At 37.8% G+C, this 72089-nt stretch overlaps 2 protein-coding genes across 2 annotated transcripts; both read right to left on the minus strand.

Moving 5' to 3' along the window:
• Positions 1-398: 398 nt before the first annotated feature.
• Positions 399-5132, minus strand: NUDT7 (nudix hydrolase 7). Its single transcript, XM_052796340.1, has 4 exons — positions 5039-5132; positions 4479-4632; positions 3191-3349; positions 399-1271 (listed from the first exon to the last, which is right to left on the minus strand). Exons 1-4 carry the CDS (start codon positions 5107-5109, stop codon positions 888-890), a joined length of 768 nt encoding a protein of 255 aa, XP_052652300.1. The 5' UTR covers positions 5110-5132; the 3' UTR covers positions 399-887.
• Positions 5133-6220: 1088 nt separating this feature from the next.
• Positions 6221-15462, minus strand: LOC128145741 (hypoxanthine-guanine phosphoribosyltransferase-like). Its single transcript, XM_052796341.1, has 9 exons — positions 15304-15462; positions 11910-12016; positions 11288-11471; positions 10317-10379; positions 9757-9774; positions 9467-9549; positions 8385-8431; positions 7602-7678; positions 6221-6667 (listed from the first exon to the last, which is right to left on the minus strand). The coding sequence occupies exons 1-9, from the start codon at positions 15319-15321 to the stop codon at positions 6620-6622; spliced, it is 645 nt and encodes a 214-aa protein (XP_052652301.1). The 5' UTR covers positions 15322-15462; the 3' UTR covers positions 6221-6619.
• Positions 15463-72089: the final 56627 nt, after the last annotated feature.

Here is a 72089-nt window from a genome sequence, read left to right on the forward strand (position 1 = left end):
AAAACTTAACCATTTGGCAGTAAGATCATGACCACTACAAATAAGCTTCTAGTTCACAGAAGGAAACAAGGATTCATAGCACAAAGAACACCGTGTATCCGACATAGCCAGGCTGACTGGTAAAGGTTCAACTCTAGATAAGCATTTTAGTCCTCATGAATACTCAAACTCTACTTTTCTTTCCTTAAGATGACTCCCTATAGGAGCTCAGTGAGTGATGCTAACAAGATGCTGAGGAGCAAAGTTCAGTACTGTTGCCTGTATACTAAAGTTTTCCATAGCCTACAGAATTTCCTCGTGAGAAATGTTAAGTTAAGCAAGAGCAATAGAACTCATTAAACCTCCCTCTTCCCTCCACAAGCCCAACCAAAACAAAAGAAGATTGTGAAAGCACTTGCCACCTTTTATATTTTTATTGTGTATTTTGTAAGTGCTTAAAGATACCACATGAGACTGTATGCATTATGTTGTCCATACGTAGTATGCCACACAGTAAGAGACAGACAGACAGACCCCCAAAAGTTTTCACATTCTAATTCAAACAGACAAAAATCAGATAAAATAGTATTATCTCATTATACAGAAGGCAAACCACAGGAAGTGTCTTGGATCACACAAAACAAAGGCAGAAACTGAAACAGATCTTCCAAAACTGTACGTAAAGTCCATCAAAAATACCATGTACTTGTGGCAACTCTAAAACAGATTTAAAATTATATGAATCATCTAGTTACGGTTTGTCAACTTAAAAAATATTATTTAAAAATAAATTTTAGTAAGTCCCAATTCAGAACAAGTTCAAGTGTGACATTCAAACAAATCATAGGTACAAAGGGAATAAACAAAAACCCTTTTCCGCCTTCAATATAAATTGCCAGACCAGTTTGTCATAGATTACTCTTCTTTCTTTTGTATAAGGATGCATATAAATTCATGAAGTTTTTCTCAGAGGATGAAATTAAGTCGTCAAGATCATAATCAACTTCAAAGGTAGGTCTCTTTCCAAAAATTACAAGAGCAAGAAATACAGCAAAGTGTGCAGTAAGTCCCCATATCTTGAATGACATTTTATGTTCATGGTCATCATATATAAAGCAGTGCATCCGACTTAAGTAACCAGTTGAAGTTTTATAAGGCAAGGTCTTGTAATTTAAGGGCTTGACAAAGTACTCCAATGGCACAACAAAAACATCGCTCACTTCATCTGGATTAGGAGTGGCCTGGAATGTATCCTCTATAAATCCTACAACTGGTGTTACCAAGTGATTCATCTAAAAGGAAGAAAAAACAACACCCCCCGCCCCCAAACACTAAGTTTGTACCAAGTAAAAGAATGTTCTTTAAAATAAAGACATTTCAGATGTTACAAAATGAGTACAAGAAACCTATGAAATATTCTTAACTGTAATGCAATTTAGTCCCTCTAATGGCAAGATATTTATATTTGATTTTAAATATATTTTAATAAATTTTAGATTTTCTTTTTATATTTGTTAAACATGAGAAACTAATATTCTGTTCATCCTGTATAATCATATAGCAGTTAAAAAGGTTTGTCAATCTGCTACAGAAATAAAACACATGCATGCTCTCTCACAAGTCTTCCTTATTTACTTGGGTGAGTTCCAATATTAATTCAAATTTTCCAAATCACCTATGCTTTATCATATTTCTCTATCTATTTTCCTAGGATATAGAAATATTTGCCTACAGATACAGAAATATGATAAAAGTATATTTAGTTACAAAATATATACACTTTTTGGAACTGCTCATTTATGGACATTTTTATTTTAAATATAATCCCTTCTTCCATAGGGAGGCAAAATCTATTGAAATAGTAGCTTGCATAAAGAGGACACCAAAATTTTTTAAGATATGTTGCTACTTCTATTTATTCATACCAACAAAGCATCACTGTTCATCGGAAAGCAGTAACAGCAAAACTCAGTATTTGTGCTATTTGATGCCAGTCTGGAGAGACTCCACCCAAGTCAGAATCACTTGGAATGTACGCACAAAGAAGACAAAGTAGAATCCGACAGGTAAAATTTTTGTGGTCCAAAACCATATGACCTTTTTTATTGACTGAGGCCATTTGCTGGAAAACACTAAAACGAGTTATAAAAACTAAATTGATCCTTTTTACATATAGCCTTTGAACTACATGGCTTTAAAGTTATCGGTATGGAAAATATAATTTAAGAAAGCGTTTTGCAATACAATTTTAAAACTAGTTCTTTTGTTTTTTAATGGGGGAGGATATTGCTAACAGTAAGTGGCTAACAGATACAAAAACAAACAGTAGGCATATTAATAAAGAGAAACTGTTACCTGAAGAACAAAAATAAAGTCAGTAACCCCTCTGTACTATGGGATAACTGATCCTATTAACCCTGAATATTGTTACTGAAATTGGCAGCCTGTTAATTTACAGTGACTTACACTCCAAAGACCACACCTCCAGAAGAGAAGTCTCCTTGCTAGAGTTCCATACAGAATCGGAGTCCACAAAACCTCCAGAGGTCCCTTTCCGCCTGAATTAACCCTGCTTTCAGCAGGATATCGAATGAGAAAACTTTTGAGGTTACATCAGGCTGCTGAGGGAGTTGTCTGGATGAGTTCTGTGTATCTCCAGGAATGGAGATTATACAGTCTATCAGGAAAATCTGTTCCAGTGTTTGGCTAACCTCATGGGAAAGAGTATTTTCCTTGCATCTCATCAAAATTTCATTTATTGCTGCTTGTGTCCATTGTCTCAAGAAGAACCTGGTACCATCTTCTCTATAACCACCCAGGAGGTACTTGAAGAGAGCAACTAGATCCCCTGCTAGCTTTCTCTTCTTCAGGCTGAGCAAACCCACTTCTCAGCCTCTCCTCATAATCCGTGTGCTCCAGCCCCCTTACTATCTTCGTGGCTCTCCACTACACTCCCGCCAGTTTAGCACCGTCTTTCTGGTACTCCAGTGTGTCCATAACTGGACGTGGTACACCAAATGTGGTCTCACAAATACCAAACGCGAAGCAAGAATCTCTTCCCTTTGCTTTGCTGGCAACACAGGCTGCACGCTTTAAGAAGCGGTGCTTATTTACAGTTACAGGTTTGAAAAGGTCACTATTAACCTTACAAAAGAAAATAACCCGAGCTTATTTTCTAATGATATGCTGACTTGCTCAGTTTATTGCTTACTTTATCAATTCCAGGCACAAGCCTACAGATGACTTCCACCTTCTCTGGCTGGAGTCCCACTTCTTCTTTAGCTTCTCGGAGAGCAGTATCAATTTCATCTTTATCAATTGCTTCACTTTTTCCTCCTGGAAAACACACTTGCCCTGGTGATCTTCTCAGCTAGAATTTAAAGCAGTACTACTGTTAAACATAACAAGTTTTACATTTCTTCCTGGATCCACACAGACGCTTGTTCATATTGCAGTATCACTTTATGTTTGATTTATCTTTCCAGTCAAAGAAGCTGGAAATGGTGCTAAGAGGTTTCTGCAGGTCAGAAGAAATGTGCCTTATCAAGAGCTACACAAGAAAAAGTTGGGCCTATACCCAACTAATCTATAAACACTATCAGAAATACATATATCACTTGTACAGTACTGTGTAATTCATACCATACAGTCTGCTTTAATACTTCAAAATTTATATTTTTCATCATCTTGCTTGCATAAGAGACTGACGGATGAATCTAGAACGACAACTAGAACAGCGAGATTAAAACACTCAAGGTAAGAGCAAGAACTTCTGAAATACACATTTAAATAATGTACCTTTAAGTACGTTATAGTAATAGGCTTGCGCATCAAAGATCAGAAAAAGCCCATTTACAATCAGTTTATCAGCTAAGTAACTGTAATTATTAGGGTCTTAAAATATCTAAGCAAGACCCCCAAAACCTTCCATTTTGCAGCAACAGAAAAACAGACAAGTAAATAATCTCTGAATACAGGCAGATGATCAGGCTGGGGGTGGGGTGGAAAACAAAGAGTTGTAGAAGAAAACAAAATGCTGGCAGAAGATTTCTGGGGAACTTAGGTTGTTGCCTTTCTTTTCATAGATGAAAGAGAGAGAAGAGTAACATTAAATGCAGATTCAAAAGTCACTTTAATAAAAGCTGCACCGCATTGTCAGTTTTCTTATTTAAGTCATAGTAAGCAATCAAAATTTCCTTTTCTGATCTGGAAATCATCTTTTACCGTCACAGGTTTCTGGATATCCAGCGTTTTTCTGGCACACAAGTCCTAGACTCATCGGCGTGTAAAAATACGTGCTCGTACCCTTCGGCACGCCGCCTGGACTGAAGTTTGAAAAGCAGGCTCTAGAAGACGTGGCAAGGATGGGACCTGCGCAAGCCCCCGAGTGAGAACCCGGCGAGGATGTGCCCGCACGCCATCCCGCCGAGGCTTCCCTCCCTGCCGTCCCCCGAGAGCCCGGCTCCGCGCACGGCGGGCCCCGGCCCCCGCTCACCCACCTGCATCGACCTGAGCGTCAGCAGCAAGTGCAGCTTCCCCTCCCTCACCATCAGCGGCAGGAGGACGGAGGCTTTGGGCAGCGGCAAGTGGGAGAATCTGTCTCCGACATCGAACTCCCTCAAGCGGAGCCTGGCTTTCTCTTTTATGCTCTCTCTAGAAGCAAACAGAGAGGAGCGCCGTGACACCCCCAGGCTGTACCCCGGCACCCCGCGGGCAACGGGGACGTGTTTCTCCACAGAGCGGAACCTTAACGGGCGCCGGCAGCCCCACCGGCTCGGCCGCTGACACACCGCTCACCGCCTTCCCCTCCGCCCGGGCCTGCTGCCGGCGGACCCGGGCAGGGCTCGGCGGCGGCTGTCCGCCCCCGGCCGAGAGGGGACCGCTGTAGACGCTCCCCCCCCGCCCCGGATTCCTGCAAGGCCCAGGAAGGGCTTTCCTCTCTGCTGCCTTCCTGCCGGGCTTTCCCCGCAGCCGGCGGGGCGAGCGGGGGCTGCGGACGCCGCTGCGGGCGGGGGCATCACCAACGGGCAGCGGAAGAAGGGCCAAGGACGACGGCTACCTCCCCAGCCCGTCCTCCCGCTCGGCGGCCGCCATCTTTGACACCCCTGACCCGAGAGCGGACTTTCCCATTCCCCGTCGCCTTCCCCCCGACACACCCCGCCCCGCCACGTGACCGACGGCCAGTCCCTCCAATCAACACGCGCGATCGCCGGGCTCCGCCGTCTGATTGGCGATGGACAGGTCACGCGAGGGGGCCCTCACGGGACGGCTGCGCGCGATTTTCCCCCTGCCGCTGGGGTGTGTGAGGCGCCTTGAGGCGGCCGCTGAGGCGAGGGCTCTCCGGGCTGTGAGGGCACCGCCGCCGCGGCCGGGGTCCCTTCCCAGGGCCGGCGAGCAGTCGGCGACAGCTTCCCCGGCCTAGGTTTACCCGGAGAACGGCGGCGTTAGCTGCCAGCAGTCCTCGCTCCAACTGGGAAAAGCAGAAACCCACGGAGCCGTTTGGCATCACGCCCCGTCGAGAGGCGTCCGTGGCCCGCCCTCAGAGGGGTGAGGGAGGCGGGTGACGCGGGGCTCCCGTAAGAGCCGTTGCCGTTGCTTTAGGTAAGGGGTGCATTCATACAGACGCTAGCATCGCTTTAAGGGGCGGCCAACATGACAGAGCACAGCCTCCAGCTATCGGGGGGCTCCGGAAAGCAGCATTGCACACCTGTCAAAGCCTAGCCACCTGTAGCACAGGACTCTTAAAAGCTAAAGGACATCAACAGACCTTCTTGGAACACAGACGCCTAGCTCAGTACTCTTAATTCATAATGAGGAAAAAACAAAAAACCAACAAAACCCAAGGTCTCAAGAGTTTGTTTAATCATTTAGTCCAGGTAGGAAACAGTGAGGTGTCAGAGACTGCCTCAAGCTTGGTGCAGTTTCTGGGCAGTAAAATTTAGCTTCCAGTTCTCATTAGGGACACACAAGTAGCAGAAACAATTTCTTGCTATAGTGGTTTATCATCCAGTCTTAACAGCTAGTAATAAACGTTAACCTGCATTCAGAATAACACCACAATGGTACAGTCAACACGTGATCCCTCAAAAAACAAGGCACAACACCCCAAATTACGTGGAATGTATAAGAACTAATCTCAGTGTAATTACCTTAATGTTTACTTTTTTTCGTTGCATTAAGCTAAAGAACCAAATGTGTTTTCCATGTGGTATGTGCTTTGTAGAGTTGACTTAACCTTATTCATCCTATTTGTTACATAAAGTACTGGTGTAGATATTTACACACACAAGCTCACATGTAAAAATAAGTGCAGTTTATATACAATATGCATAATGTGTTACTTCATATAGTAAATTAAAACCCAAGCATAATTACATACACATGTACAGGTCCTGGCTGCATTCCAGCAAAATATAATATCCATTTTATGGCCAGAGTTCCGTTCAAATTTCAGTGAAACCTGAACAGAACTCATTCACCTTTAAGCTGTTTTACATAATTGCTGTAGGAAAAAATATATAGAGTAGTATCTTCAGAAAATGTAGTTCTCCAGTGAAAAGAGCACAATTAGTAGATTACTTATTATTCATCCACACAGCTGTACATGCCACTGAGCTGTTGTTGCAGAAGACTGATGTTATCAGATCCTATATTTCTCTTTGGCTTTCTCTTTCAGAATGCAGATGTGCTAAAAAAAAAAAAAAAAGTACAACTTTAGTCAATCTGTGCCTTCAAAGAAAATGCAAGAATGATTTTCAGTCGTATTCCTGGCATTGTAAGGAAAACACACCAGAACAGTAATCTTTGTGAGTTTGGTTGCAAGTTTACTATTTGCAGTAAAATTCAGATGTTAATATTGCTTCCAAGCTCATCTGTAATTTATACATTTGTATATTCTGAAGAGGTCAGGTTTGTTCAATTATTGTATCCTTTTCATATTGTTTTGCAATAGCATAGATCCATTATATGACTTTTAACAGAACTTTTTTGTCTTTTTAATAAGACTTTGAAGTGGAAAACTTTTCCACTTAACCAGATTTAAGTAAGTACTTTTGAAAACTGAGGAGGGAAAAAAAGATCAGCTCTTTATCAGTTACACTCTTTCCAAGTCTATTACTCAGTTCAGCCTAAGGAGACTGCAGTGGAATAAAGGAAAAGAGATCTTGATGGACATGTTACTCAGTGTGGGAAAAACCTTCACACACAGTCCACACACAACCATGTTAAAGACTTGGCTAGAAGAGAGCAACATAGGATTTCACTAAGACAGACAAACATCAAATTAAAGCCAAATTACAAGTTACTTTCTTTTCAGATGGGGCCAGCAGATTGCATGCTGCCAACCATCCTGGAGGATTCAAAATATCTTACAACACAGCTGGGCCATGAGACTTGTGGAGTAGATTCATAAAAAGGTGAGGCGTAAACAAGTTCTTACGCATTTACATTGAATTATCAGCTTGGCACATTAATAATGGTTTTGCCCTTTTGGTGGAAGTTTCTAGTCAGATTTGAAGTTTTGTTAATTGTTGAGAAGCTCGTAGTATAAGCTAATATTCTTGCTGTTTACCTGTGGTAACAGTCATCTATGTAACAGTCGAGGCACACATGTATGTACTTACATTTAGATCTCTGAAGTATTCATTATAATCAAGAGCATATCCAACAACAAATTTATCTGGAATTTCAAAGCCTATATCTGTAAGAAAATACAATTCTTTTTATACTTGGGTGGTGTAAATAGCTTTTAAGTACACAGTTTGTGTTCAACGCATGCTTCAGCTATTTAAGTGTAATACCTAAAAAATGCATCATCTTGCTTTTTAAGGTATTTAGCATGCTTCTTTAAGAATGAGAGCCGTAAATTGATGACAAAGGTTAGAATCTATACTATCCCCAACAGTTAGTAATACAATTAAAATGTTAAGAGAATGCATTTTAAGAACAAAATAATTATTTAAAACCTACTTAGGAAGTAGTCCTGGGAGAGAGAGACAAGGAGTGAGATTTTACAGAAGTGTAATAGTAGATGCACTGCAACTCAGTAGGGATTTTCAGTTTGAAAACAAGGCAAGTTTAATGCAGACTCAAAACAAATGCCTTTTAGGGTCAAAGCCAAACAATACAAAGTTAAGGTTGATTCTGTTTCTGGTATCTGCTAACAAATTGCCAAACCTGCACTCAGACCAGCTGGGGGAAAAAAAAAAAAAAAAAGAAAAAAGAAAAAAAGAAAAAAGGCGTCGTGAGGTTTCAGCATGCGACAGCTGGTTGTCAGTTTAAAAAATTTTTTTTTCCTCCCCATTTCTCTTGGCCTTCCTGGAACTTACATGCTAGTTGTCAGACTTACTGCATGAAGTGAAATTATGAGATCGTATTTTGGACAACCAGAAAAACGCAATACTTACAGTCTGGTCTGTAACCTGGACTTCGATGTGTCCTTTTAATGAGCAGGCTGTAATGCAGAGCAGAGGTGGTTATGTTTTTTTAGAATATGTCTTGCTCTGAGCTGTATATGTATACTTCACTTCTCCTGCCCCTCCCCATAAGCTTCTACAATCATGCAGTTAAATTAAAACAATGAGATTATTGTAACAGAAAGAAGTAGCCTTATAATTGAGGAAGAAGCAAAGGCTCTGATCTAGGTTCATTCTGAAGGTCCAAATGACTCTGTTGTTTTACATTTAGTTCTCTTCAATTCTGTATCCCAAATCATTATCTTTTCATGTAGCAATGTATCAGCAAACTAGAATAGCACAGACAGGTAAACAAGTTCAAGTGGCATGTAAAGATTTTAGCAGGGAGGGAGAGAGAAGAGCACAAGCTGTGCAACACCACTACGATTTCTTCCACAAAATCATATCCATTCTTGCTTTTCCTGTGTGCTTCTGAAGAAACTGAGAACTTCCTGGACAGTCACTAGGAGGAGCACAGCTGGTACATAAGAAGGGTTCTTTCAAAGCATCGTGATTACTTGACAGAGATATAAAAAAAAAATTCCTTTTAGAGATCATCTAAAAGCAGATCTAGAATGCTACTTGAAGTCATCTTGCAAGTGCTGACAAACTCTTAGACTCTGAAAACGTGTATGACTGAGGATATTAAGAAAAATTCTGAGTGTTGTCATTCTAGTATTGAGGCAACCGAGAAGGTGTTATGAAACCTATGGAAAGAGCTGAATTTCCCTCAAACATAAGGAGGTAAGAAAAAGGGAATCCATCAGACTTTAAGGACTATGCAAAAAGAGCCAGGAAACCTTTTTTATTCACTTTAACAATGAAGGTGGTAGTGCATATGTAAATTTCCCAGTTTAATAAATACTTAGTTTTTCACCAGCTGGATAAGGATTGCTTCCTGCTTTTACTTCCTCTTCCTCCAAACTTCAAACAAAAACAAACAGACACCCACCAGCATACACTGACTATTCACCTAAATGATTTTTTTGTATCTTCTCATAACAATACATTAGTAAATGGCCATATCATTATACCTTACAACTTTTACCATCTTTGGTTCATTGTCTTTTAGTTTTGAAAGTAGCGCTTTCATTGTTCTACCAGTCTGAATAATGTCCTGAAAGAGATAAAAAATTATATTATCCTCCGAGTCTGAAAGAAAAAAAAACAGTCAGTGGATTAATTTAAAGCATAAAAACCAGTCAGCAACCGTGGCAGCACAGTAACATAATTAATTGTTTTGTATGCAAAAGGTATTAACTTGCAAAATGGGGAGAAAAAAGTCCATGTTGTTCCCTCCCCCCACACTCCAATCTTTACTTACCTCTACTACTAACACATTCTGGAAAAGATCATGTAGGGAGAGAAAGAAAAGAAAATATTTACATGGCAACATCCAGTGAATTATACAGCCAGGAAAAGTTTGCACTACAAGCTTCAGTTACAGGTAGATTGCAATTGATTTTCAAAGGAGCTTGTCACTTAACTGCTTACATTATTTTAGTGCCTTCTGAAGAGTCTTTCTGTAAGTATTTATGGAAGCATAAAATACTGTGAGAAAGCCACCTATGTCACGTTTTATATATTATTCTATGTATAGCAATAGCATTCTAGAACCATACTGCATGAGTCAGTTTAAGATAGTTCATTTCTGGGGGCTGTGGGATAAAATGTAGAATAGGATCTTTAGAAGCATTCAGTACTGATCCCATTAAGTTTCCACTGGGATCAGTGGGAATTACTCACTGTTTCAAAGCATGGCATTTTAAACCAGAGTTAAGTGACTGTAAATATGTAGTATCAAAATCTTAATAAAGATGGACTTCCTGGAAGATACACAAGAACTGTCCTTGCCCCTTAAAAGCTGAAGATGCTAATTCATACCTTCCCACTTAGCGTAGACAGTTCCTCACCAACAATACTGATTTCTTCTGTAGGTGAATCATTCTAGAAGGAGAAAGAAGAGAGGGAAGTTACATAAAACATGCTCAAAAGTGTTATCTTGTATGTGTATGAACGCTGTGCTGCTCTTGCTTTTTGCCTATCAAATGACACTTGCAACTTTACACAGCACTCCTTCAGTAAAACAGCTTTTAAGTAGCTGAGAGCAAGAGGAGAGAGTGAAGTGTCAGTGCAGACAGATGTTTGCATGGAACAAGAGTACATCCATATTCATGGAATAGATACCATTGCTTTCAGCTATTTTTGTTACCCCAGACTGGTTTTAGAATTCCATGAAAAATTTATAGGATATTGTAAACTGTTGTATTTAGCATGGGGTAAATTTTGATCAGTGCACAGAGCTGTAGCCTTCAAAGAGGGGAGAAGATAAACCAGAAAAAAATAGCATAAGTCACTGCTTTACAGTAATTGGTTTGGACCAACTATGATTGGTTCAGGCAAAAGTTACCTGTTCCCCAACACACAGATTATGAAAACAAGTCTCTCCATTACTATCTATACAGAATAAAAAAATAATGCAGAGAAAGACAATAAGCAAGTCTGTGATGCTAAGCTCCTCTCCATACTCCCTCCCACCAAAGGGTGCCATGGTAAAGACAGAGTAGAACCTGTATGGAAGCTTTGGGCTGGAGAGGAGGACATAGGAGACCTGACCCTGGCTTTGTTGTGTTAAGTGTTCTGCTATAGGTTCATTCCAGTGAATATACAATATCCATCTGATTGTTGGGGCAGATTGGTAAGTCAGTTGCTTTTCAGTGTGTAATAAATTGAATTGCTCTGAACAGGATATATGCATAAACTCAATTTTTGTGGAGTTTTCATGTAAACTACCAGTATTCAGAATGTCAACCTATGGGGAGAGTTGATTTTCCAAAGAAAAGAGAGTTGCTTACACAGTAGCTTTTTATTCTAACAAAATCCACAGTAATAGGCACAGATTTATCACCATTTTGATTCAGTGCTTTTATACGGTCCAGCAAATCAGCAAAGAACTTATAGCCTCCTTTAAGGACACAGAGAGCAACAATGTGATGGCTTCCCATATCTTGCATGATATCTCTAGCCAAACGTTCTGTCCTGGAAGGAACAAAAAAAACCAACCAAACAAATCCTTTAAATTGTTTTGTATATCATATTTGTTTGTCCATATATTAAATTTTGATCTTGTTGTTAGGTTTTTGTAACCAGTAAATTGTGGCCACATTAAGACACAGGAAAGTTAGTTACATATTTGCAGTTCACAAGATGATGCCTACTCCACTTGACATACTGTTGATTTAATCTATATATCTAAACAAGGCAGGATAGGGAAGTTTAAAGATATTTGAGATAACATGGAAACTTAACTGGCATTGTAGAGGAATCCTCTCTGTAAAACTCCAGAACACAAGTGTTACAGCTGCAGGGTTTCCATGTTTCTCATGGACTATGCAGGATAGGGCCTCAGTCTTTTCATTTGGAGGGAAATGGATCATTGGCATCACTGTCACTACTCTTTGTTGTTTACCCTCATACCTGTCCAGGATGAGTCCATGAGGAATGAAGACTCTTTCTAAATCTTCTTCGTAATGCTTAGGAATGCAAAATAGATTTTTGTCATAGCCATTTTCTTCATCTCTTATCTGCAAATGAAAGCGAAATAGCTCTAAGAGTAAAAACAGAGCCATACCTTCCAGTCTCTGATAGTGTGGAGAAAGACTCCTCTGCCCACACACCCCTAAATAATGTGTCAAAATAAAAATATATCTGAAAGTTTTTGAACTTTCTGATAGAACAATACAATTTACAATCTGTCTGATAATTCAGGAGCTAGTGTGCTTGTCTGAGATGTGAATGGATAGATAACTACTTTGCCCCAGTCGTTATAAAAGAAATTCCCAACCATCATCAACTCATGAAAAACCCAAAAGAACAAAACTCCCTCTTGTATTCTCCATTCCCCCTTCTGCAGAGCACAGTAGATTGTTCATGTGGTAGACAAGCAAAAATTAAAATTTAAGGCAAGTAGATTGGGATTACAGCTTGATCTCTAGTCAGCAGGTGACTTTGGGATGCTGCACTGCATCGACCATCATTTTCCATTGTGTAAAAGAGAAAATTCTGTCTCCTAAGTGTGAATTCACAGCTGAACTTTTGACAAGAGTTAAGCACATACCAACCATCAGCTGTCTCAGAGGACAGGGGAGATGACTTACCCCAAAGGAGAAGCTTTGAGATGGTAGTGGGAAGAGAAGTGCCCATAGGTGGGAACCAGAGACCTGCTGCGCTGCAGTTCAGCTTGTTGTGCTGTTTGCCCTGCTAGCAGATTGCTCCTCAGCATGGCTGGGGAGAGGCCATAGCTACTTCCCACAGATCAGGGCCTTAATCCTTTTGCCACCAGGGTTTAGAATTACAGTTCTCTCTTCAATATGCTGGCTCCAGGCTGTTGCACCCAGAGGTGTCTGGATGCCTAGAAGTTCTCCATTTGGGCTTCTCTTCTGACTAGTCTTTTGGCCCCAAACAGATTGTGGTTTTGGATTCTACCACCCTTCAAGACCATAATGGATGCTTTGGTCTTTGTTCATTTATGAAGTGGTGGTACAAAAGCAGGCAAGAAAGAAATATAATGATGTAGAAACAATTGGGAATAAGAGGGCTAATATGTAAGTATTAGAAATAAGTTAAGAAAAAACTCGAATTAGTGAGATTGTCACATCTAATATTGCCCTGTTATTGTTAAAAAATTACAGAACTAATTGAAAGAAAAATACAAAGCTGGCTCAGAGCTTCACTAGTGCAAAACAGGTTAACTATACACCAGTTGCATACAACAGAGCTCAGTACAGTGGTTTGCTAGTAGATAGCACAGAGCTATGAACTAGGCAGTAACAGCATAAAGTATTGCTAACAAACAAGTTAACACCTGCAAACTCTTTAGGCAGATGAATTGTTTTTAATTCTCCTTTTTTGGCATAGGAGAAACGAGTGCTTAGGAAGAAATGAAAAATGGACTGTAGGGAACAGGAGTAGGTTATTACTTGTAAAACTCACAGCAGCCACAAAAATGAGATAACCAATTACTGCTGTTTATTTTAAATTGGCCATGAAAGCCTACTTCATTTAAAGTTAAAACTAGAGAGACAGGCGTGAACAAGAATTTCAAAGAACAGATTATCGTAGTACAAGGCAATGCGTATAGAATCTCATCCTGGCTGAACTAACTGTATTCTGCAAGTACTCAAAATTGATAGGCCTTGATGTTCCAAGTTAGACTTACAAAATAGTCTTGCAGTTGAGCACTGTTTGGAGTGTCAGGAGGACTATTTTGCCTGGTTTAGTTACTATTTTCTTCGTGGCTGAAGTCAGCAAAGTGAAAGCTTAGGTGAAGGATTGTTTTTAAATTAAGTTTGTTTGTGCTTTATTAATCTTGGAAGAGATACTGGCAGTTACACTGGTATCAGCTGTAGATCAGGCTAGACACTAGCATCTATGAGCAGGCTTTAATGCAGTGCAGAACTGCTTATTGTTGTTTGCGTGTTATATTAACCCAGTTGGCCAGTTTGAAATGGGCTAATTTCTGCCTGTGTGAGGTTGCTAGTGGTGACAGACAAAATACACACACAGGATATGGGATTCTGTCAACAAGAAGCAGTGATGATAGGACCTAATTATAAGCATTGGCCAAAGTTAAAAGACAGTTTTTGAGACTACTGGAACACACAAGCATCATTTTCATTTGGAGTACAGAAAAAGCACCTTTAAGTATAGTCACTGACATGACAAACAGTTTCAAAAGTGCTGTAGGGTGGGTTGGTTGTTTTATTGTTGGGTTTTGGTGTTTGGGGTTTTTTTGCAAGATCCCCACCTCTGTTGCATTATGCATAACTGCAGCTTAAATGCAATAACTACCCTACCTGCGATTTGAGCAGTTTTTCTTTTGCCCAATCATGATACTGATTGCCATATTTAATGGACTTCAGCCTTACAATTTGCTTTTGCAGCTATAAATTGGGCTTTCATCTGCACAGCAAGTTAAAGTTCAGAATTTAGCTTCTTGCTGCATTTGATGAGAGGCATCACAACTTGTTCAGCTCAAGTGAGGGATGGGCTTTGTCCATGTTACTGTAACTATTGAATAAAGCTAATCTTGAAGCATACAGGTGTGCGTAGTGATCACTGCTTATAGCTACTCCAACAGTGCAGTTTAGTACCTTTATTTGGTTAACGACTATGCTCATTGAGACTATTTTGTGCAAACAATATCTGCTACATTAATATCTTGTTTGTTGCTATGTGTGAAACATTTTTTATGGTCTGCTGAAAGGTTCATGAACAGAACCTTAAGGATTGCATCAGTTTGAGCACCACATCACCATAGCAACATGCTGCATATACCTTACAGGCTCATAAAAAGCATTTGTTTTGTGGCACATGCTAAATAATACAGCAGCATCCCATTATAATAAAGCAGTCTACTAAACTATCACACAAAGTCATTAAATTTTTAAATCATGAGCTTATAACTTGAGAAATTAGTTGTTTAATTTAGATTCAGTCTCATCTGTTGCTCATTTACTGATGTAGGCTTCTGAATTTAAGGGGGGAAAAAGCCAACAAAATTAACCACATCAATTTTGTACAATAAAGAGATTCATAAATAAGTATTGTTTCATCAGCACAGAATGAAAGAATATGAATATAGGTATATTAAAATCAAATAAATAATGTCCTAAGTTTGTAAAAAATTAGGTCTGTTAAGATGCCTCTGTTCTGAAAGCCAGTTTTTCTCCTGAGTAAATATAAGAAACAAGGCCTTTCATTAGTCAGTATGTCTAATGTTCTACTATTTTTGCTGAAGCTAACCTCTTCCCCCACACCCAAAGCTTCCTTCAATCAAATAACCAAATATGAGTGCATTATGCTTTCTTACCTGCAGTCCACGAGCCATAATCTTACTTGAACTATCCTATCGGAGAATGAGTTGGTATTATTTGTCTTGCTCTATTTTCGTCTTGCAGTCAGATCATGACCTGCTTCTAAAAGGTCAAAATTGTCATCCTTCCTACAGGAAGCATTACTTCCTTCTGCTAATGCCCTGACATCACAATCCCAGGTTCTTACTTAATCAGATTAACCAGAAATAAAATAAGCATGAGCCCTGCTGCAACCAATCAGAGTAAAGATATGGGGAACGAGGGAGATGCAAAAAGGAAGTTCATTAATCAATTAGTTGGAAGGTCTAGGTAGGATAGTATTTTTTTAACTGAAACTGCAAATCAGATATTTAGTTGTAGCAGGTGGTAACTCAGTGGTATATGTATAGAAGGTAATTTTATATACCAGTTTCTTACATAATATTTGCACATCCATTGTTGTGATAAAGCCCACATCTTTTTAAAATTCTTGTGCTAACTTGCACCCAAAAAGTCAGTATTTGAATAAACAAAACTATATTTTTAAAAATTACTTGAAGCAGAGGTCTGCAGCTGTTGAGACATAGTGAACCCTGTCTGACATTCTTGCAGGTCATCCTTTCATAAAATGAGGGGGTGATAGTTCCAGTAACATGCTTCACGTAATTTAAAATCAAATCATGCTGACATTCACTGTAATCTGATTATTTTAGTGTACCAAACTGCACTATTATCTGGGATTAACATGAAAGTCTTAGATTTCTAAAAATTAATCCTACTAACAAAAAGAGCTAAAGCCAGCTTGCATACAACATGTTACAGAATGTTCTTACCAGATTGGGTACATTTTATTAATTCAACTAGTTCAGTGTTTTCTTGGGGAGAGGGCACATTAATGAAAGAAAATTTTTCTCATTTCTTTGTAGTCTTACAGATGCTCTTCAGGTCGTGTCTGATAACACTTGGGATAATGCAGAAATGTTCTTCCAAGTGGATTAATAGGCATATCCACAACTTTCAGTCATATGTTAAATAGTAGTACTATTTGGGAAATATTAATGCCTTAAGGCTACCTGGCCCCTATTTTATGCACTTAGCAATACCCTCCTCCTATGAATTCCCTGTCATATTCCCTACCTTATATATGTGAGCTCTCTATCTTGTGAAAAGCGTTGCTTTTCTAATTCCTAGTGTAAAGCACTCCTTTCTAGCTGGTAGTAAGTTATGTTCAAAAACCTGGAGAATTTCCTCAACAAAATCCTCCTTTGAAAGGAAACATTAACAAAAAACATACATGTAAACAGTGATGGCTATTGCTTGAGCAGAGATACTCTCCCTTCCTTATTCTCAGGTGCCAAAATGAAGGTAAACAGCAGCACTGCTCAGGAGCTCATGCAAACATACATTGCCTTTGTAAGTGTTTGTGGAGAAGTGAGAGAAAGAAAAGGGGAGGAATCCTGGACTAGTTTGTATGTTTCCGCTCTCCTGAGCTTTTCAACCTAGTGTAATTTAGCTGTCCCGAAAGGAGGTTGGTGCTCTAGAGAGCCCTGAGAGGATGATGCCATGATAGAATACTAAGTGCTGCAATATTGCTCATATCGATTGCCCATGTATCACACCTGCAGCTTTATATGACTAGTTCTAGGATTTAAAGAATTTATTTTTTTCTAATTATTTTCAGGGAAAAAAGACACTTATAGATTTCACACTTGTTTGTTGATTCTCATGTAGTTTTCCACATTTAAACAGAATTTAGTGTAGTTTTGCTAAAATCAACAGTATGGGTGAGAGTACTTGTTTTAAACCTCTTTCTAATGAAGGGGTTAATTATTGGCACTATCTCAGTTTACAATTTCCAGCAGTCTAACTGAGCACAGTTACTGAAATTACAGTGAAGAAATAAATCTTGTGTGCATATCTGATATGATCTGTAGCACTGAATTTAGCTCTACCCTTCTTTTAAATGCTCTGTTCTTCTCTATATTGTGTAATTTTTGGCATGCTTAATCTCTGTATAGGGAAGCCTTGACTGCAGATCACACATACTAGGCAGCCTTCTCTCTGAACAGGCCACCTTAAAATATTCTCAAGTGTAATATGTATTCTTTGGTTCTGTCTATTAGAAGAACACCTCTGTTATGTAAATTACTTTTATAAATCCCTGAAGTCTTTACTTGAGACAAGTTTGATTCCACATTACTGACATTTTTATAGATTATACACTGGACCTTGCAAATCTCTGTGTCTCCTTTAGGCACATCATACTGTTTGATCTTATTTGAACCGGGCCCAGTTCTAAAGTCCTGTTTAATTCTGTTTCATAAAAGGATTGCAGAAAATCCCCCCCAGTGACTTTATTTCTGAGTTTTTGCTGCATTGGGAGTCTTGTCTGAGCTACAAATGAGCAGTGACTTTTTGACTGGAGTCCATGTTAGAAAGAGCGGAAGAATTTCATTCATAAGGGATGCATGCATATATATGCATGTATTATATAGTTATATTATTATTAAATTTTCTTAACAAGTACTGATTTCTCTTTAGGGAAACTGACAAAAAAAGAGACTGTTGTGACATTGCTTCGTGATGTAGGCATCTGTTCAGCTGGAATGAGATTCCTCTAATTGAACTGGGAAAATAAGTGTATTCTACTAAAATCCCCACAGATGGAAAATGTCAGACAGGCTACCATGTGGCCTCCAAAATTTTATTAAAGGTTTAATGAGAAATAGTCAGGTCAACAGCCCATGTGGGGAAAAAAATAGATTTTGGCACTCTGGGAGACTTGGAATAGAAAAGTTTAGTGTTGGGAAAAACATACACTTTCATTAAACTTTAAGCTGTTTCAAGAAGCCTCTGCTTACTCTGTCTGAAACTCAGAAAACTACTTCCCAGATCATATTTGTTTGAATGAATTTAGGATTCTCAGTAAATTCCATAGAACCATAATAGTAACCACATACCACTATCACCCGGCAAGTACTTGAAAATCAAAATAAATGTGTTAGTGGTCTCAATTAGTGGGCTGAGATTTGCATTATGAGAGTTACTGCTACTATGGATGCTTTTAATGTTACATTCTGAAGAAAGAAAAATTCGCGGCTGAAAGTTCATGCTAAGACAGCCCTTTGTCAATGCCTAATAATGAAAATAGAATGTAGCCAGTTGGCATCCTTAGATGGTTTCTCAGTTGTAAATTATGTGATCATACTTCCATAGGAAAGAACAAAAAAGTTTAATTATTTGTTCCATATAGGAGCCCCAAGTGCATCTTTTTAAAGTTAAATGTTTTGAAGAAGCCAGTGCACCCAGCAAGTCAGCTATCAATCTATTGCCCTTCTCTAAATAACAGGATACTGAAAGAGCCAGTAAGTGTATCCCCCACAAACAGACTGGAGATTAATTAGATCAGTACTGATAGCTTGGTAAAATCAGCAGCCAGTCAATACAGAACAACACTGCTCTTGTCCTTGTATCTATTTCCTGAACTACTGAATCAATAATTAGTTTTTTCAGGACATGATTTTGCTGTTTACATGCCTAAGTTTGTTAAACAGTTTTACACTGTAATTTGAAGTAACTGGTCTTGAGACTGCTGCAATAATTTTAAAGGTCCTCAGGAAACGTTGTATAGGCACTAATTAAGTCCTGTCAGGCATTTCCTTTTAATTATTTTAAATCAGAAAGCAAATACATGATATTGGAGGTACTGTACAACTGTTCCATTAGATTACTAAAACCTTACAAATAAAACATCAGAGAAAGTGTCCACTAGAGGGAAGCCTCTACCATGGAAGACAATACTTACCAAAGGGGAAGAAAAACCTACATTTTATGAAGCAAACTTTCTAGACTAAGAAACTCTGTGTATGATTAATAAGTATACAGATATCTCACCGAAATGCAAATACAATCAGGTAATTTAAAATAGGCATCTTAAATATTTAGACCAGTTCTGAACTTGTATAATTGTGGATTACAAGAAAAACTGCTCTGATTTGCACCACTGAAGACTTCACCCATGGGCTCCATGTTCCAAGTGGCTGATAAAGCCTTAAATTAAAACTGAGCACTTGTATTCAGTGACTGATGTGTTATTAGGAAACCTGATTAATACACTTTGAAATGGCTTGACTTCAGTAATTTGGAGCCCATCCTAAATCTGTTTTTCGTTTGGCACTTAAGTCTTAGATAAGACCAGCTGCTTAATTGGTTTGCTGAAAAGCCATTTGGAAAAACTACACTGGACATCCCGTGGTAAACAGTGCATGTTTACAATTAGAAATTAGAAACAATTTCACAATTTTAAGTCTTTGTCATATGTACTCCTGTAGATTATGTAGCTCTTTTACATAGAAAATCTCATGAGTATGAACCTTCATACTTTCCTTGGCTATTTTCTATCTGGTCTGAATATGAGATTTTTATTATTTTACTGAAGCAGAAAAGTGATTTAAGTCTCGACCAATATTGGATATTTATAAATGTTGTGCTTGAAAAGGTCTTCTGATTTACAACTCCTCTAATACCCCCAACATCTGGCAAACACAGACTGATGGCAGAACTTGAAGGAAACACCCCTGTAAAAGGTGACTCAGATTTAAGTTTGACTAATTCTTGAAAATACCCTGACACCAATTCTTAAACAGATGAATGACAAGTTCTGCAGACTCAGACATTCTGATTGCTGACCTGGAAGAAGTGTATAATATTTATTAACAAAGCCTTTCTGGTCATGACATAAATGGTGGAGTGACTGTGTGAAGGAAACCTTTATATACCTTTTGCCACATTTGTTTTGTAGATAGGAAAAATGTTTCAGTCTTTTGGACTGTCTATATTAGAAAATCATTTTGAGAGAGGATCTGGTTAAAACTAGGGCAGTAGAGCAGAGAGACAAGGAATCAGGACTTCTGGATTTTATTCACAACTCTGACACACAGTTTATTTGCTGTATGACCATGGCCAATTTATTTTCCTGACTGCTCCTGTTGTACCTCTGACCTTCCTATGTGCCTGCTTTTCACCCCTTTCCTCCTGTAATCAGCTGACCTTAGTTTTCTGAGACTTCTCTCCTGTGGGCTGTGCAGGTCATTGTTATTGTTGGGAAGGTGCCATTTAAGAAAGACTGTTGCTGTCATTAGCTAGTGGTCAAATTAATGATTTAAAAAAAGATTGTGGTCTATTTACTTGAATGTTAAAATACAGTTGTTACAGTTTAATGTGTCAGTGAGCAAACATGAGTTGCTCCATAACTGCCATAGTGTCCAGTGTGTCTGATCAAGTTCCTCCACCCCCCACCAACAGCTGGATGAATTGTTTTACCTAGGGAGCAATGGGTGGTCCAGGAAGCAGTCTGCTCTGCTCTTGGGGAGCTGGACTCATCTTCACTACGGAGATGTTTAATAAAAATATTTGTTGAACAATGGCTTTATCTGAGTGTGTGATCACAGCTGTTTTATTTTAGCAATGTAACAGCAATAACAATTAAATCCATATTCCTCCTTGGATATTTATTTTCCTGAATTCATTCTTAATGTGGTGAAAGAATTTGGTGTGAATTGCTGAGTTAAAATAGAACTGCATGTAGTGGATTTCAGATTACTTGTATTATCTTTGTGTGATTTTTCTATTACTTGAGACCTTGAAACTCTATAAAATTACATACCACAGAGGGGCCACATTTTAAAATATTCTAAAATTCTTCCCTCTAGTTTTTTCTAATCACTATTTTTAATTGTTAACAATGTTCTGTTCTGCAAAGCCACGTTTGACTATTAGAAAAGCTAAGTGTCATCTTCCCATAACAGCATGTAAGAAAAATGTGGACTATGCATTTTAGTAAAATAAAAAAAATGCCTTTTTAAAATACCATGCAATTACTGCATTCAAATAAAGATAGCTCATCTCTAAATCTCAGTTTTATAAACCCAGCAATTTCAGTGTTGCCAATGCCTTTTGTTGAGATGTTGAATAATGAAGATGACACTTTTGTATAAGCTTGCTTAGAAAGATTTTACTGCTGCTACTTATGTTTACTTACAGGTGATTCCAGTGGTTGGCAGCTGGCAGTGAAAACCACTGCTAGTGTGCATTAGCTGTGCAGGCTTGCCCACAATCTAGAAAGGAAATTCAGTGCTGGTTGGTACCGCTTCATAAGACAATGGAGGGAATAAAGAGAAAGCTTCTGTTACCGATTCTTAAGTTTTCAATTCCTTCCTCAGATCTCCATCAAAGTACTCCAGTTACTGCCTATTGAATCTGATGGGATAGATGACTCTTTGGAATCTGTTTACATAGTTGAGCATCTGAATTCCATAGGGGGCCTGCACCATTGTAAAGTCAGTAAATCCTAGTAAAGCTGTTCACAGAATCATAGAACAGCGCAGGTTGGAAGAGACCTTGAAAGATCATCTGGCCCAACCTTCTGTGGGACAGGGAGCCTAGATGAGATTATCTAGCACTCCGTCCAATCGCATCTTGAAAACCTCCAGTGACGGGGACTCTACCACATCCCTGGGGAGGTTGTTCCAGTGAATGATAGTTCTCAATGTAAAAAATTTCTTTCTTATATCAAGATGAAACCTCTCCTGGTGCAACTTGTATCTGTTGCCCCATGTCTTCTTCATGCAGCACCTTGTGAAGAGGGAGCCGCCATCCTCTTTGTAGATGCCCTTTAAGTACCGGAATATGGTGATGAGGTCCCCCCTGAGCCTTCTCTTCTCCAGGGAGAAAAGACCTTAACTCCTTAAGTCTGTCCTCACAGGGCAAGTTCTCCAGCCCTTTGATCATCTTTGTGGCCCTCCTTTGGACCCTCTCCAGTATGTTATAATATGTCTTTTTCATACTGCTGAAAACTTTGTCTTTTTTCCACTTCCAGCACTCAGGTTTCATGCCTTCACTCTCCTTGCAAATTTCCTCCTATTCTGGTAATGAGAGAAGAACTTCCCTTGTCCTAATATCCTGTCACCTTATTCACTGAATTCATTTCCACCTGGTTCTTGCATCTCACAAGTAGTATTACAGCTTTTCCATTGTAAAAGCGTATTCTCATCCTCTTTATCAGCTACCTTCTTTCTATTCTCCCATCACGCATCACCTCTAATTTCTCTCCATTCACTGAGTTATCTTCATGGGAAATGTTAGGGCTCTCATTTCTTAATTCTGCACTCATGGCAGCTTTTGACATAGTTAATGTCTTCCTCCTTGAACACTTGTCCTTGTTTTGCTTTTGATTTCATTATCTCTTTCCACTCAACAGTTTCTGATCTGTTCTAACATATTTTATTTTATCTCACATTTTCTTTTATGAGGGAAAGCTATAACACAAAAATAAACAAGATCTGCTTTCAACATAATTCACTTTTATCCCCATCAGAGATAATAAAAAGTCCTTCCTTAATTGAAATGAATGGATTATGCCCTCAGTGCACATCACACTATGTTTACATAATTTGATATATTACTTTTATTTAATTTTTTATTTGGTGCTGTGATGGATGGTGTGAATTATTGTATTGTTGTAATTATTGTATCCAGTTATTTCTACTACCTCTGCAGCAAAAGCCTCCAGAGATTCAGAGTAGTTCACCACATTTCTATCCCGCACATATACCGTAATTCAGGTAATTGCTTTCTCTTCAGTCTTATACAACCTGTATCCCAGACTGGCAGATTTTATATATGTTTAATACATATCTTTTGCCAGCCTAAAAACTAAACATGGCTGGTTCATGGCACTTGACAGCTGTTACTGAAAGAAGTCAGGAAGTTGGAAAGATGTTATGCTGGAGGCTTCTTATGTTTAGTTTTGGACTACTCTCAAGTAAATCCTTCAGTGTTAATAAAATAATTCAGATTTCTCGTGAAGCCTCCTTAGGCAAATTTTTTTGAAAGCAGTAATTCTGAAAAAGGATAAGTTTTCAGCACTGATAGTTCTGAAACTGATTTATTTGCTCTTTCAAAAGTCTTTTGCTAGTGTTTTGAAAAGGTGCAAGAAAACAGTCATCATTGTAACAAGTGTCTTTAGCTCTGCTTTCCTTTCGAAGTCATCATTCTAACCTAGTGCAAGGCCAAGTCTTGTTTATGTAAAATGTATAAAGAGTTACAGGTTAAATCTCCTGTCACACAAAGTCAAATGTGAATTACTGATTTATTCTATGAAAACCATACATTTTACATAAGACCAAATCTGGAATATTTGCTAGAAGCCATCTCATTGAAATCAGATAGGTTTTTAAGGGATTTAAGCAAACTAGATGTACAACTCTCAGCACTTCTGAAGATACTAGCCTTCCACTGACAGTCAGCTTCTACTCCCAATTCATTATGCCTCAGGTTTTCAGGCCTATGTATTTGAATGTCACCTTTACTCTGACCAGAATTTGAAAAATGAGCATGTAGTTTTGTGAATACACAGAAATTAGTAGGATATATAAAAGATTTTTAATGAAACACGTTGTTTCACGGTTTCCTTATGCTAGTATAATGGCTTTGATGTGTGAGAAAAGTAATAAAACCAGAATTGTTGAAAATGAATGCCGTTCTACTGTAGTTAATTTACATCTACTTTAAGATGCGTATTCACTGATAGTTAAACCTATGCCATAGGCTGTTTAAAGAGTGGAATTAATGTTATCTAAGTTTTAACCCTCAAATAATACTAATATTTAAAATGTAATAGTTAAGGCTTGTGCTTGTTTATATCAAATTGGTTGGTTTGAAAGAAATTGATAAAATCCAAATTTTTCATTTATAAAGTCTTGTTTCATCTAAACCTGTTTATCCTGTTTTGATGTATTGCTGGACTAGCACTGCTGTTTGTTATATGCCCCAAACTCAGTGAAATTAATTTCCTGTTCATTCTCATAATGACAGTGAATGTGTTATGCAATGAGGACAAGTTAGGTTTGTTTTCAACTCTCCTAGCACCTTGGCTTAGAGAAGAAAGTTTTTATGTCATCAAAAAGATCTTCCAAGCCTATTAATAAGGAAGAGCCATGCAAGTTTTTATGGCACAGTGGACACAGCAACTGGGTTTTGCTGTTTGCCATTCACAAGAGTATGTCATAATGAAGCTAAAAACCATGGCTGAATATTAATGAAGGCAAACAGCATATATTCTTCACTCCTTAACTAGTCTTTTCGACATTTCATTTGAGCGTATGCCAAAACTGACGTAAAACTAGTAACTAAGAGGGAGCCATCTTACGTAACATTGTGTGATGCCCTCATGACATAGCAACTTAATTTTCTTTTTGCTTTGTTGCTGTTAACAAGTATTTCAGAAAGTGCTATCCAGCACTGACTGAAAAAAAGATGACTTTGTAGAAGATATGATGCAGTGGTAATCAAGAGAAACTAGAATGTAAGGCTGTGGGCTCAGATGCTGGCTGAAGATCACTCAGTCTAGCCACAAATCTAAAAATGCACCACTCTATGGTAAAGCTGGAAAATCTCTTGACATCTTGGCTTTTACTAACAGAAAAGAAGAAAGTTAAGCTCATGGAAGACAGCTGTGATAATTTTGGTCATTTCCAGACATGTTAAATTTTCATTATAGCAATTATTCTTTTAATTATCTTCTTAAACAGCTTCCATTTTAAAACACCTTCCACCATGATTGGCTTTTCAAAAATTAATTTTAATCAGTTGGGTTCCAGTTTAGGAAAGCACAAAAGTCTGCATTAAGGACTATCCCTACAGAAGGCAATAGCTAAAACCATTCTTGACTTCAGGCATGTACTAAGGCTTCAGTCTGGCTTCAGTCGTGGAACTAAAGAAGTTAGAATGATTCATGCATAGAGTAAACTGGAACTGAAAAAATCTCATATGCAGCTTTGCAGCCTCTCCTCTTCTAAGAGAATGTCTGAGACAGCTGCATTGTGGAGTGGCAGAAGGGAGGGTTGTCTGTGTGTCATAGGTAGAAACCGAGACATTAAGATCTTCACATTTTCAGAAAAAAATCCACAAAGACACTGTCAGTAAGAGGCTGTAATAGTGAAGTTTTTGTATGGATAATAGGGTGCATATAGTGAGTCTACCCAGGAAAAACAAGACAAGCTATTAAAAGAAAAATAAGTTTTGGACAGCTAGGGGGTATAATAGTACTCTCACACAGCTGTGTCAATGGGCTCAAAGCACAGGCTTCTGCGTTGAGTTAAAAACACACAGTATGTTGTTATGCTTAAGTGTATTTTTTAAAAAATCCATCATCTCAAGCTGTGTTTTTTCTCTGGAAGCTAGAAAAGGTTGAGGGATGGGCTGCCAGGGAGCAGCAAGGAACAACTGCTGCTTAAAGGACAAGGAGCCAAACATGGTAACATAGCAGGCAGGGCAGGGGCCTCACCAGCCAGGGCTTAGTCCCACAGTACCTGACTGAGGTGAACAAGACAGGCCTGAGGATGGGACTGGGGTCAACCAGGAGTCCAAATCACCAGAAAAGGTCACGATGATGCAGCAGGTCCAAGGTCAAGCTGGGAAGTCAATCCACAGGTCATGTCCAGTGATCACTAGGCAAGTCCACAGCAACAAAACAGATCCAGCTGAGCTGGAGACAGGTACACATATGATATAGCTCTGACAAGGACTGAAAGCCCAGTCCTGACCTTAAATGGAGCCACTGGGCCCATGGCCACAGGGTGCTGGTGGAGGTCCCAGGTGAGATTGGCCATGACCAGTAAGGCCTATTGGTGCACACAGGGCCCTGACACAGGCCACATGTCAGGGGGGCCCAAACTGCAGGAGGTTTTCTCTTTAAAGAAGCTCAGAAAAGTCATGCTTAGAGTTAACCAGAAGAGAAAATCACAAATAAGACCCACCTTTGATAGTTTTTTATGTAATACCTGTGCATATTTGAAATAGATATCTGAAAGACTGGAAAAGAAGAGCAAAAAGGATTTTTATTTACCCTAGCACGAGAGTTATGAGATCACGCAAAATCTTTTCAAACCATAGAGGAAATAGTAATTTCCAAAAATTCACATATGACATTAACCATTCAGGTTTAGCACTGAGGCTTTGAACTGGTTAACCAGAATCTAATTTGTTTCTATCAATCAGATGCTTCCACAGCTATGCATCTTCAGAGGAAGTGAGAAGATAAATGGCATGATGTAGAACAGGGCAGCTGGTTTGCATTCTTGTCCTCGTATATGCTGAAAGATCACTAGAACAATTATTCTTACTCTAGGCATGTTCAGACAGCCCATCATCATAAAGTTAACAGAAAGCATATATATCTCTCAAGTATCTAGTGAACTACATACCTCCCAAGCATTGTCAGAGATGTCATTTATATTCCTATCCAGATTGTTTTTTCTTTTATCATTATTCAGAAAGAATATGAAAAAGACCAACTTAATCTTTCATTAACATAGATTTTTCCCTGCTGTAGACTGTGAACTTGGGATACAACAGAGTCTTTTATATGAATTTTTGCATCCTGCATCTGTGTACAACAACCTTTGAAAAGAATTTTGGGGGAATTACTTACTTTTCCATTTTTATTTGTGTGAAGGAGTAATCTTTCATATATGTGCAGTCAGGTGTATTATTCAGGATAATGGGGAACTAGGATAGGTCAGGTAATGGAAAGCAGACATCATGCAGGCATTGTGAGATCTCAGTGCAGAGATTCCCCAGGAACTCTGTCTGCGCAGTTAGTTCAGTTTTGGTGCAGCTTAGCAGTGACCCTGTTAGAAATAGGCTACGTTCAACTTCTTGGGGAGTGTCCACACTATGTATCCCTGCTTCTGAGGCCTCTTACTAGCTCAGACCCAGAGTACTGAAACGTACAAAAAATCCTTTTCCATTTGTTGTATTGCCAGCCCAGAGACACAGACATATAGGAAAAATTTCTAATTACAGAAATCATTTCAGCTAGGGGCTGGGAGGTAGGCAGGTTTCCAGTGGCTCCTGTGACTTATCACAACAGTGCAAACTTCAAAACTGAAATAGTCCTATAAGAGAAACTTTGCATAGCACCTACTGAGAAATGTGAGATAAAATATGCAAAAGAGAATTTTAAAACCGGTATCTAAGGAACAGGAATAAAAAAGAATATCCAACAAATAATTTATATGGTGACCAATTTTTCTGTCAGTTCTAATGTAACTTGTCACATTGTATGACATTAATTTTTTATTCCCCTTCCATGGTTTTCTTCAGTGCTGATTTGAAGGTAATAAAAGATTTTTCTTTCTTTTTGAATCATGTGTCTGGTTCTCAGGTTTTGGGCATATATACTAATTTATGTGGTTTTTTGAACATCTCTGGATAGACTGCCTTATTGCTATCCAAAGAGAAGACTCCGAGTGCTACAGATTGTCTCTGACAAACCTGTACTGTAATACAGGGATTGACCTAATCCCTTTTAGTCATAGTTAGTGATAACTTTGGGCCACATTCTGGTATCTTTCTTTAACTGACACTACAGATAGCTGCAGTTTTCTTAATATATCTACTCATGAATAAGGAGTTAGTCTGTCTGTGTTACAATGTGTATATGTGGACTCAGTACCTGGTCTTATAAGACACTGAAAATTCTATCTGAGGAGCAATCTATGACTGTGCTATTGAGATGTTACTGCGTTAGATATGTGCCAAAGGCAGACCAGGTTCTTCTCCTGTTCCAAAAGCAAAAGGAAGCAAGTATTTTCTGATAAACTTTTGAATGTTTGCTTTTCCCTATGGGCCCAGCTAGCTCAGCTTTTCAGCATACAGTGAAATTTCTATTCCTTTCCCAGTTTGTTCTGTTCCTTCTCTATATACTTAGACTGCACCCTCTGCATTGCTCAAAGTGCAGACACAAATTAAGAACCAACTTCATATTGTCAGGCAGGAAGTCAATGTCTTATTTTCTTTCCTCTTGTACTGCTTCAGAAAGGCCAGCAACAAGCTAACACAATGAAATCAAAACGGGTAATTGCCCGCTTGCTAATACCTAATATGGACAGATACAGAAGAGGTAGTGACTAGTTCTAGGGAGACTAGGCTGATGGCTCTTGAGTCAACTAATACAAGAGTGACATTTCTAAATTTACCTTCTCATGTGCACTGTGGAAGTTGGGCCTACTAATTCAAGGTTAAGTTCTTAAAGGTATGTGTGTGTGCCAGGCTCTCTGATTTCCTATGATTACCTCTGGAAATTTTGTCTTTATTCATTTTATGGGAAGTGTCTTTTCCCTCCTCTCAAATGACAGTGAACTTTTCAGGATGGGGACTGTCTTTGGCTAGTGAGTAGATGATCTTAATGTAAGGTGATCTTATGTTGTAATGAAAACAACTCATGATAAAAGTACTGCATTGGATACAACTCAAAAGCAAAAAACTAATTGTCAAAGTATCAGGAAACAGTATGGAAGCTCCTTTGTGCATATAATAATTTTTTCTTGTTTGCAATGCTTAGAGAAGAAAATTAAGCAATATAAATTAAGCAGTATTTTATAGTGGTATAACTGTGAATGCAGTTAATTAGCACAGGGAAAAAATTATCCTAAAAATAATGTTGGAAATGAAGTCTGGTTAAAAAGATGATAATGCTTATGCTGGCTGTGTGACAAGCCCCAGTACAAGATGTCTAGTCTGTAGATTCCACCACTGAGTAACTCATTGCCATAATTCATGTAAAACAATACAATTTTATCATTCTTCCAGTAAAATTAACTACAAACTGGGCTTGTAGTGCAGCATTTATGCTGGCCTCTATGCCCCAAAGGTCATTGTATTGTCTGCATAAAATGTTTGAGTCATATTTGAAAGAAGAGTAATGGGATAAAAATGTCTTCGTTGTAAGTGTTTGCTTCCCTGGAGTGTAGGAGCTCTCGAGTACTTAACCATAGTTCTGTAGCAGATGGTGAGCAGCCAAGCCACTATAATGGGATGAGAATCTCTAATGTCAATGTTGGCTTCAGGGATGAAAAATGCACAGTTTTTTATAGAGAGAGGTCTTTTACTTTCATCTACAGCATAACAATAAGTGTTCAGCTGCACTTTAACTAAATGGGTTTCTTTCCTACAGCAAATAAAGTGTCTATGTTAGGATAGTAAGAACTACCATTGTGATGCATAAAAATCTGGTTCTGCTGAAATCAATGGCAAGATTACTTGATTTCAGTGGAATCAAGGCTTCACCAGTCCATTTAAATGTCAAATCACAATAGCAGGTATTTGTGCTTTGAGCAGTATCAATAGGATTCTGGATATTCAGTGTATTAGCACTGACAGCATCAAAATTAGACCTCATTGTGAATGACAGTATATAAACATTCACTATATGGTTATCATTGTGCTTAATGACTCAGTTTAAAAGTGGGTCATAGCAGTTCTGTGAGACAAATAATTCTTAAGCCTGAATCTATGCAGATAGTATGGGAACAGAATCCTTTTTCCCCCAGAATAAACAATGCTAGAGGAGACAAGTTTATGCTGAGTCTTCATTCTACCATTTAGAGAAGAAACACAAAGTGGAATTCATGCAAAAAAATCACAGAAGTGGAGGCAGACTCAACTGCAAGCTGGTCTTGCTCCCTGCCAACCCAAACAGGGAGCACCGTAGTCACTTCAACACGGAGTTCACTCTCAGCTTGCTGAGTCAGCTGAGAGCGGGGCGTCCACTGTCCTCTCTAGCAATATAGCACACTGGGACTTCAGCTGTGAGAACAGTGTACATTGTGTAGAAGTGTTTTCTGAACACTTCAGCTCTGCAGGTAACAGGATTTACCTGCTATCCAGCTTAGACAGGGCACGTGGTGTGTTTAACTATGTCCTCCCATTGGGAAAATACTCTGTTATGAATGACTACTATTTTGCTCTTTGCCTATCAGCTGAAGTTGCAGTTTTCAGACTATGATAAAATGCTTTATTCCAGTTTTGCAGCAGTAATACCTGCATTCCCACATCCTATCACACATGCACATACACACAGACACTTTCACTGCTGCCTTTTTAGTTTAAGTCAGGGAGTGAAGCATTCTAGCATCAATATGCTCATAACAAGCAAAAAGTTAGTAATAAGAAGATAATTCTCTCCTGTGCAAAGTTTTTTTGTGTGTTAACCAGCAAAATCACATCTTGCCTCAGTTTCTGAGGTGGTGGGAAAAGGAATTATGCTTGCTGGATGAAATCTGAAATGGTTTCACTCTGAACCAGCTGGGAGTCACAGGACTGGAATGATAGGATCAGGAGAGCAGAGACCATTCTGGTTTGGCACGAAAGAGGAGAGAGAGATACGAGGGTCATGGCAGACATCAAGATGTCTGAATAAACAAAAGGACTAGACCTCAGCTGGAGTAAATCTGAGAAGGTGCAATGAATTCAGGGAAATCTACTCCAGTTTACTCCAGGCCCACAGACTTTCCAGGGTTTGCCTGATCTAAATCATATAGCAATTCTTTTATAGTTTATCCCATCACTAATTATTTGGTGTATCTAAGGGTCTGACATTCACTTTGTGAGGCTTTTTAAGAACTGATTTTACCAAGAAACCACAGGATTCAGGGTAACATTTTTTAGACTGTTTGGTGTCGGTGGTGGTTTTTTCTCTTCGAGGTTTGCTTTGTTCCACAGCTGTGGTTTTACTGGGAAAAATCTTCACGTAGCATCTGGTTTTTCATTGCCTGTTCCTGGTGATGTTTGCTGGAAAAAAGCATAGCATTTCCAAGTTGCAAGTGAAAAGTGTGTGCCCTGTCAGGAACCTTCCCCCAACCCTGTCAGAGTGGCAGGTATGCTACCCAAATCCTACTCAGAGCTCTGATTTTATAAATAGTGGCCAAAGTACAAAAGGCAAAACCTAAACAAACCTGAACATAAGTCTAAAAGTTATAAACCCAAACAGTCCATAAATCAAATGATAAGATTCCACAAGATGAAGAATTCATGAGTAACAAGCATGTAAGTTCACTTGGTACCATGTTGGAAGTGTGCCACCTCCTGCAATTGGTAATCAAATCCACCTGAACTAGTGGTTTATGACTTAAATAATGTGAAATATTTTCCATCTACTGTATTAGAAGCTAGATTAGAGAAATCAAAAATAAAGGTTTAACTACTCAAGAAAATAAGAAGAGAAAGTTGTGTTTTCACAGACATTTCCTTTGCAGTAAATGAACATTTGCCTCCTTTTAGCGTCCTCTTCACTTATGGGGGAGGAGGTTACCTTTCATTTATCAGAGGCAGCAAGATATTTCTGCTCTTGGAAATGTTGCCATGAACTAGATTTGTCTCAAATGGAGTCTAATTTCTCATTACCTTTCTAACATTTCAGCCATTGCTGATTCCAAAATGAGGAATTTTGAAAGGTAGGTTCAGATGCAGACTGCATCCTTTCAACCACCCTTTCTATTTAGTCAGATAAAAACGTCTGTGCAATTTTAAGGGAAGCTTTCCAAAGTGTTAGTGATCCACTGATTTTTTTTCAGTTGGCAATTGACATAACTAAACCCAGGTCTGGACCCAAATGCATGTTTTCTTGAGATTTCATTTTTTCCTTAGTTTCTAAATTTTTGCTTGTTGGTGAGAGATAAAAACCTGTCTGTAGAGGAATACAATTTATGGCTTAACTTTATCATCATGTGAAACTAGATGAAGTGCCCCTAACATAATGTAGATGAGATGCTCAGCACAACTCGTTCATAAAGGTTGCAACTCTCCAAAAGAAGGCTGCAATGTAATTCTTAAAATTCATTGCTCTTTCAAGTCTATTAATTAGTCCTCTGAATGAATGCAATTGTTAGCACAGTGTATTGTTTGCCATATTCAGGAACAGAATTGAAGCCATCTCCCATGATGATATCAAAATTTAAGGAGTTGATGCTGTGAGCTCCAAACCACGTCAACCCCTAAGAGTTGGAAACTGCCAGTGGTTGTCTTAGATAACCATAAGAAAACATGTGGTATCATGCATATGGTAACAATTGTTTATTGCTGATTTTTTGCTTGTAACTAGCACATTTTACTTAGCTATTTAAGCAAATAGTTTGATTTAAGTAAACCCTTTAATTAGATTCAAGTCTGACTTAGGATTAATTGCCTCACATTTCCAGATGTTAGTTTTCCAGTGAACTGAATAAAAATATTAAATGGTATGCCCTGAATAAGATAGAGGCACAGGGTGGAAGCTTGCTCAGGATCCTTCAAAATAGCTGCACTTTTACATAGTGATAGGAGAAAGCATTATTCCCAATGTGTAAAGAACTGACTACAAAATGTATTCTTTTGAAAATATGAGGAAAATAATAAAAAATTTCCTCCTGCAAATTTTCCAGAAAAGGAAAAGTAGTAACACACCACAAGCTGTTTGAAATGTTGTTGCTTAGTGTTTTCTTAGACCTCGTAGAAGATTCGGTAGGGGTAGATGAAAGGGGGCAAGTTGCCTGAAAACAGTAACTCCAGATGTGAAGTAGTATTTAAATTGAGCAAAAGATCTGTAACATGTAGCCTGTTTTAGCATTATATGGATCAGTGACTATCAGCTGTCTTTGGAAAGGGATATGATATAAAGGATGATGTAATACAAAGTAAATTTGTAGAAGTTGCTTTCTAGTAAAAAACCCTACATCAAAGCAAACCTCATAGCAATGCAAATTCATATAATCTTTGCCATGCCAAATGCTTAATCCAAACCCAAACTATTGTTTCACTTTGTTGGGTTCTGGACGCATATTTCCCAACCATTAATTTATATCATTAAATACTGAATACCATATAAAAACAGTACACAAACTTGTACTATTTAACTGAGACATGGTATCACTTTCCCCTGCAATTTTTATTTTAATTTCATGGCTTTTTCATGGTTTTCTAGAAGAGTGCTGCTGAGCATTGGGGGAGGCATCAGAGGAATGGCATAAATCAAAACTGTCCCTATATTCCTTTAATTCCAAACATCAAGTTTAAAAAAAAAAAAAGGGAAGAATGTGCAAGCTCCTTATCTGTGTGGTGGTGTGGTGGGCTCAGATCAGGGCAGACCGAAAGCCCACTAGGCTTCATTTGCTCTTGTCCTCTATAGGACTAAATTTCTTGCTTTTACCTCAATATATAGAAGTCCAAGCTTGTTGACTTAATTTCTAAACCGTTATGCTGGGAGGCGGTCAGCCAGGTAGCATCTCTTCCCAGGCCTGCACACCATCTCAGTGAGCTTAAAATGTCAACATCTTCAGGAACTAGACACCCAGAAATATCTTTGAGTTGAGCAAACCTGTCAACTGTGCTCTGGACCAAGCCCTTAAATGGCTATCCTGTGCTTTTAGCCTCCTTAGTCTCCCAATGAACTTGTTTTTTCTTCTCACAAAGTCTTTTCAGCTCATAGTAAAAGAATCACAGATATAATTGGAATTCTCACTTCTAAATGATTTTACTCATCGTTTGAAAGCAAAACAGCAACAGCTGAAAGATAATAGCTTCTGGTAGATACTGAAGAACAGAACAAGCGTAGTGATACATTCCCAGAATAATCAACTGCCAAAATTATTCTATATTCAGGGACTTTCTGAGCCAGAGGACCATCTTGGTGTTTAAAAGCCTTTATTAGATGTTTCTTCAATGAATTTGTTCAATCCCTTGCAAGCCTTTGTGATTTTCCAGCATCCACAACATCCTGTGGCAAGAAATTCCATGAGGCAGTCTGTTAGTCTGATGATTGTGCCGCTATTGTGTTTCTACAATGCATGGAAATTAACAGCTCTGTTATATTTTCCTGCCCATTATCTTAACACAGGAAATCACTCAGATATTGCTCAAAGCACTAAGCTACGTTCTTGGCTGATACAAATTGAAATCAATGGAACTAGGATAATTTATGAAATAGTATGATGTTATTGCTGTGCAAAAGCAGTCTTGAGTTTGAGTTCAATTTTTTCCATCTGTCCACACAATTTACCTACAGAAGTTCCTATTAGATTGGCTTTGTGAGGGCCCTGCAGGTGCTCCCAGGAGGAAATAATTGAGTCCTCTACTATAGAGAGTGCTGACCTGCTGTCAGGACTGTGCCTTGCCTGGTGATCTAATCTATCCTGTCTGACTTTGCAGTGCTTTCAAATGGCAAATATACAAGACATAAGGTGACACAAAGTCTTTCTTAAAAAGACCCCAGAGTTTTTCACCCTAAGGACATACGACATCTGTAGAAAGTCTGCATTCTGGGTGCTTGACAGTAGGAAAAAGAACATGTGGATCCCAGTCCTGGGAGCACTTCAGGCTGCAGGATTCTTAGTATCTCTCAGATCTTACAGGTAAGTATAGAAATGCCATTGCACAGAACTCTTCCTTTCTACTCTGGTTTCTTTCGGGTGGAACTTCCATTTCATCCTCATTACATAAATTTAGAATGTAACTTTATTATGTGCAGAAATCTTAGAGCCTTAAGAAGGTACTTTGTCCGGGCAGATTCTGTGAGAAGCTTCTGGAGGGCTCTCTTAGAAAGAAATTACTCATGACACCAATGCAGATAGCGTTTCTAAATGGAGTTAGGAGTGAGAAGAGTGTATGAGAGTGGGCATCTTCTGAACAGCCCATACTTAAAGGATTTCATGCAGGACTGCATAGTTTATGGATGCCTCGCTGCCAGTAGTACTTTGGCTGCAGCAGCAATATGCTTAATGCTGGCTAACTGCCCAAGGATGTAGCCTTCTTTGTGGGCAAATTTCGCAGCCTGCAGCCATGTCTTGAAGCAGCTATGGACCTGGATCTTAGTTGATTGAAAACTTATCTCAGCCCATACCTTCTAGTATAGAAGTTCTGCCTTCTGTCTTCCCGAAATTCAGCACATATGTCCCACCTATCTTGCTTCTTCCCACTTTTAATTGCTTTTAATTCTGAGTATCAGATCATCTTTTCCCCTTATTTTCTCAGCAGACAGTTATTCATGGAAAAAATGTTCCTGATGTCTGGCAGTGGGGTGGATCATATTCCAAATACAAAGGATGACCTAGTTTCGGTATGTGATGTGGCAGTTTTCCTCAACTCTGACTGTATTTCAGTAGCACTTAGCACCCTCACCTAAATTCTGCCCACAAACTGTTTCCCACTACAGGAGTGTTCATTTTCAGTATAAAAATATCCCTAACAAAATGACAGATAACCCACATTACTGCTTTTTAATGAAGCAGACTCTCTAATGTAAAATAATCAGTGTGGTTTTTGGTTTGGCTCAGAGGTGGCTTACAATAAAATACTGAGTAGTAAAATGGTAGGTCAGAGTAGTGCTAGAGTAATACCAAATTGTGCATGCCTATCACATTCTATTCCTGTACTTGCTCTGTTTTTACTTACAGCAGGGCCTGTTTACCCCATTGGAAAATGTCCATTCCAGGTTCTATCTGCACTGACTTTCAGAGGACTGAAATTATAGCTTGGCTTTCATTTGTGATCATAACTTGTATTTTTAGTTAAGCCTGGGCAGTTCATATGTTCAGCTCCAGACACCTTTGGTAATGCTTCCTGTGGCAGACAGGATGGAGGCTTTCATGCCACTTTGGATGCCCTCACTAACAGAGTGCACAGTGACAGTCCTTTAAGACAACGTGTAAATGATGGAATGCCAGTTGTTGCTTACTTGTGCATATGAATGTCAGCTGCAGGGATTTCAAGGAGCTTATCACTCTTGAACAATCAATATATTCTAGAACCCACCAAAATGCTGACATAGGAGATGCAGTTACACAGCTTGTCATGCAAGCCCTAAAAAGTCCTGGCCAAGTCTGAACTGTTTCTCACTTGAAAACCTATTCTACTTCTTAAAAAAGGGCTAGGTCAGTAGTTTCATGTCCAGTCCTGAAAAGTGCTGAGTACTTCCAGTTAGTATCTAGGATCTCTTCTATTCTCTGTCTGCATGCTGATGCAGTTCAAACTGCTCAGAAATCTGCAAGACCAAGTCTTAAATTATAGCCTCCCCTCATCAATTAATACCTGCTGGCAGTGCCTTCAGAGTGAGCCTACATCTTTTGAAGACAGCACCAGGTCTATGTACTTAAGGTCTTCATAAGCCTTCTCTTTTTCACTTGATTGCTACCACTATTGGAAATGTCACCGTTTTGAAGCAACAAGGTGTGTCCTTCTCATTTCATAAAGCCATTAACAGGAGATCTTCTGTTTCTGCTAATATTTTTAATTCTTCTAACTTCACTGACCTGGCCTAGATTAGTTGTAATGATAATGAGAAGCATGTTTTGAAGATTACCATCCAGGTGGCAGAATAAATTTTTGTTTATTATGAGCTGATAAATCAGCTATTATTTAATTTACACAACAGCTGCAAAAGTAATTACTTAGATATATTGAATGGTTATGTCTAATGAAGGTGGATTTCTAATGACAGCTACATTCTGAAGTTCTTACTCATAAAGCAATAACCAGAGCTTTGAAAATTTAGGACAGCTTTAGAGAAAACATCTTGTGAAAGCTGTCTTAAAGAGTAAATTCTATTCAAAGTAATTCAGTGAGAAACAGTCTAATATTTTCTGCTTCTTCAGATATATGTGCATTATTAAGTGGCAGAAGAACAAAAATTAGGTTAAATTATTGTCCCTACAAGGACTAATATATTATGCATATTGCTGAGTGATGTAAATGCAAGAAAAATAGTATGATTTTTTTTATTCAGATGGAAAGAAGGCAAAATAGTTGGAGGAAAGTATTTGCACTATAACAAAGGAGCTAAAATATGGATGCTTGGTGATTTGCAGAACACTTCTCACACTTCTCATGTTGTCAAAAGATATGGGGCATGGCCTCAAACATTCATAAGCATTTTGTATCCTTGCTCCATACCAGTGGACACACAAGCTGTCTCGCTACTTCTTTCTCTGATGTTCAGTAAGATTGTATCACAGTAAAATATAAGGCTTCTGTGTCTTGTTGAGAATCACACAGGTGGGAAGGATGGCTGGATAGAACACTGCATTCATTCTGAACTCAGTTCTTGGAGGGATGATTAGAGTATCAAGGGGGCAGAAAAGAATTGGGTTGGGGAAGCTGTCTTGGGAATTGGGATAAGAAGGTACCTCTGGCAAGTGGAGGAAGGGAAGATGAACGTGGAGTTGAGCTGTGAATGGACTAGACATTTAGTTAAAGTGGGAGAGGAGGTAATAAGAAATAAAAGGACATACTTAGGTAGATCTGGTATATATTTATTTTGTTGGAACCTCAGAACTTGAGGTCTTTCATCTCTTATTCCTCTTTTTTTCTATAAATAAATAACTCGTAGGCTGCAAAACACTGCAGACTAGCTACCTGCACTACATACCTGCAAAATCTTTCCTTTGACTTCAGTGGAAGCAGAATTATCTGTGCATATTTAGTCTATAAGCACTGCAGAGCTATGATGATTTGAATAGTTTTATGTCCAGGCTGACTGGCATTGAACCATTTCATCTTGTTCTGTGTTCATTGTTTGTGTACAGTTTGGATAATTAACTGGACTCTCTTCTGCTTTTCAGACTGTTTCACTGAAACTGTTTTACTATGGAATTAGTATATTTTTCATTTAAAACATTACCTTCTGCATTCCATCTTATGGCATTTTTATGTTTGAGACCTCCTCACGTTTTAACAATTTATGATAAATGTGATTCTGTCACTTCATAAAAATTACAGTTTCATATGATGTAGCATGATGTCCTAAACAGCATTTATACCAGCAATGATGCAGACCTCTAGCCATTCTGATTGTCAGTATCAGTCTCTATAGGCACTACAAAGTAGGTAATTTTTGTGCAACTCATATTGGCTCAGCAGTGCATGACACAAGGAATTAGAGTAGAAGCAGTGTTTTCCAGTATCCATGCTTTAAGGCAAACCCAGACTGAAACTGAGATTTGAACTGTAATTCTGATAACTCCTATCAAAGAAGGAAAGCAGTGATTGTTCATTGCTGTCAGTTTTGACAGTCAGGTTTTTCTTACTGTATTAATTTTGAGTTCAAACTCTTATTTGCACTTTTTAAAGTACAAATTTCATAAGAAATGTTTTCCCAGGCACCAGACAGCAAATGTCAGGTTGACCTACAGTTTTACTTTTCTGAATGTCTTCAGTGCTGCTTTTTCCTCAGTAATGAACACAACTGCATAGTAATGAACTGGTTTTTATTCCATGGAATATGGAACAACCTGAAATAGAACAGGGATACATTTTACAAAGGACAGCACAAATAGAGCATGATACAACAAGCAGTAATCCTTGCCTCAGTTCAAGTCTCCGTTTTTTATGAGGGATGAGTTGGAAGGCTATGCAGTTTGATAGATAGGGTACTGAGCCAGGATACCAAGATTTATGTTCTTGTTTCAGCTCAAACCTCGACTGTCTATGTGACTTCAGCCAGGATTTTTTATTCTGGTTCTCTAAGGTCCTTTAGGACTTAAGGATGTAGATAAAAGCAAGTGCATTTTTCTCTTGTTTCAAGCACCTATCTTCCTGTCTTTTTCCTAGTGATCTTAAGGTAATTCAATGTTTTTGAAAATGCACTACCTTAGATGGGATTTATCTCAACAGCTTTAAATGCCAAAAAGATCATTGGGGAAGGATTGACTTCAAATGCCTTTATGTAAGCTCCTGAAAGTTAATCATCTAAATCTTAACTAGACACAGTAACTTAGTTCTGTACTGTAAGTTTGTTAGAGGAAAATAGGCACCATCAAGAGATAGGATGGACTGCTGTGGTACCATGATTTTAAAAGGATGCAAGTTCAGGTGTTAGTATTTAACTTTTAGACATAAAAAGGTAAGACAAATCCAACCTTTTGCCTGTATGTCTTTTACCGTACTCCTGAGCGTTGTTTGTTGCCATCCTTGCCAACAGCCACGTTGTTAGCTGCTTACATAATGGTATATGCTTATGGTATGTTTCTGACACTTACCTCAATTGGGTGCCCTAAATGGTCCTGTACTAATTGTTAAGAAGGCCTCATTTCTCAATGTTTTTGACATGAATGATCGTTTGAGCATCAGGCACCTCTGCTGAAATTTTGATCATCCAAAATGTGAATAGCCTTAGTCAGCTGACACATTTGCCATCTCTGTGATGATTTCTCTCCTCTTCATTCTCTAAAACCCGAAAGATACCACACTGTCTCTCCCTGATGTCAGTTTAATGATTGTGACTGTTACACCCATAGCTGCATTAGTACTGATCATTTGGACAGTTAATCTGGGTATGTAATTCTGTAGGTTTTGTGGTTTTGTTACACTGGGCTTATTAGATGCTTATTTTTTCCTTACAGAAGGGAAAAATACATTTCCTATATTAATGTTCATGTTTGCAAAGATGTGTCATTTTAAAAATAAAGATTATTAGGTTTTGTTTGAAGGTTTTGGTGCAGTAAAGCCATGATGGCTGCAGTGTACTTCTCTCTCTGTGGATGATGATTTTTAAAGAAAGCATATTTCAAAAAGCTATTAAAATGCTTTGTTTGTAACTTGAAGAGTATATACCATGAACTCATTAAAATCTCTTTCATCATTATACTCATTAAATTATCTTTAAAGGTCAGGCCCTGTTATCTTGATACAGTGACGTCAATGAGAGCATTACATGGTTGAGCAAGCAACGTTTGACTCTAAATCATCCCAACTAATAGGATAGATTGGTGTAAGAGCTGTTGAAAAACACTCCTCCTGGGTCTATGCTGTGAGTTCAAGCTTGTGTTACTTGACTTGAGCCGATGCTTACACAAGTCCAATGAATTTAATGGAGAGACTTCCAGTTGGGGCCATTGGGCATTTCTGGATTCGAAATAATGGAGAGGAATTCAGTGGCTTAAGTGAGCTTAGAGTATGCAAAATGTATACCTTGAAACCTATACTGGTGTACAGTTTTATTTCACCACATTTCATGTAAGCATCTTTGCAAATTATAGACAGCAGATTCCCTTTCTTAGTCAAAAACTTTTAAGAAACTTCTGACTCCAAGTTCCTTTTTCTTACAACAGCAGGGTGTTTGTTGTGTGAAAAAGACTACAGTGCCCATGTTTTGTGAGGTGAATAGCGTATATTCAGTGTGAATGATTATACAGTTGTTCTGTAGAGGACATTTTCTGCGGATTCAGCCTAATGAAACATATGCTTCTTATTATATCAAATACATTTTTTACAATAACCATTTCAACATTATGAAAACGTTTAGATGTTTGCTCTATAATTTATATCCTTCTTCAAATGTCACCTCTTAAAACTCATAATCATTTTATGAAAAAATATTTCAGCTCTTTTAACAGTTATTGCACTCAGAAAACAAAGGAAAGCCAGTCATATGTATCCATCCCAAACTGTGTTTGACCTCATTCAGAACTAATAGGATATTTTTTATAAGATTAAAAAAAAAATTAACAACATTAATCTACCACTCAATTTCATTATTCTTCCTTAATTATCTTCTGCAGTTGCTCTCTCTGTGTCTGCCATTCTGGCTTTCTTTTCCTGCAAGATATTCTAGGAGCCTATTATGCAGAATAGGAAAAGCAAATGAAGGCTGAAGTACACACTGGCTTTCTTTTTCTGTATAGTGCTTTACCAGTGTGTTATGCAGGGCAGGAGTGAAGCACACGATGGAGTAGTGTGTGAAACCCTGGACTTTTTGCTTTGCTTTTGGGAAGAACAATATAGAGGTAAAGTGTACTTTAGGAATTATGAGCTTCTCTTTTCTGGAATGCGTCCTCCAGATTTCAGACAGGAAGTCCAGGAATACACATTTTGGACTTTTTTTCCCCGCTTCCTTTATTTCTTTAGTCTTGTAGGGCTTAGTTCCCATTTTCCTCAAAGGGCAATGGGTCAGGACTTCATAATTTCCTGTCTACTTTAATTTTTGTGTTCACTACAGTTGACTGCAAAACAGTTTTGAAGGGAGAGATGTTTTGAATGAATAAGTTTAAAATAAAATCAGTGATATTTTGTTAGTTATGCCACTTTTTTTGCCCCTGGTTTTCCCCCTTTTTTCTGGCACCTTAAAATGCTAAAATACTCTCCCAACTGTAAATCATATCTCTTTCATTTACTCTCTTACTATATCAAATTAACAGTATGCACATAGGCTTTGAAAAAGACACAAACTACTGAAACTAATTGCTGTATTGTGGGTGTGCATTGCCCCTGTGTAAGATGATGAGAAGTAGTCATGTCGTGTAAAACAGTTGGGACATACTTTCAGAGTGTATTAGGGAGAGGGGAGGAACAAGATCTTTCTCTTGTTAAGCAAAAGGTTTCTTTACGAGCAAATTGATCACAATGAATCTACTCATGCAGATTGTTAGTATTCCTTGTGTCAAAGTCTGGTTCTGACTTTGGAGAATAAAAAAATTATCTTTATCCTTCTGATTTCCTTGAGGTAGATTAACACATAAAGTATGACTGAAAATGGAGATGCAGGACAAAGGGTATTGGTCAGCACACCATAGGTGGGCAAGCAGACTGAGACAGAAGGTAGATTAAAGCCCTCTTTGAGTAGAGAAATCTCACCAATATAAACAAAGGTGCAATAGCTGTAGGCCTTTTTGGCAATAGTAAACCAGTGAAGCAGGTAAAGAAATAACTTACTTTGCTAATAGATATTTCAGTAGGACTGTTTACATAATGCAGACTGATTACCTGAGCAAAGAGTTCAGGATAAGGTACATTAATTTTTCCTTTGCCAAATAACAGAAGTAGGAGCTTTTCTGAAATGAGTTTTAACTCAGTTCTCTGTTGCTATGCAGGCTTCTCTACTCTTGTCTATACTCAGTGACTGCAACTGTAATGCGTTTAGTATGAGTACACCATTAAAACAGCCTCACACTGAAAAATGCTGCTGGTTTGTGGTTGATCCTCAGTTCTGCTTTTACTCTACCCTGAGACATTCACCATGTATTTGTCCAGCTAGATGGGACTAACATTTTCATTTAGACTATGGGCCTATGTCCGAATAGGGACAGCTACAGACATTTTAAGATGTAGACGGTAAAATTTTTTTGAGTGTGCCTATGCTCAATTTTAATTACACATTCAATCTTACATGCATTTGAAAATCACATTTGGTTTCCACTTGCCTCCCCAGGTGCCTAACCACTGTTGAAAATTGTCTGCAGGACATACTGGAAAATGAGACATAGAATGTGTATGGATGTTCACAACCAATCAAGTTACCAAAATTTAATGAGTTCATAAGCTGAAGTGATTTAAGCTATCAAGTTTTACTTTACCAGTGGGGATGACAAGGAGTACACCTATTCTGTTTGTGAAACTCAGCTGATGAGCACAGGCTTATTCCAAGCACTTGCAATCATCAGTGCACACCACAAAAGTGGTATTTCAGGCTCATGTACATGCTGTGACAGAGCTATATCTAAAACACAACATTTTTCTCACCACTGCAGTTGCAAGCAAATGATGAGAATATGAAAAAAACCAACCCCTCCCACTTCTAGTCTTCAAAGTTGAAAAAATAGACCAAACCCCTGAATTATGAGCTTTAGTGGCTAGAAGATGCTATCACAGGAGTCAAGCCTTTTTCGGTTTGCTATGCATGAAAATTGTGGAATGGGATCTTACCCAGTTTTCACATTCATAAATATTGATTGACTAACAAAGAACTTTAATTTCCAGATACCCTGTTATGATAATATTTGGAATATAATCACTTCAATAGTTTTCCTGCCTAGGGCAAATGTAAACCCTGGCTGTCCTACACCTTTTCTAGATACGACGTGATGCTGAAATGTATTCCAGATTTTCAAAGTCTTTGAGGGCCAAAGCATTACAAAGCCCATATATATTTGCTTTCCTTTTCTGTTTTTAATTCCCAGACTTCAAGGCGCTTTTCAGCTTTTTTTATTTACTTCGCAAAATCTATGTTTGGTTAGTACTGCCTAGCCACTTCAGTTCTAATGTGGGCACACTGATGTGCAAAGTGTAAGTAAGTGACTTGCTGTTAGGCACACAGTGATATTTAGTGGTGTGGTGAGAATATGAATGTAGGAAGAGTGAGACAAAGGAATTTCCTGAATTAAGTCCCTTTGTCTGTTAATACAAACAATGGCAATGTATCATTCTATCTGTAACTTTTTTAAGTTTTTGTTTTGATTTTTTTTTAACCAGTTACCCCATTTGCCCACAGCCCCTGTAGGAAAGCTCCTGCCTAATTAATCAAGAATATTATCACTAAAGGTACCTAGGATAAGGTTCAGCTTTCAGATCAGCCTCCGTTCTCACAGTGGGCGGTAGCAGGCATTAAGCAACAGCTATCTTCTTGATTCTTAGACTAAATCTGTGCTCTCTCTAGGCCTAGTGATGCTCAGAACAGCTGAAAGGGGTTGCACAGGATGTTTAATGAACTGTATGCTAGTGAGAGGTTGTTGTAGCTTTAAAACTAGTATCTCCCTTCTCAAAACTTGTCCTTTTTCTCTTCTGCAAGTTTTGGCTATGCCATCTTTATTCCAGGAAGGAGATTACTTTTATGTGAACTCTTTAGTGCTCTTTTTCAGCTATGAATGGGACTCATTTCTGAAGCTGTCTCTAAGACATGTAATTGCCTTTTGCAACAACAAACATCAAGAGCTCAAGAATACAAGGACATTTTGGAAAAAGCAAACATTTTTAAATGTCAGCCTAATTTAATGGTAAAATAAAAGAGAGCTGACAAATTTTGGCATGAACTTTTGCATATTATGTCAGTTTACACAGAAAGCCAGGAGGACAGGAGGTTTCCCCTTGTTGAAGGTTTCCATAGCTCTGCATCCTCTGGACCTTCCATCCTGCGTCTGTTCTTAAATTCTTTTCAACTTAAGAATGCCCAAATGTTTTACCTCAAGACAATATGATGAGGAATTATTACATGCCAAATCCCCCATTTTTTCATAGACATATGGCTTTGTCACTGTACGTTGAATATATGATATATCTTTATGTCATATCCAAAGAGTTCCTTTTTAATTTGCCACCTCGGTTTGGTCAAAACTCCCTAGAACTCATGGTGATAACAGCAGAACTTGCATGTGTCTAGTCAAAAAAGTTCAAGACTATCTGCAATTTTGTCTGAATTACTCAAATTCATAAGTGAAATGCTGTTTAAGTGAATTTTGGAAATCAGTAATAGAAACTGGCTTCCAAACCCTTTGTTATAAGGAGTTTGATTCACCTTGCAAAAAGATGTTTGTGGTTTTAGTTATTTTTTATGTAATTTTTGCTATCATCTGCATGACTTATTATGGACTACGTAATGATATCTGAAAGAGCGTTCTAGTCCTTACATGCATTAATGGATTAGGGTAGTGCTAAGGGCTACATTGTAAGATGCTTGAAAATATGTTCCCTGAAGACCTGAAAAAAAGATTATCCTTCAACAAAGTGAGGTCCTGTGAAATTCTGTGAAACAATTTTAAATAGCTATCTGAAATCTCTTTGTTTTGAAAATGCATTTTTTTCAAACCAAAGTGCTTTGTACATTGTCAGTTTGTTATCTGTCAGGCTTGTGAGACAGAAAAACAGACCTGGTAGTTTTTTAAAATTCCAAAACAGCAGTTCAGTCCTGTGAACACCAATGAAAACCAAAATGGCACTGTTGTAAGGCCGTGAAGATCCGTCTACAAGTCCTCACCACACCATAGACATCCTCTGACTAAGCAATATTGTGTTATACATGTTGACAAATAGAATAGACTAGAAAGAAAAAGCAATTATATCCAGAAGTGTACTTAGATTGGTCAAACTTCCATGGACCTCAGTGAAAATCTTTCTGTTAGTTATAAAAGGGAGTGTGCTGGGCCTGTGGTGGTTATGTGTTTGCTGCAGAGGGTTTGGAGATGGGAATTAGGCATCAGGCGCTCTAGTTCCTTCTAACACTCATCAGATTTCAAGCCTGTTAAACTCTCACAACTTCTTGCTTGACTCAAGGTCTTTGGCAAAGGTCTAAGCAGTGATCGGTGTATGTTCTTACCCAGGATTTACAAAGTCAGCTGCCACTTTTGCATTCCAGTGTAATCACCTGGTTAACAGCAAGGCTTTTCTCTCTAACTGAAGGTAAATACCTGTATATTGCACTGGTTTCTGTAAAGCTAGCAATGCTTTCTCTTGTCAGTAATAACTGATATGTAAATTGGCAACCTCTTAGGCCAGTAAAACATTCAGACTCCTTTTGAGACACCTCTTCCATTATAGTGTTTTAAAATGAGTGCCTGTGTTGTCAAATGTCCTTTTTTCAGTGTCGTTTACCCTTTTATGACTGTTACTGGGGGACTGAGAAGTTGGTTTGGCAAAGCTCTGATCATAATTTGATATAGATCTGAATTCAACTGACTGGCTCACCCTAGCTATTCTGATTACTGTAGTCAATGTTAATATTACAGGGAATTGACTGCCTGTACATTTTAATAGCTTTGTAGTGTGGTTGAATCCTATGTATTGCAAAATAGATAATTATATAAGGAAAATCTTAGGAAGGTGATAAAAAATCAAATTTTGTATGGACCTAGCTAATGAATTACAATATTGATCATTATCTTGAGTCTAGATAATGTAAATGTGTGAGTGAGATACAGCATTTGAAAAATGCTTCCTAGCAATTTCTAAGCATACCTGATAAACACTTCTGGATGGGAGAGAGGAGGAGAATTCCGATTATTTATTTAAGTTACAAAGTGAGAGAGAGAGAGAATAGGAAAAAAAAGGGGGGAGGTAAAAAATGGCCCTCCTTTCCTCTCCCTTTTTGCGACAAGTTGTTGTGGCTACAACTAGTTTAGAGCTTCTGGATACTGCAAGAGGTCTGTGTATTTCTGTTTTGAACTGGGGTATTGTAAATAGATAAAATGGTTAAGAAATTGTTGGAAGCAAGGTAGGTTTTTTCGTGTTAGTTGTAAACACATACAACACGGTGAACTGACTTTACTGTTACAGCAATTAGAAAACATGATCAGAATGTCCTGTGAGTCTAGTACAAGTGCACTGCTTTGGTATTTTGTGCTCTTGCAGCATGGACATGCTAACAATCCACTTTCATTTTGCATCTTCGTACATTTCGGATTTGGGGGGAAGAATTTTCTGACTGGCTCAAAGGCAATCCTAGGGTAAAATTTAACCATTCATCAGATAGGTATATACATAACAGCAGGCTCAAAATCACATAAAGAAAGATTGCATATTGATTTTTAATTTCAAACTTATAAAACAGTCATAAAAAGTACAAAGGTCTGCATACATAGGTGCTGTTATCAGTTGTGCATATTTACCATATCAGTGTTTCTGTAACTTCACCAGTCCATTGTAACAATTTAATACAGGTGAAACCCATTCTATTATAACAATTTCTCACTGATGTGAATGTTAAATTAGCATGAAAGTGGACAACAATAGAATTAGCCTGGTGAAAAAATGGTAAATCAGACTCAGGGTAAACCAGTGCATTCTATGCCCTATATATTCTCTGTGAAAGTTGGTATGAAAAGTAATCAAGAGTCGTAAGGAATTTCATTCCACCTTTCACTGAAAGACTGTGACATGTTTGGCAAATATGAAGAATGGCTCCCAAGACTTTGTGAAAAAGGTGACACTCATAACCACCCATTATCCTGCTCCACATTATAAGCAAATTTAAGTAAAAAGAAGTTGGGACATTTCCAAACTTGCACAAACCATGATCTGGAATCTTGAGACCAGATTTATCCTCCATTTGAATTACATCAGAATAAATCTGGCTTTCAGTTTGTTCTTGGTTTTGACTTGAGACTCTGGAAATGTTGAATTGCTGGAAATGTTTTCAAGTCTAAGACTCAGTAATCACTTCTCTAATAATTAACACAATTGAGAGAGTTCTATATAAAGACAGTTAAAATTCCTGCATAGATTAAACTGACATAGAATCAGTCTCAAACAAAGCAAGCTGTTAACTCATCAGTTAAGGATGATAATGTCAATTCCTATGGGTAAACAATATACTTGCTAATATCTGCTCTAATGGGCATTGATAGATCTTATAATTTGGTGAAATGAAGATTGGAAAATCCATCCACGTAAAGGCATTTTCTTCAACAATCTGTTCCTAATGTGGTCTTCATTTGTGAAATTCAATAGCAGCACAAGAAAACAAATTTTTGATACTTCCTCGTATACATCCTATAGGAAGGATTGTATTGCTGTAGAGGGTAGAAATTGTACCAACAGATAATGTTACGCAGCCAAACTGTTCATTATTTATCTATGGCTTAACATCTGACATTTGATGAATGAATTTACAGCAAAATAAGTTTACTGGAGCTTGTTCAATTATTTCATGTGGTTAGGACAGCTGTAGGCAATCTGTATAGGCTCTTCTGCTATTAGAAACCTATACATGTTTAGGCAGTATATATTTCATTTATGATCTGCCAGAAAATATATTAAAACTGAAGATCACTCTATGAATATTCCTCTATGAATGCTTACAGCATAAGAGGAATTTCCCAAGACGAAAAGTAACCACAGCAATTTCATTTGAACATCTCATGTAAATGAAGTCCGTCTGTCTTGAATGTGTCTTCTACATGTACACTTTATAACAAGAGAGGTCGCTTGATATAGATTGTGTCATTCAGTCTGACCTGCTCTTAAATTCCAAAAAAAGTCTTTACAAGTCTTGTGTCCACATATGTAAAATCTCTGGTTTTCTTAAAGCATTGATTCGAGGCTTTGAATTTTAGCCTTTTTACAAACCAGGATTATTCAGCCAGAACCAAATGTCACAGTTCCGGCACTCCGCAAGATGTTAAATTGAAATAAAACTAGTCTGAGGTCAAGTCATATAAGAATCAAACACATGTGAAATTCAGTCCCAGGAATCAAACTCTATCTATTTTGCCCATCCTCCTCCAACTCCCCATAAGAAGTTTTCCAGACGTATTCTGATTCTTTCAGTTCTGCCTCTAACTTCACAGCTGTTGTCAATTATTTTGTCTTTGTCAGCTGTTCAAACAGAATCTAAAAATACACTAAAACATTCACTTGCAAACCTTTCTGCTCAGAAGGAACCAGGAGGTTTTTGACAATGGTTAGCTCATCATTTATTCCAAACCAAGGAATGAACCTCCATCTTTCTTTCCTGTCCAGGAATCTTTGTAAGTAAAAACACAATCTGACAGACAGCCTCTAAGGTTTGAAGTGCATGAGAGTACAGAGGACTTCTGACTTACATGGATATACACAGGCAGAACAGTTTAATTCGAGAAACGCAGACTTCCTCACAGATAAAGATTTAGCTGAGTTGAACTTTCTTGGAATTTTAAGGAGTTGCTAAGGACAGAAAAAAGTTATTTTGGCCCATTTTTGGTGAGCTTCTAATTGAAAGAGAACATCATACTTCTGTCCTAAAAGCATTATTTACAAATTATTGCCTATCACATGACTTGCAAGAAACTATTTTGACATCCAGAGAGTTCAGGATAGCAAAAACCACTCATTAAACCATACCATCTTGAGGAGCGGTGCCGCAGTTTTAATTACAATTCACAAGATGGTACAAAGTAAAAAAGCTACAGTCAGTGTGCCAAAGCTGTCCATAGAGCTTGCTTTGCTTGCCTGGGGGGTTGAATGCCTACTGCATTTCCACATGTCTGTATGTTCTGTGCTGACAGTTAAATGAGTGTATTGTGTTTGTTTATATTTAGCTCTTAGTGGTATATAGCCTATGTGTTTCTCTAAAGATAGTAATTAGAAAATCACACCACTACTGTTGTGCACTCACTTTAAAATTTTGTGATGATTTCTTCTGTTGTGCAAAATAACTGTAGTTATATAGTCACTTCCTTCTCTGTAAATAAAACTAGGATTCACCTGACAAATGAAACCTCAGTGCAGCACACATTTAAGCTTTGAAATCCATGAAACTACTCATTTGCTTACAATTAAGTATACATTCAAATATATTGGGGACTTTGAAATTACTTCAGAACATGTAAATTCATACAGTGGCTAAAATGTGCTTAGCCTTGATTCACTCTAATTCATTGCGCCTGATGTTGCCGTACAAGTTTTCAACTGAAATACTGTTGAAACAAATAAACCAGAATTCTTGTGGCATCTTCAGATAATTAGCAGGAATGCCACAACCACCATAAGGTTAAAGGTATTTATTTTCTTAAATCCCGCAACCTGGTGTGAGACGCCATATTTCACCACCCCTCTTGGTTTGAAATGTGAGGCAATTCCAGCAGCATCTCAAAATAAAACTTCCCTCTCCATTCGTAGTACTTGTTATTGATCAACAAGAGGAAAAGGTGAAAGTAAGATACCGGAGTACAAAGCAAAACAAGGATACATTATATTAATTATGTGGAAATGTTAACTAAAGTGCCTTGCTTTCATATATTCATAGACTATGTTCATGCTGCATATTTATACTAGGCAGGTCAGCAGCACTCTCACTGCTATGTGCCAGTCTCAGCTGAAGACTGCAGGAGCAAAAAACATTTTACTGATGTTAGTCATCAGAACTCTATTTTTTATTTGAAAACATAATGCACACCATACCAACAAAGACAAAACAGAAACATGGAGGGTCATGACCCAGGACCCATTTCCCCTGCATGGCAGGATGTGCATCTCACATATGAGCAAGTGACTTCATAACACTGGTGCATTTCTGATTGTGTGTAATCTCATGCATATGCCTATGCCTGTTGCTTGAATTTATGTTTTCCATTGTATAATTGAGGTTGCCTGCAGCTGGGTTACAAAATAGAGAAGGAGCTGTTAGACCCTGTAAGAAGGCTAGAAGCTACTTCTTTCTTATGTCTAATGTGCTGTCAGGAAAGGCAGCAGCAAGCATGCCTAAGGTCAGACAAATTGTTCTGTGGGGCTGATCTGTAAACTAGACCATAGTTTAGCCTGTAACTGTTCCATTTCATTTATTACCCTACTAAGTTATGCTTGTATCCATGCTTGTATTCTTATTCTAATACTTCTGAGTTCAGTTGCATGCTTAGGAAAAAAAAAATAATTGTATGGATCTATGGATTCTGCACATGAGAATCAGGCACATTATTTTGTTCTTTTAGGATATCTTTTCCTGGCATTCTGAGTGAGCTAGTGTGTCCAGGTGATTGTCGTTATCACAAGTTCTTTTTATTAAAAAAAAAAAAAATCCACATTGCCATACAGATAGCTAGTATAGCATTTATTATAATCATTGCCTTTCCAGTTATGCACATATGAAATGTTTACACAGTTTGCTTCAAGAATTTCTTGTTTTGCAAGTTCATACAAAACACCAGAAATGGCTCACTTAAAACATGCATCAAAAGGGAAATGGTGATAACAGATGAATGCTTTTATAAAACTAGCTGGGGACAAATTCAGCTAACAGCATCTTGGAACAGAGCAGATGCAGCTCAGATGGGAGTCTCTGGGCAAAGTTCACAGATCATATCTATGGGAGGATAAGTTATAGACAAGAGTTCGGTTCTGCAGAGGGCATGTGCTGCATGCTGGAACCACAAGTGCTAAAACGTAAGGCTTAATACCTGGTGTGCTTGCTCATTTATACTTCTATTCATGAGAATGCTATTGGATAGCTACCAAATAACTGTCCGTTCATAACAATGTAGGGTCCTTCCATGTGAGGCAGTCAGAGTCTCCCCCGTCACATGTCATTCCTTTTATATACAATAAGACTTTGGAGGGTAGAATTAGATGTAACTTACAATCATTCCACGCAAAGCAGAGACCAACAGCTTAGGTCTTGAAGACCTAGAGATTCAGAAGACAACATTTAAAAAAATATTTAATGGCCCAATTTTGAAGGCCCAACTTTTAAAGGCACCGAAAATTGAGCTTACAGAGTTACTAGGATTTTCAAAACCACCTAAGATAACTAATTCATAGTGAAAATTAGGAACCTGGGCACTTTTGAGAATCTTACTACCTACGTAACTACAATTTCAAGTGCTTAAGTTCCTTAAACATCTCTCCTTAGGTGAACTGGGAACTAAAGTGATACTGGCTTTCACAAGAGCTTACACTCCAAGATCACTTAGATGATGCCAGATGACCATAAAAAGGGTCAAAGACAGTTTTGCATGTTCTTAGCAGAATATAGTAAGAAGCCTAAAAAGCATGTAACTGTATTTATATTGAGTTACTGTTTGGGTAGGTACTGTGGGGAAAAAAGTTTGATGCATGCAGGTTGTATCATCTGTATTTTCAGTTTGCTGCCTTTTGTTTTTTCACTTCCACTCCTTTGTTTTACTTTGAACTTAATTTATGTACATTTCAAAATATTCAGTAGATACCATTTTGAAATGGACATTCAGTTGTCATGCACTGAACATACCTCTAAGATCATATATGTTTCAAGACAGAGTTTGAAGAGTCAAATACTCTTTAGATCACAGCAACGATCTTATCTAAACCTGAATCCAATGGAAATCAAGCGGAAACCTACAGGAAGCTGGACTCCCTAATGGTACCAGTTTTTAGAGATGACAAATCTTGCTAAGTTGAAAAAACCCATTCAGCTGGTACAAGAGTTCAAACCAAATACAGACTGTTATCATTTGCAGTCATCTGGAAAGGAAAATGCTCTTAATGCAATGCCAGTAAAGAATATTCCCTTGAGTTTTCTTGCTCTGAGCTACTGTAGCTTGTTTACATTCCCCAAAGAAACTGTGTGAAATCTTTCACAAACAAAGTCAAACCTTCAGAGAAGTTTAAGATATGACTTATGTTGTTAGAATATTTTGATGTGTTTTCCTAAAACTTAACATTTTAATCATAAGAAGTCCTGGATCCTGCTTCCTTTTTTTTTTTCCATGTACTAATCACTGCAAGAAGCATTAGACTTCTAAGGCATTTATACTGTGAAAGTCGAAAGAAAACTACCCAGCAGGTCAAGGCATGGAAAATAGTAACAAACACCTGCTGCTTCTACATATGGATAGATTTTTCACTTAAGTGGAAATCACTTAGCTGAAAATCAAAGCACTGATGGAAAGCATATCAAAGCAGTTAAAACCAGAAAAGCAGATAGAAATGTTTTATGAGAAAGCATGTAGCTTAAAGTGTTGAACTTTCATGGATAAATGTGCAGAATTAGTTAGCTATTTTGTCTCTTTCATTTGCTAATCAATTTTCCCCACTACCAGCCTATGACAACTAGTAGGCCTGCACATTTGTTTCATATGGTCAAAGAATGTTTAACCCCCTCCTGACCCTCTAGTGTTTGCACTCCTTCCCTCAAGGCACGGAAAACTTTAAAGTAGAAAACCGATGAATGAAAAGAATTAATCTCTTGGGGGCTTTTGTCATGAAAGCTTGAAAGGGGATCAGAACAGTCTGACATGTTGACAGCTGAAGTCAAGAGGAAAATTATGATATAATACAGCAAGGCAAAAATGTTATGTGCCATCGTATCCAAAAGGCAAACATAGTATACATATTGCCTTATTTCTTTGTTGACTGCTCTTGCTACTGGTAACAACCCTAAATTCTATACTAGAACCCGTTGAAAAAGATGAAGGGTATTCATGGCTGCTTTTTAAGAATAAGCTGTTGAGCTCCTCAAAGATGGGTGTCACATGTAAATGAGCTTCTTCTGACCCTTGTATCTTATCCCTTTTACAGTCTATGATGGATCTCTTGTTGCTGTTACTATTCTGGACAGCTTTGTTCATGCTTTGTCTTCTTCTAACTAGCTTACTTAGTTTGGAAGTTGTGAAGCTTTGACTTGATAGATTTAAATATTTCTCCCTGAATACAGCATTGGCCAGCTCCTTGTGCCAATGGTGACATTGTTTGCTGTATGAATTTGGGTTTTTTTAATATAGTCTTGCTCAGATACCTTTTCACATACTTTTATTATTAATTTGAATTAGTGATTTGCCTAGCAATTCTGAAAGTAATCAAGACAAGCGTAGGTTTGTAACTTAAATGGCAAGAGAAAGTTTGTGTGCATTTGCATTCAAAGATGACAGCCATATTCTTTCCTGTTGTCTTCATTCTAAGCTCAAGGAATGGCCATTACAGCAACAGAAAGGTATTGATACACTACAGCAAAAATAACACATTTTCAGTCCTCCTGTGCTTATTCCTTTTCATTCTGCTCAGCATGGAGAGCCAGGCATGGCCACAGCTATGCTCAACAGCTACTGGACAGTGATCTCAAACCCAGATACATTTTCACAGCAGTATTTTAAATCTGTGGCTGACTTTCTGGTTAGCATAATTTTAGGAGTCTCCTGAGCTCCCAGCGATCTTTGCCAGCTTTGAGAGGCATTGCTTTGAGTTTCCAAATTATATTACAGTGAGCCAACAACAATTTTTGCGTATAATTCTGTTAGAGGATTTTCTATTTGCAGTAGAAGATGTGAGAATAGAGCCTATATTATATTAACAACAGGACAGTCTGCTGGCACAGTGAATTGTGGAGTCTGTGCAGCTCCACAACTGCATTGTATGACCAGAACCACACATGTGAGAACAGATGGAGGCAACAGTGCATGCTCTATGTATGTGTGAGTGACCAGGAGGGAGGTTATAGACCTATTACTTCCTCCTTCAAATCTGCCTCTTGGCTTATGTTATTGCATGTTACTACTGGCCTTCGGGAAAGGAAAGAATTATCAGTAATATGCAGTGTTACCATTGTAATTGCAAGGCAAGTCTTGAACTATACTTTGTGAGAAACAGTGGAAAACACTGTCCTTTTCAATCGGAAAATGCACAGAACTTCTTTCCTTTTTTTTCTCCCCCCTCCCGAGCACGAACGTGTGGTTGGTACGGAGGGGCAGCGGTGCCCGCTTGCAGTGGCACCCCTGCTTTCAGCAGTGCCGTACCGGCGGTGGTGCGGTGTCCCCATCTCCCGGGACCCCCCCCCGGGGGGGCAGGGCGGTTTGGCTCACTGGCCAGCAGGTGTCCCCATTGTCCCAAACAAATCGAGCCGACAACGTATTTTGCTTAATCTAATTAAGTTTAAACCCTACTTAACAATAAGCTTTAAGCAGCTCACTGTGAAAGAAGTTCAAAGTGCTCACATTTCTGCTCAAACAGTTATGCCGATAACTGACACTGGTTGTCCTAACAAGCTAAGCAATGGTACAAACAGCTGACAAAGGGAAGTACCTTGGAAATGGGAACAATGGAGAGGGAACAGTGAACCTCCCATTCTAATACAGTCTGAATTTGGAGACTAAAATGTCCTTGAATGTGTATATAAGACATATACTCTAGGGAAAAACTGAAATCGAGCAAAATGGGATAAGCTTTTCAATTTTCATTTTTTCAGCTGAAAAGAGTCCAGAGTTCATCAGTTGAAATCAGATCTTTGAATTTTCTGGATGGAAATGGGCAATTTTTACCTTCTAAAAACTGTTGAAGAGATGACACATATCTGCTTTTGAAGTAGAATTTAACAGCAGTTTTCTAATTCGACTTTTTGGGGGAAGCAAACCATGTAGACCTAGATTATAAGCCTGCAATCATCATGAAGAAAGGGACAGTGAATATCTCTGTTGCCTTACAAGCCCAGTTCACACTCTGACCACATAACACAGAGTCTAATCACCTCCCCTAATCATAGGATGCAGTGATGTAGGTAGCTCATATCATGCTGATTAAAACTGGTTTATAACCTCAGTTTTCTGTGTGGATGCAGAGCACACTTTCAACCAAGCTGTTAAATGTTTACTAACAAAACTAACCAAATTTTTCAGTTACTAATGTGAAACACTGCTGGTTTCCCCAGTGTGTCTAAGAGAAATGTCTCCAGAAACAGAGCAGCTGATATTAGCAAATTGGAGTTTGCTAAAATGAATCCCCAAACTTCAGGACTTTCATGATTTTCAACATTTTGTGATTCTTGACAAATGTGGTATTCCCATGTTTGAGATGGTGGCAGGTAAATGTGAATACTGGACTGTAAAACAACCAGACAAACCTCTTTGCATTGTGTGGAAGACAAAGAGAGCAAAATCAAAACGATAATGTTTTAAAGAGTAGAAGAAAACTCCCTGCTAGCTGCTAACTATGAAAAGACTTGTTAGGTGTATGGCAGTTTGTATAACTCCCAGTATACCAGTCAGCATTTGCAATAATTGTAGCAAAACTGTTCACGTAATTGTGTGGGCACAAGTCATGGGACTATCTGGCCAATATAGAGTGAACTTGGAAGAGTCCCCAGGAGTCCTGAGTCCAAAACCTGGTTCTGTGTGAGCCGTTAGTCTACTTTTTCATTCTGAGGACTGCAGAGTATGCAACAAGAGAGCCTCTATGTTCTGGTCAGTGTACCGAAGTGCACTTGCAGTATGACTTACAGAGTTCAACCACATGAAGCATTTTTTGGAAGCCAGCTTAACACTGGCAAGTTTAAAAACAAGATGAACAGTAACTCCAATTCAGCCCATCCAGTGAAGGCTGGTTGATTGAATGCAATTCTCAATCCATTAAAAGAGCAGTTTTATGCTGAAAAATGGAAGTGTTACAAAAAAAAAAAAAAAAAAAGAGGCAGCAGAAAGATTAATCAGTCATTCTTGACCCAAATGTCTCCTAGGTCCATGATTCTAAGGCTTTTTGAGAGCCTTGCAACTCCTTTTCTTTCAGCTAAGAACTAAGCTGTCCTCAGCAAAAGGATGATAACTTTTGGCTTCTTTTACCCATTTTTTGGAGCATGACTGGATGCTCATGTGGGTCCTATCCTATCTGTGGGAATTCCACTGAGTTCAGTGAAAATAGCTCACAAGAAGGGGCTGCAGGAGGAAAGAGCCTGAAAGTTGGATTGAGCTGAGGTTAATAAATTGAAAACTTAATGTCCACAAAAAGTTGGTGCGTTCTGTTTGTGTATCCATAGTTACTTGCTACATATCATTCCAGTGTCATGCATTCTAAGTGTAACAAGCAGTAAGAGGAAGAAAGTTACTTTATCTGAATCTTTGCTTCTTGAGGATACAAAGTTCTTTTGAAACTGTCCCAAGTGGCCAGTATAGCCTAGTGTGTATTATTTGTGCAAGAATTTTGTTCCTATCCCATCTGTTCAAAGAGATGCTTCAGTAGATCTTTACAGTGAGAAGGCCTAAAGTTAGAAGTGTGGAAATAAGATACAAAGAGCCAAATTCTGTTGTATACTATTGCTTTTAGCTTTATCTAAGTATTATAAGTATTCCAAGTTTTATCTGGGCTATAATGCTGCCTAAAATAGTTTAAAAACAAGCATTTAACTATGAAAAGCATCTACTCTGTTAAAAAAAAATAAATAGGCACAATGATATGATTAAAGTTGATCTGTTGGACACATCCAACTCTTAAATTAATATCAGTCTTTCACTAAATTTAATAGAAGTTGTACAGAGCACGGAATGCTGGGTTCTTATATAGCAGCAATATGGAAAATACCAACCTGAGGTTTTTGAAAAATTGCTTTAAAATACATTTAAAAATTAAATCTAGGTATGCTGACTTCAGAAATTAATACAGATGTCTTGAATTTCTTCCTTTTGGCTTCAGATAGTATTAACTTGTAAATTCATGGTCTTTTCACTGAATTGATTTCAATGAAATAGATTTCAGAAGAATTGGTTTGAAGATCTATGTTGGGCTTAAGAATTTTGTCTGCAATTCAAAGGTCAAGGGCAGAATTTTTCACAAAATGAAAAATTGTACTCTAAGTAGGTAATATGCTTAACAGAAACATTTGTTATGATGAAAGATCCTTAAAAACCTGGAGGTTCAGTGAAGTTCTTGAGGTTCACTGAAGCATAAATTTGTCTTCTAAAATGACACTACTTTACATGCTTTTAAGTTTCCTTAATGACTTAAAGTGGTTCAGCTGTAGCTCAGGGTTGATCACATGTAAAGATAAAGAACATAGGAATGCACATATACTAACATTTACATTTTTATGTGCAAAGTTCATACATTTGCAGCTTGGTAAGAATGTTAGTGTTTATCCCAATTTTAGGTAAGAACACTGTGATCAAACTGGAGTTAATGGGATCAGATATTGGTTAATAATATTTGGTATTCAATATTTGTTGACACGATTAAAACATAAATGTATTTATATTAGCTACAGGTAAGCCAGTTAGCTAAATATGAATTGAGTTGACATTTACTGATATTTTGGGATAGTTGAAGCATAATTTAATAGTCACCAAATGCTAAAAATACCTAGCAGTTTAAGGTCATATTGCTGAAAAAGTACATATAACTGCCTAGAAGGTATATCACACAAATTACGTCTCATATGTTTTAAGCAGAGCTATGGGTTTCTTGTATTAGCACTAAAATGATACTGACAAGTGCTGCTTTCCTTCCAGAATTACTTAATATGTTTCTTCTTAACTAGTTGCAGTATATATGAATCACATGCTTTGGTCCTTAACTTCTGGAGTTCAGGCCACCATCTGTCATATTATCCTTCCTGTTTGAGTGCATTTGGCAAAGTAAATGAGCACTGCAAGTAAGAAAGCAATCAATTTTTTTCTTTTTTTTTTCCCCACTACTCTGGCCTCTACTTCAGTTGTATCATTCTCATTCTGTCAGGTGAGATCATTATTATATGTCTTGTCCTGGACAGTTATTCTCATTTGGGGTGTGTAGGTTTTGAAGCAATCGATCAGAGGTCAGATTTGGTCAGGGTGGGACCCTTTCCAAATTACTTCTGGAAGAAGTGGGACCAGTTCCTGAAGCAACATTCTGTGAGTGGGAAAAATTATTTGGTGAAAAGCTGTAACATTTCACGGATCTTTTATACAGCAGCTTACTATGTAAGAAAGCCTGAGAACAGACAGACTAAAAAGTAGGAAGTGAACAAATGTCTTAATGAGAAGTCATCGAAGTTAGCTCTTCATTTGGAATATTAAGTTGAAGTAAGTCTGAATTGCTTCTCAATACAATGACTTTCTAATGATGTGATCAGAATTGTGATTCCATTATGGAGACTGTGTTAAATTATTATTCACCAAATGGGACTAAATCACTTTCATCAGTCCATCATTGTGGAATTTTGACATCAAACCCAGCTCTGGATCTTCCTTTTGCTCCTGGAAATCCGTCTTGATCAGTAGCTCAAACCTTAGTTAAAGTAAATATAAAATAACTGGAAGCCAAGTTAAAGCAATTTATCTTGCTTTGTCTTTATTATTTGCAGGACATAACTTGCTGTACTTAAGCAGCAAACACCAATACAGATGATAAATGGGAGATACCTAAGTTTAGAACATAAATGCAGAACTATAAATTGTGGAGGACACACTTGCCTGTGTGAAAGCCAATTTTAAAGGTTTAAGTTTTCTGAAACAGGAGAATTACTGAAATAATAACTTAAGTGAGTGCACTTTCACTAGAGACTAATAGTTACTAGTAATTGTGTTGCATATACACTTTAGACATTGACCTCATGTCTCAGACATTCAGCATACCAAAAGCTTGGTTGCTTAGCACTGAATGCTAAGTGACATATTAAGTTCAACCAGATGTCAGTCATTGCAATGATGTCATGTTGTCCAAAACCCATTAATTACTTTGAAAATTCCCACAGTAACTGAAAATCTCAGATTATCTGCCTGAATTAATGGGAGCCCTGTAATTGAATGATGGATCCCATGCTGTTATTTTATACCCTATGTACTTTACATATACATTTTGATAGGGAAATGAAGGTGGCAGATACTGTTTTTGGTGATGTCTACTCATCTTAGAACCACTGCCAATTTTAATATTATCATTAAGAACGATCCCACTGATAATAAGAAATGTGAAAGGCCATATTCCTCACAGTACACCTGAGAAACTAATATCCTGTATAAGTGATATGCAAAGATTTTGGTGGAATTACATGGCTGAGAGTTGGTGAGTCTGCACCAAAACCTCTCATTCCTGTTTTAGCAATATTTGAGATTCCAAGGGAGAGAAACAGAGGTTAAGTTAATTTTTTTAATATCACCTACCAGTTGAAGCATAATTTTTCTTTTTTCTCTTTAGTCAGGAATGTAGAAAGTAAGTCAGAAAGTTTTTAAGTGTGTTTGTGCACTGAGTTACCAGGCTGTAGTTAAATTCCGTAACAGTGCATGTAAATGCTTGGGGCTTCATACATTTGTCAGCCAAGCACTGGGAGGTGAGATCTTCTTTCATAATGACAAGCAATTACAGGATGCAGGACACTGTTACTCTCAGGTGCTTTTTGCTGATTCTAGACCCATCTTTAGACCTCCTGGGAGAGATGGGACAAAAGCCTATTTGGTGGTATCAACAGCCAGTCTCCCCTTCTACATCTGCACTCAAGTCATCAGCAGTTAATATATTTTATGTGATCTGGCTTCGGTGCTGTTGTATTTTATAGGGTGACACCTATAGTAGAAGAAAAAACTCTCCATTTTCATATTATGAGACCTGAGGAAATATTTCCTACTGGATAATATTCCAGCAAAGACTGTCTTTGTTGATGGAAACTTTGCAAACACTTTTCAATCTTCTTGATTTTTCTGAAGCAAGATCTTGGAGGGATTTTTTCTTTCACTTTAATGGATTCATTGTGAGTAACTTGCCACTGTGAACCAATATTCAATATTCAGAATTAGGTTATGTTAGTAAAAGTTCTTCCCAATGCAGCCTGACATATTTGATTTGTAGGAAGCAGGTATGAGAAAGAAAGAAAGATTAATTAAATTCTGTTCAGGCTTTTATGATTAATGATCAGGCCAACTTTCTGATGGTAAGAAGAAATTGTGAAATTGTCTGGTCTATCAATCAAATTGCACCAAAGACAGACATGTCTGAAGCTGCTGGAAAGGAAAGCATGGTTCACAGGACTGTGGAATTAAAAATATCTGCACTTTCTCTTTAATAAAGAGATGCATACTCATAAAAAGAATTTTCTTGCTTTGCAACTGTACATACTGGCAGCAAAAGATGACTTGATGCTTCTTCAGTTATGTTTCTAATTTGCCATTGTTTCAGTCTGTTATTCTTTGCATTTTTACAGGTCATGTTCAAACAGAAGCCTCAGAAACTGGCTAATTTGTGGTGCAGTGAATAGACCTTGGAAGCCAATTTCTGGATACTTTATTTCTTGTGGTACCCCTTGGTAGAATGGTAGGACCAGATGGGGAAGTGATACAGAGTATTTTTTCATTTATTCTGTCAACTTGTATCCTCCAAAAAATTACAAACCCAACATTTGCCAGGCTGGCTTTATATATCTCAAATTATGAAGAGTGCATATTGTGGGGTGTGTTAGATTCTATTCCATTTAAAGTATAACTATTTTTTTCAGTCCTTCCTTTGAGGAAGAGTGTGTGTCTTTAAAAAAAAAAAAAATAGAGAGGAGAAAGTTTATTGGAGTCAGTCAGTCTTACATTGCTTATATTGAGCTTAAACAAAATCATGTATTAGACCTAATACATGTCATACGGTCAGTATTAAAAAGAAATCTAAACCCCCAAAATATATACAAGTAAAAACCCAACCACAAGCAGTAGTTGGTTGTCTAAAAAGTTCACTACTGAATGTTCAGTGACGTTTCTGAGGCACAGTAAAACCCAAATTCAATTTGTCAAAGTTGAACTAAGTCTTTTGGAATCAGTGGAGTGATTTTGGCTTTATTCCAGTCAAGGACTGGTCAGCAGGATCTATTTTGGGGATGAGGAATGCCCCAAAATGCTGAATGTAGAAGTTAAGGCCACTAGGGCATATCATTATCCATTTCACACTGTGGAATGGACTGTGTAAATTACCTTCCTAGACTGAGGAACCAAAAGGCCTGCAGAAGCCTGGCTGTCCAAGTCGTCTTCTGCTTTTAGCAAGCTCATTTATTTGCAGCATTTTGCTAACGTTGCCATTTAAACTGACTAAGAACCAAAACCATTGTGACCTGCCCCTCCCCAAAGGGATATCACCTTTCCTAGTGTGCTAACTCTGGAAATGCAGTAGAAGAATGCAATATCCTTGAAATTGCAGTTCTCTGCCAGGAAAATCAGATTTCACTCCTGAATCTAAAAGTATCTCTTATTATTAATAACAAACATGTATGTAGCAACTGTATTTGCATTGCACTTTACCAAAAGGAACAAACATTCTCTTTGCCCTGATTAATTTGCAGGCTAAATAAACCAAACATGGCATATTAAATTTATCTCTTTCTTTTAAAATATATTTAGCTTCCATTACCATAGACAGGTATCAGTTTTATATTCTTGGTGTTTGTTCGTTTTCTTAAAAATAGAGCTATAAGACAGGGTAATGCTATTATTCCTATAGGGAATTAAAGCACAAGAAGCTGATTAGCTGAAGTTCACACAAAAGCATATATGGCAGACGAGGGACCTAAACTGACATGTTCTGGCAACATGTTCTGTTCTCACATGTTCTGTTGTCCTGACTGATGTATTTCTCTTGAAATCAGGCAAAAGAAGGCAACAGGGAAAGAAAGAACTTTTACTTTAAATGATTTGTCTTGTTGGAAATCCTGCGAGCAAAGCCTGTGAATTCTTTGCTCATTTTTAGAACCTCAGGAAACACCTGCCTTCAGAAGAAAATCCTGTAAACCCACAACTCAGAAAAAATATATCTGATTGTCAGACTTCTCAGTAATAATGTGGGTAGGAGAATGTAGAAGAGTATGTAGAAAGATCGTGTTATCACGAATCACAGAAAGTAGAAGAAGTATTGCTTAAGGCATGTTTTAGAATATTTTAGATGCTTGTTGGTGTTTATTATTTAAGCTCAGTGAATTTTTTCTCCATAGAATAGAATCATTTCGGTTGGAAAAGACCTTCGAGAGCATCAAGTCCAAAACAAATTTCGACGTTAATTTTCCTGAATACTGGCATGATTGGCACAACCACATAAGGGTTCTGAGTTACAGAACTTACTACCTATGAAAACAGTTGCTGCTGGGAGTCACTAACTTTTCATAGGCAAAGCAAAAATTAAAAAATCAAATAAAAAATTGTCTTTCATTTTGAATTATTGAGCGTACACACACTCATTTGCCTAAACCTCTCATATACTGACGTCAGTAACCTAGTGGAAATGCAGTAACATGTTGTCAACAACTGGCTGCATCAAAGCACAATTCCTGAAGTCCAGCTCCGTGGTGCTGCAATAAAGAACACATGTAACATTCCTGACTAATTAACCAAACAATATTTTAGACACACTAACTTATCTGTATACAGGAAAGCCAGGCTCTTGTAAACTTACCCAGGAGAAAATAAGAAAGATGAGTGTCTGTCTTGGCAAATGCCTTTATGAGACTGGCTTTGAAGGGGTCAGTTTGGATAGTGATAGAACAAAAACAGAACTAATCTAATGCAAAGATTCTAAGGCTAATATCTTAACCTTGATTTTTTCTTTAGCACCCAGAGCCATAGCACTGGATCATGTAGACATAGAAGAGTCCTTCAAAGTTTGAATGTCACAACATAATTTTTTCTACAAAATGATCATGCTCTATCTTAAAAGCAGAATTAATCTAGTTAGGAATTCTCTGCACTGTTTCATCTTACATGTATTAATAATAATTTTATATTGTTATCTTAGGTCATCTTTTGACTTAAGTAGCTCTTCTCTTCCTCTGTAAGGAAATTCATCCTTCATTTGTTTTATAGGCATCAATCCTATAAGCAATTCCTTTTCTCCAGTTTTCCACTAGCCTTTTCTGCTGTCCTGCCAGCTGGTAGATTATGCCTTCCACCAGCCACTCTTTTCTTTACAGTTGTTTGCACTTAGAAAATTAGCTCAAAGAAATTATTATTACAATGGAGTTGACTATGCAGTCACCTAGGGAGGTTTCTGTGCTCTGTATAAGTTGACGCTTCCGGAGGCAGATCTACAGAGTTGTTTGCAAACTTCTGATTACAGCTGGCTATCATCCAGCCAGCTCTGAGTGTGGGCAAAGCAAGCATGTGTGTGCCTGTGAAATACCAGGGAGAAACCCCTTTGGGGTTTTCTAGCATTGCCCTAGTTACAGCACATTCTTGCAAATCAGCTGAGTGTCAAAAAACTATGCTGAGGTCTTGATAGAATGTTTTTCGATGGCAGTAGGAGGTACCCCAAGTAACTGAACCCATGGGAAATAACTGACCCAAATCCTATTGAAGCTGATAGACCACCTTTCACTTCACTGGGCTTTGGAAATAGGCCTGAATAGTCTTCAACAGTTGTAAAGCAGAGCCAGATCTGACCACGTAAGCCTACTGCATGGTCTCATATCCCCCACCATTCTCTTTTCCCTTCAAGTCAAAAAAGAGACTGAAACAGAGTCTGCTGGGTTTTTCTGCATGGATGCTCCTAAGTCTCTAGAAAGTGCAAATCAAATATATAAGGCTGCACTTTTGATAAGAAATTTGCTGAACTGTAGTTAACACTGACTTTTTTGCCTCATGATGTGGATATCTTAAAGCCAAGATACAACCAATCATCCTTGTTCTCTTTCGATGGATTATGCTTTATCCTGAATTCATACAAAGCATTTCTTTTGGCTTCCAATCATGAAGGCCTGTTAAATCATTAATTGCCATGGGGCACTTAAAATCTGTTTCTGCTTCTATCCACTACTGTTTTGGTTGTGGTTTAGTTTATAATTGCTTTTGAATGTGCATCACAAACATACATTCTTTTTCAAAGTGTTATTTTAAAAGGCTGAATTAATTTAAAAGGAAGTTTCTTTCCCCAAAATGAGCATATATTTTTGATGGCACATAGGCATACTACATAGGAAAATAATGCAAGACTAGATTACTGCATTACATTAAAATCAAATCAAAGTCAGTGAAATTCCCTAATCTAATAATGCCAGATATTCTGGATTTCTTGAGCCAGAGTACTTGCAAAGTCTCTAACTAGTGACTAATTAGAAGAAAAATGTTGACAAATTACACTGAGTGAGGACAACAGAAAGAAGATAGATTTGGGAAAGAAATAGTATTGAATGAACCTTAAAAGATAGAACATCTGAACTTCTTACATGTAGCTTATATTATCCACTGCAGTTTTAAAGTGATCATATGTTTATGTCACAATAAAAAGAGCCAAGGGATGGTGCTTTAAATGAAACTAATGGTAAGAGTATCAGTTGTTTAATGCTAACAGTCTTGTTGCTGAATAAGAAGCATTCCACTCCATGTTTAACAAATAACCTTGTATATGGTTTAATCAAGATTTGTAAATAGATTGACTATATATCAGTTCCCAGTTAGTATCATGACACTGAGCTTTATGCAGTTCCAGCTAAATGTAGGAAGAGAAACAGAGACCACCTTGTTGTACAGGCTTTGTGTAAATAGTAAACCAGGTAGAGGAAAAAACCTCCTCCTGCTGAAGAAAAGGGAAGTATGTAAGTTACAAATTCAATGTAATCAGAAGAGATCCAGACTTCATTAGTTTAACTGCTCAAGGAACTATTTTATTTAGATCTGCTTTGGTTAGAGAAACCACACATTAGCCATTTTGACTTGTTAAATATGGACAGAATTTAAGTAAAATCATAAGTAGAAATAAAAAACAGTTTTCACTGCCTATATAAAAAAATTGTACTAGAAGTATTGCCACACATTTTGCTCTCCACAAACAATAACTGATATTTTGTCTTGATTTCTGTATCATAAATAAAAAGATGAAGGTAGAAATTATTGAATGCATAGTTTATTCCATTTGGTAGTATCTGAATTAGTCTGTGTAAAACAGGAAATAATAGAAGCAATTTTTTTTACAGCTATTAAGTATTTTTAAAGGGTCTTTTTTTGAAAACTGTTTCAAGTAAATGCAAAATATCAAAAGCAGTAATGGTTAAAACTAACTAGTTTAAAAGTTTCTTTAAGAAAAAACTGTCATTTGTGAGTTTTGCCCCATTTCAGTGCAAAGGTATGAATTGGTGCACATTTTTCTTGATTGCTCAGTGCATGCTGGGAAACCCTTCTACGGGCCAGCCCTGTGTTTGTGCTCCATAACAAACATGATTACTAGGAGCACTTGGTATGGTGGAAGTCCATTGTGAGCACTGTGTGCAGCTGAAATGATCCTACAGTCATGCAAATGTAAAACATTAATGCTTGTAAATGGATGTCTGGTATGAAAAGATTATCAGGTACACCATGGCAGAGCTGAGAGCCCCACGGGAGCTGTTTGAATTCCAGGGAGCAATGGGTGTTTTGACCACAACACCAAGAGATGCTGACCACCCAGTGACTTCACTGGGAGTGGCAGAAACTCAGTATATTTAATGATCATGTTCTTGGTTATATAGCATATTTTACAAAAAATGATCAACTTACCCATCTGAGGCTGGAATATGTCCCCTTTTCACTCAGTACCTATCACCTCAGAGATTTCCTATCTTAACAGTTCACTTACCAGCTTCTGTAGTGATTTATGCCAAACAATGTAGCAAGTTCCAAATATATACAAAATACACATTTCTTCCACTGTTGTATCTAGCATACAAGAAAATAGGAAAATAGGGAGCATAGGGACCAGTTAAGCAAGAGCAATAGAAGCAAGGGTGGAGTCCACCCAATATACTCTATCCACTAAGCAGTTTCAACATATTCTGTATCTGCTTTCACTAGTCACAGATTATCTGTACACATTACCAAACTTAAGTGTGTAGGTACTTTTTCACTTAGAATGTAGGTTAGCTTTTAGTTAACCTTATGATGTTTCAATTTTGGATTATATGCTTTAAAGTATATTTTATCATAGGATTGAACATAAGCCAATTTTATCTTGACATTTACTGGAATGCCATATTTTTTTTGAAAATTGAGGTTTCCTGAAATGTGGTTTATTTTGCAAATTTAAAAAGGGTAGAAAGCCACATTCTTGATCTTCTTTTTAAGAATCAGATCTTATCAAAGTTGTGTTTTTCGACCATAAATTCCCACATGTAGAGAAAAATACCTTATTTCATTAAAATATTTCTAAGTATGTTTTAAATATTTTTTAATATAGACTTTTACATTCTTGTACATTGATTTTGTATTTCTAATAGAACTTGTCAGAAGAAATCTATAAATATCATGTATTGTACAAGCTGTATTTAGCTTCTGAATAGCACTGACTCAGCACAGATTGTATAAAGCCAATGGCTGTTGAAAATGGGTTGGTTCTGTTTCATTGACTGAGATGGTAAAATATGCCAAAATAAGCACAAACTCTACTGGCACTACTAAATAGTTTTCTATTTGTATTTGTCTCAAAAGTAACTAAACACTCTTCAATTTTGCATTAAGAATTATTTGGGTTGACTTCTGCTTCTTCAAGTAGGAAAACTACCATTTTCATCTTTTGGCGTACAATTGGATTTTTTGGTGTGTCTTTTTAATATCACTTTATGTGTAACGAGGTTTATGTACAATTCAGGAAAAAAGTGCCTCCCCAGATATTTAAATTGAAAAGACTCTAAAGCTTGTATGAATACAGGGAAAAAAATGTGATGGTGTTCTTAACTTAGATGGTGTCTGACATGCTCACCAACTCTTACTATAACACTATTTTTATTTAGTTCCACAAATGTAGACCAAACATGTCTTGTCCTTTCCTGGAAATGGAGCGGGTTACCCCTCTTTTTATCAGGCTGAGTTTGCACATTTGTAGGATGCAAAGAAAGGTGGTCTAATGGTCATCTTGTGGTCTGTGGCCACAGGGAGGAGAGCTGATGCACTAGAATTTGATGTGCTTAATGTTATTTAATTTTCTCTATATTACACAGTTGGATCAATTGTGTTTTATCAATCATCCTGAAATAGCTATTTGCAAAATTATAAAACCCTTGGCCAGAGCAATGAATAATGCTAACTCTCACTTCTTGATTCCCTCTTTCTCCAGGTTAGAAGTAATTTGTTGGTCTCCATCATGCATGCCCTTTGATATATTAGGGGAATGTAGTAACCATTTTCTGTACATATCCTTCTCTGCCATTTAGAGAAGTTGTAGAAGTCCAAAATAAGTTCCTCAGCTCCCTGCATTGTAAATGAGCAGGTAGAGTGACAGCACAGGGTAGAAATGGAATCCATCTAAGATGGGCAGTAGTGCTGGCCTTCACCACATTTCCCCAAAGCTTTCTAAATGCAAGATGTTCAAAAGGCTGATTCATTTGCTGGAGATTATCTGTGATCCTAAGGTAGATCATTACTAGCCTGTTACTATAACAATTTTATATGCTCAGCCAGACTCATGATAGCTTCTCATTCCTTGAGTTGTCAGTAAAGCTGCTGCATAATATTCCTATTAATCTGTTCTGTGCTTCTGAATACCATGTCTTTGTACTGCCTCGGTTCAGTTCTTTTCAGACAAAAACAGAAGAGAGAGTTGTTTAGAGAGTTTCTACTAGGGGCAAGCTGCAGATTTCACACCCACCGCTGGAGTCTTAAGGCAGCTGCAATTCTTTGGGGAGAAGGTTATTTAAACAGAGCAGTTAAAGACAATCAATCTTAGTGACTTAGTGACTGCACAACACAAGTTTGCTTTGAGATGTTCACTGCAGAGCCAGGACCAATTATGATCCATACTATTAGCTGACGAGTTTCTGACAAAAATTATAGGATGTGTTGCTTATAATAGCAGAGGAGTTGATTCAGAGATCTAGGAGGTCTGTTCCAGTCCTTTGTTTCTACGGAAAACCAAACTGTAGAGTTCAGAAATTGGCTCAATTGCTATTAAAGGAATGGTGAAAGACTCTGTGAAGCTGCAGTGTTCTCTGTGGAGGCTTGGTGACATATGTAGATGTTAGTGCCACACTGAAGACATTGAGTAGTCATCTCTGATTATGTATGTGAGTGTCCTGGGAAGGGCTTATGCTGAAATCGTGTAAAAGTAACAGAGTGGAAAAATATGTTGGAAATAACCACTTAACAATTATTTATAAAATGCAACTATTGCAGCTCTTGTTTTCAGTGTTTAGATAGTATAGGTCATGTGTTATTTCTGAAGAAGTTTCATCACTTTTGGTCTCAAAAAAATATTAAAAAATGGAATTGTGTTCTCCACATGAGCAAAAAATTTGAGCCTCGTCTCAGGGAAGAGGTTCTACACTACAATTACAGATTTTACATCTGCACCCCCCATTAAACAGTTGCAGAAAATGGTATTCGAAATGACAGAAATTTTAAGATTATGCAGAATTCAAAGCATACTGATTTAATTGTCAAGGTGATTTAATAAAAGAATGGGGAAAATATTTCCTGTAGATTTTGAGGATTTGTGACAACATATATGTTAATTATTGTCAGTCTGTGCAACTGAAGAAGGTCAAAATCTGTACTTCAAGTAGTTTTAAAGTTTCACAGAAGTCTGTTTTTAACCATTTAACTTTCCATTAAATATTTTCATTAATGACTAAGATGAATGCACATGCAAAACTTGTAAATTATAGTTAACTGGGAGTGGTTTCAAATATTTTGCAGAATAGGATGAGAAAACCTGTGTGGGAAAATACTGCATAGTAGTTGTTAAAAAGAAATATTCACACCTATTCTAGCTGTTGGCTGCAGATGTTTATACACATCTAATATTATTCCATAAGACTTTGCTCTCTGTTTCTTTTGCTTTTACACTGCAATAAGATTTATTTTTTTAATCCTGAGATTTTGTCTTTTTTTCAGCAAAACCTGAAGGGCAGGAAAGAGGAAAATCCATAAGTGATATTATCTCAGCACTCCCTATTCTCCCATTTTACTGCATAGGTTTTGAGAAGCACATACACAAGTTAGAAGTGTTTTCCAAACACTTTTAACAGGCTAGATTTCAGAAGGATTCAACATATTGTAGGAAAAATAAGAATAAATGCAATTGTTTCAAGAAGAGCCCTGATGGCTATTTAGCTACCACAGAGAAATCACACAACTTTGTGTATTTGTATTTTTGTATGTTCACTATTTATTTATAAAGAAATAATCTGCCATTGCCCGTATACTTGCTAATGTTGATCTATAGCTATTCCCATGCTACAGTCCCCGTTTGACTTCCTTCTGACCTTTTTTTAACTGGTGTAATTCCATCAGTTTAACCGGAGTAGCTCCTAACTTAGAGTCACTAGCTAAAACTGAGGTACAAATGGTGGATACTTGTAGCTTTTAGAGGAATAAAGAGAGTTGAAGTACACAGATAAAACTTTCTTGACAGATAGCCTTTGTGCAATGAAAGGAACATGTCATTTATGTAGTTTTTGCTGCTGTCATAGGATGTGAAGTTTCTTCTACCTCTTTCTGTGATGCAATACTTTATAAAAACAACCTTTTTCACACTAACAGTCCCACTGAATTTGGCACTATTAGGTATGTGAGAAAAGCTAGGTGAATTTGACTCTCATTGATTCTGACATTAATGGGACACAACCTCAAAGGGGAGAGAAAGAATATAAAATAAGAAAAAATATAATTTCTAATCAGAAATAAACATATAACTAAATGTTCCATTAAAGCACAAAGACAATGAATGTATTATACTCGATAGGAAATGAGGGGAAAATGTTACATTCAGGTGAGAATTTTGCAATACATAAATCATGCATATAGTGTTTCAGAAGGAATTTATCCAATTGATCCTGAAGCTAGCAGATCAATCACTAAGGAGACAATCCACGACAATAGGCTTTGTTGTTCAACACAGAAGTTCCATGTATTATTTTCCATGATTTCATTGGAACAGTCCTCTAAACTTGTAAGACAATTAAAACATTCCAGTTGAACCAGATGGAAAAATCAGATTCCTACCCATGGTATTCATAGGACAGATACTGCAACATCATCACAGTGCACACACACTTTTGTATCTAAGAATGTGACATCCTCTAGGATAGCATGCCTACATCTATGGCATTTAAAGTTAAAAAAAAGGCAGTTATTTTTAAGTCATTAAAGTGGTTATAGTAGTTAAACATATTAGAAGGGGACAAGCACTGCATACTACAGTGACTGAAGCACATGCAATATTAAATTTGCAGTGTAAAATTTCCATATAGAAATATTGCAGACTCTTAGCATCAAGAATAGGTGTTGTTCAGTAATACGCCCAGTCTATTTTTCCTCTGTCTTGTTTATGAATTGCTAGGAACAACTTGTAAAGAACTCTGTTCTTTTACCTAATGCATGATCTGTAGTAACTTCTTGTTCCTCAGTTTCCCCCTCTGTGAGACATGACTTTCTGTAGAATTATTTTAAATGGTGGCAAACTAATGACAATTGAAGTCATAGTATACACCTTTCAGAACTGCAGAAACTTTTTTCTGTATTCCCCAAGCACTAATCAGAGTTCATGCAAATATACAATGAAGTGGACACAAGTTATCTTAGCGCATTTTTGCATCTTAACATGCATATTGCAAATAAAACCCCCAAAGATTTTAAACTTTAAATAATGCACTGCCATCCAGCTTAAGTGTTTTTTATCCCTCAGAAGCCATTTCCTTTAGCTTAAAACCATGGGAATTTGTCTTTTCTCACTTGCCAAAGCCACAGTACAGAACAACCATCAGAAAGTAATTAACACTGTCTGTCTTTTCTGATTAAATTAAACAGATGTAAGGTATATGTCTAGCGTAGAGGTTGAACTTACTAAATGAACCTCATTTAAAACAATAGAGTTGGTATCTTTCACCACATTAATTTATTAATGAAGAATTTTTCCTTGTTCAAATTTATCTTAATGCTAGAGCAAACACAGTTACCCTCTTGTCGTGATCATTATCTCTTATCCATTCATAATTTTTAAATAACAAGAAAGAAGAATGATCATAAACCTGAAATTTAAAAAGAATGACAGTTCAAATCAGATATCAGTGAAAAATCTGTGCACCTCATTTATAGGTGCGAGAGCACACATAGACACCTGTACGCACTGCACACTTCTGTATGTTACATCTGTTGAGAGTACCACCTCTGAACTGGATTACAAAATCTCCCTAATGAGTAATTTTTGAATGCATGGTAATGTGGCAACAATCTATGCCACATTTTTAACTGTCTCCACAGGACAGTTTTAACTGTCTCCACATGACAGTTAAAAATATCAGAAGGACAGGGGGTGTTGGTTGATGAGAAGCTCAACATGACCTGGCAATGTGCATTTGCAGCCCAGAAAGCCAACCATATCCTGGGCTGCATCAAAAAAAGCATGACCAGCAGGTCGAGGGAGGTGATTCTGCCCCTCTACTCCACTCTCAGGAGACCCCACCTGCAGTACTGTGTTCAGCTCTGGGGCCCCCAACATAAGAAGGGCATGGAGCTGTTGGAGTGAGTCCAGAGGAGGGCCACGAAGATGATCAGAGGGCTGGAGCACCTCTCTTAGGAAGACAGGTTGAGAGAGTTGGGGTTGTTCAGCCTGGAGAAGAGAAGGCTCCCGGGAGACCTTATAGCAGCCTTCCAGTACCTAAAGGGGGCCTACAGGAAAGCCAGAGAGGGACTTTTTACAAGGGCATGTAGTGATAGGACAAGGGGTAATGGCTTTAAACTGAAAGAAGGTAGATTTAGATTAGAAGTAAGGAAGAAGTTCTTTACTATGAGGGTGGTGAGGCACTGGCACAGGTTGCCCAGAGAGGTTGTGGATGCCCTGTCCCTGGCAGTGTTCAAGGCCAGGTTGGATGGGGCTTTGAGCAACCTGGTCTAGTGGAAAGTGTCCCTGCCCATGGCAGGGGGGTTGGAACTAGATGATCTTTAAGATCCCTTCGAACCCAAACCATTCCATGATTCTATTACAGAAGGCAAAATGCTTTAATGGGGGCTGAGTCTCTGCTGTATCTCCAGTTAATCAGCATGCACACCAAGTCTAACCTAACTGCCTGTCTAAATATCGGTCACTGACATTGTCTTGCAAATAAAGCACCTGAGCAGTCAGTAAGGGTTACTCAGTTCCACTCAAACAATTAAACATGTTTTTTGCCATATACTGTGTTGGAAAGACG

The sequence above is a fragment of the Harpia harpyja genome, chromosome 9 (assembly GCF_026419915.1).
Source record: "Harpia harpyja isolate bHarHar1 chromosome 9, bHarHar1 primary haplotype, whole genome shotgun sequence".
Taxonomy (NCBI): domain Eukaryota; kingdom Metazoa; phylum Chordata; class Aves; order Accipitriformes; family Accipitridae; genus Harpia; species Harpia harpyja.

Excerpts from the sequence above, each read along its gene's own strand:
- NUDT7 (XM_052796340.1), bottom strand. The coding sequence starts at position 5,109 with ATGGGAAAGTCCGCTCTCGGGTCAGGGGTGTCAAAGATGGCGGCCGCC. Across the intron at positions 3,350-4,478 it reads TGACGCTCAGGTCGATGCAG|CTGAGAAGATCACCAGGGCA; the intron begins GTGGGTGAGCGG and ends TTTAAATTCTAG. Across the intron at positions 1,272-3,190 it reads TTGTGCCTGGAATTGATAAA|ATGAATCACTTGGTAACACC; the intron begins GTAAGCAATAAA and ends TCTTCCTTTTAG.
- LOC128145741 (XM_052796341.1), bottom strand. Across the intron at positions 10,380-11,287 it reads TTAGAATAAAAAGCTACTGT|AATGATTCACCTACAGAAGA; the intron begins GTAAGCAACTCT and ends TTCTCCTTCTAG. Across the intron at positions 6,668-7,601 it reads AATACTTCAGAGATCTAAAT|CACATCTGCATTCTGAAAGA; the intron begins GTAAGTACATAC and ends TTTTTTTTTTAG.